This window comes from Nuphar pumila, chromosome 13 (assembly GCF_984573655.1).
Source record: "Nuphar pumila chromosome 13, dmNupPumi1.hap1.1, whole genome shotgun sequence".
NCBI lineage: Eukaryota > Viridiplantae > Streptophyta > Magnoliopsida > Nymphaeales > Nymphaeaceae > Nuphar > Nuphar pumila.
This window is the reverse complement of record NC_143261.1, coordinates 14,793,658-14,865,746: the sequence shown is the minus strand read 5'-3', so window position 1 is coordinate 14,865,746 and position 72,089 is coordinate 14,793,658. Positions and strand designations below refer to the sequence as shown.

At 39.1% G+C, this 72,089-nt stretch overlaps 4 protein-coding genes across 4 annotated transcripts; all 4 read left to right on the top strand.

Annotated features, from left to right (window-relative positions):
* The first annotated feature begins 2,633 nt into the window (after nt 1-2,633).
* Nucleotides 2,634-3,513, top strand: LOC149817867 (peptidyl-prolyl cis-trans isomerase 2-like). The gene has a single exon (XM_089984787.1). It carries the CDS (start codon nt 2,690-2,692, stop codon nt 3,206-3,208), a length of 519 nt encoding a protein of 172 aa, XP_089840913.1. The 5' UTR covers nt 2,634-2,689; the 3' UTR covers nt 3,209-3,513.
* Nucleotides 3,514-30,937: 27,424 nt separating this feature from the next.
* LOC149817866 (putative magnesium transporter NIPA6) lies at nt 30,938-41,944 on the top strand. Its single transcript, XM_089986104.1, has 9 exons — nt 30,938-31,061; nt 31,875-31,931; nt 32,098-32,188; nt 32,304-32,464; nt 32,604-32,731; nt 32,896-33,033; nt 40,969-41,061; nt 41,131-41,248; nt 41,453-41,944. The coding sequence occupies exons 1-9, from the start codon at nt 30,938-30,940 to the stop codon at nt 41,551-41,553; spliced, it is 1,011 nt and encodes a 336-aa protein (XP_089842230.1). The 3' UTR covers nt 41,554-41,944.
* A 10,739-nt stretch (nt 41,945-52,683) lies between these two features.
* On the top strand, nt 52,684-59,742 carry LOC149817865 (eukaryotic translation initiation factor 4B3-like). Its single transcript, XM_089984064.1, has 2 exons — nt 52,684-54,012; nt 59,334-59,742. Exons 1-2 carry the CDS (start codon nt 52,718-52,720, stop codon nt 59,401-59,403), a joined length of 1,365 nt encoding a protein of 454 aa, XP_089840190.1. The 5' UTR covers nt 52,684-52,717; the 3' UTR covers nt 59,404-59,742.
* Nucleotides 59,743-65,107: 5,365 nt separating this feature from the next.
* LOC149817864 (uncharacterized) lies at nt 65,108-68,605 on the top strand. Its single transcript, XM_089986103.1, has 3 exons — nt 65,108-65,204; nt 66,017-66,398; nt 68,254-68,605. The coding sequence occupies exons 1-3, from the start codon at nt 65,108-65,110 to the stop codon at nt 68,603-68,605; spliced, it is 831 nt and encodes a 276-aa protein (XP_089842229.1).
* The last annotated feature ends 3,484 nt before the right edge of the window (nt 68,606-72,089 follow it).

Sequence of the window (72,089 nt, the reverse complement as noted above, 5' to 3'; positions counted from 1 at the left end):
TTTCTCATACCACCCGCTATCTTATTCCACATTGATTCTGAATCCTCCTCGAGACACCAATCAACTTCCTTAACTACCTGCTCTACAAACATTCCTTGTTTAGCTCCTTTCAGTGCCCACCACTTAATTCTAGGATCTATCCTATGTCTATCCCTTTTGCGGCATTGTCTAATTCTAAGATCTAAAATTAAGACTCTATGTTGTGTAGCTACACTTTCTCCTGGTATAACCTTACAATCGATGCAACAACCCCTATCTCTCTTTCTAAGTAGGAAAAAATCTATCTGACTCGTATTAACCCCACTTTTAAATGTTACTAGGTGAGACTCCCTCTTCCTAAACCAAGTGTTTGCTAAGATCATATCATAGGACAAACAAAAATCTAAAATCCTTTCTCCACTTTCATTTCTTTCTCCTATACCATAGCCTCCATGGATATTCTCAAATCCATCCCTACTAATGCCTACATGTCCATTAAGGTCACCGCCGATGAAAAGCTTTTCTCCATAAGATGTCTCTTGTACTACTCCATCTAAATCTTCCCAAAATTGATGCTTAATGGAATCATCTAAACCTACTTGAGGTGCATAAACACTAATAATATTAATAATATCCGTACCTAATACTAATTTAATAAGTAAAATTCTATCACCCTTCCTACGGACTTCAACTACATTATCTATAAACTGACGACTCATAACAATCCCTACTCCATTCCTATTCCTATTTATTCCTGTATACCAAATCTTATATCCCCAAGGTTCTATCACTTTAGCTTTCTCACCTACCCATTTGGTCTCTTGAAGACATAAAATATCAATCTTTCTCCTACACATAACATCTACTAACTCTACCAACTTACCAGTTAAAGACCCTATGTTCCAAGTGGCTAACCTAATTTTATGGTCTTGGACTAACTTCTTTACCCCCACCCGTCCAACAAAGTGAGGGAACCCTTGCCTATTTGACACCACACCCGGGCGCCGGTGTGACGCGTCGCTTCTGGGCGACGACCTAGCAACCCTTGCACATTTATCACTGCCTCCGGGCCTAGAGAGTACAGCGCGTCGCTCAGTAGGGAACGCCCCAACGAAATTCTCATATTGGTTCATTTTCATAGGATATGACAAAGTTTTTATGCTGGCTGTCACAGGCCTACCGCAACCCTCCTCCTTTATCCGGGCTTGGGACCGGCAGTGTATAACTACACAGGCGGAGTTAGAACAAGCATACACAATGAAAATAAATATTACTCAGAAAGTGTACGCAAGGTTTCAGTTGAGAACAAGCATATAAACACAAGGTGAGTAAAGATTACTCGAAAAGTGTGTATGAAAGGTTCTAAGCATATAAACACAGGGTGAGTAAAGATTACTCATAAAGTGTGTATGCAAGGTTCCTGTTGAGAACAAGCATATAAACACAGAAAGTCCGTTATGGCCAATTGGGAGATATAAGGTCGTATGGCCATAAGTGACTGTTTGAGGTCATTCCAACAATCACAATATAAGAGACATGTCTCTTGGGGGATGAAGGGATTTCTTTGTCCCAAAACTTAGAACCATTTTTATGTCTATAAATGCAGTGAAAAAGGAGTATGGAATATACGAACTTACATTCACAGGAAGTAACAGTGGTTACTAAAGCATTGAAATAAGAAAAGGGTTGAGAGTTCAGACCCCCTAGCGATTTCGAGCGTAACTGCGAACCTTTCATCCCGCTGCAACTTCGGCCCCATGCAAGGTTGCTTCCCAACAACTCCTACCAATGTTTTGATAATATATCTCAAAAGTGATATACAAATGTAAATCTAACAAAAACTAAGAATAAAAATGTTGTAAAGATCATGCCGTGTTGAGCTCTGAGTTCCCATCCGGTGGTCGATCTTGCCAATGACACTCAAAATCAATGTTGTCCATATCAAAATCCCAGCGATTCAAGTGAATTGGCCCATACCGATTCTCAAGTAAATCATTCTGAATCGGCCAAAAAAACAAGTCAAAAATATTATGTGTCAATTAGAATACACGTTAAAGCTATTAAAATAATATTAAAAATTTAATTTTAAGCTATTTTTATATTTATTAAAAAATAGCCGATCCAAGTCAGTATCGTGTAGCCAATTCTGGCAGATACACACCGATGCTGACAACACTGCTCAAGATAACTGTGAGCTAGCTGCACCAATACTTTTGTAATATGAAGCCTCTTAGAACTTAGAAGCACCTGATTATCTTGAGGAAATTCACTATGCAGACTTTCCATTCTCGAAGAAAAAGAAAATGAACTCATCCAGAAGAAAGAGTAACTCCAATGTTATAAATAACCTTCTTTTTCTTTTCTTTTTTATTTATTTAAAATGACGAAAAAACCACTAATTAATGGTCAACAAGTCCAACACCAACCCTCCACACGAACCTAACCGATGTTAAACCGAGTCGGACTCCGGTCAACTCCAAACCCTAGTTAACCCAACCCTGACCACGGTTATCCCCCCAAACCCTAGGATCATGAACCATAGGACGTACAAGATCACGCCACGTGGACGAAAGTAAACGGCCAGGATTGACAGAGGAGAGATATTAACCCCGACCCCACCCTTACATTACCCCCCGCCCGTGGGTTTACGTCCGAGCCGTATCTGCGAGATCGCAGCGTCGCCGGAAAACCGAAACCCGTCTCTGCAAAGATGGCCGGAAACCCCCGCGTGTTCTTCGACATGAGCATCGGCGGAGCCCCCGCCGGCAGGATAGTGATGGAGCTCTTCGCCGACGTGACGACGCGGACGGCCGAGAACTTTCGCGCGCTCTGCACCGGCGAGAAGGGCGTCGGCCGCTCCGGAAAGCCCCTCCACTACAAGGGATCCACCTTCCACCGCGTGATCCCCAACTTCATGTGCCAGGGCGGCGACTTCACCGCCGGAAACGGCACCGGCGGCGAGTCGATCTACGGCGAGAAGTTCGCTGACGAGAACTTCATCAAGAAGCACACCGGCCCGGGCGTCCTCTCCATGGCCAACGCCGGCCCCGGCACCAACGGATCGCAGTTCTTCGTCTGCACCACGAAGACCGAGTGGCTCGACGGCAAGCACGTCGTCTTCGGCCAGGTTGTTCAGGGGATGGAGGTCGTCCGCACCATCGAGAAGGTCGGGTCCTCCTCCGGCCGAACCTCCAAGCCCGTCGTCGTCGTCGATTGCGGCCAGCTCTGAGGTAGATCGTTCGCTCGATCGGAACCCTCGCTTTCTGCCTTTCCTTTTCCTTTCCCTTTTCGCTCTCTTTTCTGGGGAACATTTAGGGTTTCATCTACCGTTTTAGGGTTGATGGTGTCTCTCTGTGCGTGCGGTTTGCTACGTTGGGTCGGTTGCCATGACGATGGTGGTGGTCCTTATGTAGATTTTTCTTCCGAAATAATGTGGCTTTTATAGTAATTTGCTCTTGATGATGATGCTTTTCATGTGTAAAAGATCGGTTTATGGGGAGGATGAAGACGTAATGATCGAGCGACTTAACTATTCTATAAAGTGGGTTTTCGTTTTGCTCATCGAAGTTATTCGTAAAAAGCTGGATGGGCTAAGAAATCGTTTTCTGGACCAAAAGTTTCATTTTCTTAGATTATCCCAGTTTTCTGACATATCCAAGTTAATGGGAAAAGTTTGATGAAATAAGAGATTTTGCTGTTTGTGAACCCGTTTCCCAGATTTCTGTATTAGTGGAGATGCAGTAAAAAATCCCACGGAATGAAAGGGCACAAAAACCTCGATTTAATCCTGTTTTTCATGATGAGTGGTGGTTGAATATCAATCAACATCCCAACTTCATTGCCGTTTGGTGAATGGCTTGAATGTTACGTGATATCTGATTCTTAGGTCTTTTCAGTTTCCTGTGATTGCAAATCACAATCACTGCAGTTTTCTTGGCTTCAGGTGGTGTTTGAATAGATCCATGGAAAAAAAAATCCCGAATAAAATGTAAAGAATGGACGTGTTTGATTGGGGGTATGGGGCCTCACATCAAAAGCCAAATAAATCTTTTGGCCATTTAAATACACGTTTAGGTCAATAATTCTTGGATCTTTGTTATTGTAAATAACAATCACCATACTTTCTCGGTGTTAGTGGTACGTGAAAAAGTAAAAGTTGCTATTGGAAAAGGTTGATATTGTGATTCACAATCTCAGCTACTTTCTCAATTGTAGGGATGGTAGTGAAACGGGGATTGAGGCGGGGATGATGGTTAAAATCAAAACCGGTGCGGGGATAGAGGTGGGGATGAACTTACGCTTTTCCCCCACCCTGCCTCATACCCATCCCTATCTTTGCCTTGCCCCGTTCCGTCCCCAATCCTTTTAAGGGATGGCAATGAACCAAGGGAAAATGGCCCCGGCCTTGCCCTAGTGGAGGACATAAAACAAGGATAGAGGTTAAAAAAACAGTGCAGGAATTGAGGTCCAGATTTTGAGATGCGGCTGGAGTGGAGACCTTGTCCTTAGGAATGGCAGTGGACCGGGGGAAAGTGGGGCCCTGCCCCGCGAAGGGTATGAAACGGGGATGGAGGCGGGGAGGAAGGTTAAAATCCATCCCCGTCCGGGGGTGGAGGCGAGGATGGACGTGCACTTTTCCCCGTCCTGCCCGGTCCCCACCTCATCCCCGCCCCAACCACTTTTCCCCGCAATATCCCCGCCTCATCCCCGTTTGAACCGGGGATGGAGGACATGAAACGGGGATGAAGGCAGGGATGGAGGATAAAATTCATTCTCCGCCGGGGATGGAGGCGGAGGTGCAGGATAAAATCTTGAGGTGGGGCGGGGGTGGAGACCTTGTCCCCCACCCCGCCCCACTGCCATCCCTACTTGTCCTCTGCCCTTGCCTTGCTCCATTACCATCTCTACTCAATTGTTACCAAAACAAACATGTCACAAGTCGTGATTGTGATTGCTATTCTCACTTGGGAATGCTTTGAGCTTTTGGATTCTCTCATTTTTCATCCCATTAAGCAAAACAAAAATTTTGCCTCGAGTTTTTGTAGATTTCTTTGTTAAGAACAATATAAGATATAATTTTTTGTTCTCTTTTCTTATATTTTCATTTCTGGACTTTGAAGCACATAATATATAAAATTTGGACACACACATATACATATTTGGTTAGTAGAAGGGGGTGTCAAAGGGCTCCTACCCAAACCAAACCCTATAGGGTTGGGGACGATGATAAATAAGAAGACCCGATTAAGATTCGGGTCTAGATTCAAAGGTCTTATTAATATATGGATCTGGATATAGTTTGTAAAATTTTGTATTAGACCTGGAATCGGGTATAGTTTGTAAAATTTTATACAGACTCGGACTCAACCTGAATTTCGATTAAGACTCTCAATTTTTCAATATAAAAATAATAAAAACTGTGATTTTATCGGGTATGATCCGGGTTTGGTTCATGTAGTTCTTATTGGGTCTGGATATGGTTTTTCTTATAGTGAACCCTATTAAACCTGAGTTCGGACTTGATACCATACCCTAAAATCTGATCCAAGTCTGATTTCACCTGGGTCCGAGCCAAACCGTACACGTGACACCCCTAGGTGCAAAACACATTGCACATTCCAAATTTGCTGGTGCACTTGAGCGCCCACCACCACCTCCTGCTGTTGGGCCCACAGCTGTCATGCTGTATGAGGAAGATGAAGAAGGCTCAGAAACAACCGTACATAAAAAAACTGGTGCAATGTGGTTGCATATGATCCCACCTTTTGAAATTAGACAAACTCCAGTTAAGACCAACTATTTTCCTATAATTCCAAAATGAACTTCATTTTTTAGAAATTTAAAATATATAATAGATTTTTTTAAAATCCCTTAAATATGGCCCTCAGGTGAACATCCATCATCTTGAAAAATATGACTTTTTTATTGGTTTATTGCGTTGTCCTGTGAATAATAAAATACTCAGTCATACACTCGTAAGAAAGAAAAAGGCAAATATTTTATAATTTGACCTATGGTTTAACTTAAACACGCAATAATTTGTATAGTTTTTAGGAAAATGGAGGCCCATATCAAAAAATTCAGGCACGGAGGTCTCATTTTGAAACTAAGGGTTAAAACTAAAAAGGTTAGCCCCTAAATGATTTTTTTCACAAAATAAAAGTGCTTTGATTTTTATGGTGTTTTAGCCCAACAAGTCAAAGCCACATTGGACGGTGTGGACTAGCGGGTGTTTCGGTAGTGGGTAGGAAAATGATTTGTAAAAACGGGCTCTGCCCGAGAACCCATCAAGGAAAAAGGGCGAAGGTCGTGCGTTGTCGCTTTTATTACTGATGTTGAGAGGTCGAGGATGTCATCGGATGCCTTAATTTCATTATTCTTATCTTATCACACCTCAAGATTTTTTTTTAAACCAACAAAAGGGTTATAAAAGTTATTTCCAAACTAGAAAAAAAAACTTGAGTGGGTAAAAATCAAACCACAATATAAATTATTCATTGATTTAAAACATTTAATCATAATAAAACACTAGCCAAGTATTCGAGAAAAGAGTTTTGACATTCATTTTGACACCACCATAAGTGTACTGCATCAACAACTTATTGCTTGAAAAATGGTAAAAATATGAGGTCAAATCGTAACCCAGTAGGTAACACTCTATCATATAAACAAAAAAATAAATTTTAAATACACAAAGTATAGAATGAACATATCAATCAAGCATATTTCACCGATCCAAATTACATGCATACACATTTAAGCATACATATAACTAAACAACAATAACTTACTCTTTGATTCGGCACCTACATTCAAACTTATTAGCAAGTAAGATCACGCAACATTGCATACACTCATTTCATATATCTCAATATAAAATATGTGAATCAGGTTAACCTCATCTCTGATGCATTGTTTCTTTTTTCTTGCCCTGTAAGGGTACATTTTCAGAGATTCAACTTCGATCTAACCAATTCGATGAGGGGTTTGTTGTGCAATGTATTTTATTAGCACCATGGGCTTAAAAAGATCTTAAAACACCAATTGAATCGACTAACTACCAAAAGACACTCCAGTAGTGAAGGAAATCAATTCTTACTCTACATAGTCATTGAGCTACATACCTACGCCTTATCAAGTAGTCTTGATTTCCTACGCTGAGGATGAAAAATCGAAAAAACATCTCGCTCTTCAAAATAACCATTTCTTTCCTCGGTTTTGTGTACCACCTATCCTTTTTAAGGTAGCCAATTAGTTTTAAAAAGTTAGTTAACATTATTCAATTAGACTCAATAATCAACTCAAGTGTCTCAACACCAAGGACTTTCCAGCCCGAGCCTTCACTCGGGATACTCTCACAACCAACTTAAGATTAATCTTAACCCATTCAAAACTAGGCTCTCGAGAACTTATCCTCGCTTTGAGATACCCATGAACCCTGACTCTCGGTAATATATTTCCCTCAAGAGTACCCTTGAGGTCTAAGTGTGTAAAACCTATAAATTTGTAAGAGAAAATAAAAAAAAGAGTTGCTTTATTTCGAGTTAAAAAAATATATCTTTTTCATCTTTTATTGTAAATTTTGTGTGTTTATACGCTTAATTATATCTTTCTAACAATGAAGGGCAAAATGGTTATTTTAATAAATTTATGCAAATAAAATATTATTAAAATATTCAGTTTAATCATCTTATTGAATCACAAACCCATTTAACCATTTTTGAGGTGTTTTGAATATAACATGACATATTTTGATGGTTCTCGAAATAATTTCATAAAAAGGGCATTTTAGTTTTAACATTTATTTCAGAAATGTTTTAATGGAATAAAGTATTATCTTTAAAACCAAATTTTTTGTCTAAAATAGGGTTATTAGCCACCAAATAATTCAATCCTAGTGATTAGTTAGTTTTATTTTAACCATTTCATTAAAAAAAATTAAGTTTTAATTTACAAACACTTCTTTTTTTCTTTCCTCCCATTTTTGCTTTTGTTTTTGTTTTCTTTTTGTTCCTCGGGTCGGGCAAACCTGGACCCGAATCGGGTCCGATCCGGACTTGACATTTCACCCCTGTAAAACCTAACGTGAATTCCTTTTTCCCTCGCTTTGCATAGCCGTTGAACCCTTTTCTTCCTCTTTCTTTCCTAGTTCAGAAATCGGCTAGAGTCGAGTACCATCGCTGACCCCAACCTCGCCGACGTTCCCTCTTCCTCCCTCCTCTCTTCTTTCCTTTCTCTTATTCTCTCCCCTATTCGTGCAGGACCAGCGGTGAGCAATCGTATTACCATCTGAGCTCCATCCATCACACCGAGCCTCTGACCTCCGTTGGTCGATGCACCTTTCCTCTTCTTCTCTTCTTCCCCTTCCTTCTTCTTCTCTCCTCTATTTTCTGTTGTCGTTCCCGGGTTTTCCCTTCGTTCGAGTGTTAACTGAAGGCTGCCACCACCCATTATTGCCGGTCACTACGTTGGCCATAATGAATACTCTTATGGTTGTTTCTAGATGTCTATACGATTGTACCAGATGTGTTTGAATAAGCAAGAGAAACAATTAATTAGATTTTTTTTAGAATCACTACTTATGTATGCATAATCATATATTATGAACATGTAGATACTTTTAAGATTTTGTATGATTATTGCATATGAATTTGTTACATGTGAATGAAAAAGATGTGTTTATGTTTGGTCATGTGATTTGACCTGTTGATATATGCCAAAGGCTTGGATGATGCACATAAGGTACTTGTATGTGGGGCACACAGGAAGGGTCAAGATAAGATATGTTCCATTATTATATTTGAATACAAAGTGTATAAATATTCTGATAAATGATATATGAATTTATAATTGAATTAATGCATGCCTTAATCATAAATTGAATATGAGCATATTTCTTTTGAGCATAAAGAAAGTGAATGATGACATTGTATGATAGATTGTATTTCTACTTCACTTTGAAGTATGCTATGAATTGTTAGTTTTATATATTTACGCAAATGATTATCATGTATATGAATGATTATGAAATTGAATGCCATGAATTAAAATGCGAATGATTTTGAGTTTTCATGCATACAAGTGATAATTATGAATGCCATGAAATGAATGATGGTTTATGTGATTGAATATCATGTTCTTATTATGATGTGGATTTTCTTGACTCTCATTTCTAAAATAATGAGAATTACACTTGATCGCATCATTTAACTTGAATTGTATGATTTAAGTTTAGTTTTGATTTCCTACGGGCATGTGGTTGATGCCCTACAATATTACAGATAACCTTGTAGATGATTGAAGCAAAGCGCAGGTTATTGCGCGTCTGAAGGCTCCACTCTTACTTACTGCGATTCTTGGAAGGATCAAGCAAAAGTTTGAGATGGTTAAATTTTTTTGTAAATTTTACTTTTTGTCTGAATCCTTACATTTAAAGAAGTGTAATATTTTGGAATGAGAACATTTTTAAATTCTGTCATTTCATTCATGTTATATTCTTGCATATGGTTTAGAACTTTAAATCTTGACGCAACTTCTTAATTATCTTAAATGTTGATACATTTTGTCTTACATATTTTATGGATGATTCTATAATAGATCTAATACTGGGAGACTAATATACACTTGCGCTCAGATGCGCCGTCCAATATTTAGAATGGTTAGAATGTGGCCATAGATGAGTTGTTGGCATATTACTTTTAGGAATCATATGAATTGTTTATATAAATAAAAAGTTTTAAATTTTTCTCAAATTTTGGGATTTGAAAAAGTTTTAAAAATGCTGGATTTTTGAGCGACATTACAAAGTGTATGATAATTTATAACAATTATTCTGAGATGAAGCACAATCACAAAACTGAGGCTCACTCACGAGCCATATGCATATAGGGCCTCTCATATCCCACAACGCATCTCTCATGATATGCACACACCACTTAACATAATGCATGATGCCCGTGCTATAACATAAACCATTTATGCATATCAACATTACATATGATTCATCTTATCATGCATATCACATCATGTAAGCACAACATTCATCATGACCATTATGTATAAACACATATCATGCTATCACACATCATTTTCATAAAATTTTTATATTGTATATTGATCCACAAACTGATCATGTACATCAAAGCATGATATACATTGAATCACATAGGTTCAAAATTCATTATTTAGAAACAATAAATAGCAGAAATCACCCTACTATCATAGGCTCTATCACAGTTTACATAGAGCTCAAACTAACAAGTGAAAATTCTGAGTAATACGTACATGTGTTCACTAAAATCTCTAATTTACAAATCTGGAAATTTTAAATTTTTATAGTAAAATATCTTGGACTAAAATTGTTTTTTTTTTGTCAACAAACATAAGTATAAAATTCTGCTTCCTGAAGAAACAATGATTCAACACCATATTTGAAGGCTTGTAGTTTTTTCATTTTTTTTTATAATATCCTTATTTATTATCTTTCAATAGAGACCATTCTTATAGCAAAACTTTGCACCATTATTTTTAAAATTATTTTGGGTCGGACCCCTGTCAGAGAATTGCATAGGTTCTGACTTTCTACAAGTAATAAATTTTTATCAATTTGGATGAAGTTTTGGTACTAACTTGTAAGAGTTAAAATTTTTTTCTTATTTTTCACATGATATACAAGATGTCTAATATCACATACACAAAAACTGGCTGAAAATCCATAAATTGTATGTATTGAACGTTTCGTGGTAACATCTACTAGATTCAGTTATGTACATAGGCCAGATTTTTTGGTTCGTGTTACAAAAACTATAACCCTCAAACGATGAGCCTTTTGACCAAACCCTATTTATTGGGACTTTGTGTACATGTCTACGTAACCCACGTAAAAGAATTTTGTCAGAATCTAATTTGTTTGAGTGTTATGATTTTTCTACCGTCATTGTTTAGTTAAGAAAATATAAACAACATATAGTTATTTTCTGAATTTAATCATCGAAAACACATATGCAACTACATCTAATCATGAATTTTTAAGCATGGTACATAAATAATCAAACAATCTAAATGTTGTAACATAGAATATAAATCAATATATGTTTAAACATAATAGAATTCATGCTTGTGTCAAGATCTAACCCACCTTTTTGAAAAAAAAATACTTTTTTCATAAACCATTTTGGAATTTAATAAAACCAACATTATTCCATATCTATTAAATCTTTATACACATCAACTTTTAACATCATAATTCATTTAATCATGGATACAAATGAGTAAACATGCATAATCAAAACTGATTTGCATCAAATCTACAACACTACATGTTTTTCCCAAAAATTAATTTTGGTAAAACCCTGAATCAGATCTTGTTTTCAAAGAAATCAATATTTTTAAAACATATTAGCATGAGGTATGTCAAGTACAAACATTTAAAGCCTCTCTAATGCAATATCTATAATTGATTCACCATGGATCACCTTGGATATTGATTTTGCATTATTTACGTATCCAAAATTCATTTTCAAGCCTATATGATAGAGGTGCATACCTCAGATACAAATTTCAATGGTTGAGAAGCCTCCTCTTATTGAAGAAATCTCTGTTAGCAGCTCTTTAAAGCTGCTTCAATGGCTGTTGGAACCTCCTCCCCAGTCTTGAAAGAGAAAAAAAAACTAGAAAAGAGAAAAAACAATAGATAGAGAGAAGGGTAGGATGCTCCCCCCCCCTTTGTTCTCCTCTTTTATCAACTATGGGTTGAGCTAAGACAAGTTTTTGTGGCTTGCTTTATCTGCCCAAGTGGAAAGGTCCAGTCGACGCCTCCCAACCCCCCCCCCCTCCCTTTGCCTCTTTTCATTTTTCAAAAAAAATCTAACACAAGTTAGCATTTTAAAGTTTCCAAAACTCTATTTTTTTCTTTTTTATTCTTTCTTTGATTTTTATGTATTTTTTTAACATCTCTAGCAAGTAAGGACATCTCATGTGGGACCCTCGTTGACTTGGTTGCTATTTGACATTCATATTGGTCTCAAGGCTTCTCAAACAAAGCCTTGATTCCAATATGACAAGTTTCAACTTGTTCAGGTATGCTTATTTATTTGATTTATTTTTTTTCAAATGAGATTTAATTTTATGAAATCCAAAATCCAGCAAAGAGGAGTTGGCCCACCTAGGGGGACGTCCCACCCTCTTAGGCTAACTTGCTTAATTAAATAATTATTTATATTTATTTAATTATGTTAAAACCAAATATTTTCAAATTAGATCTTGGATCTATATTAAGTCTTGGATTTTATACCAAATCCAAATCCAATAAATTTCAAAACCTAATTTGGATCCAAACCCATATATTAAATCCAAATTTAAGTGAAATTAATTTAAAAAAGAATTTCAATCTAAATTCTATTTAAATTTTAATTTACACAATTTTAACCCCAAGTTAAATTCAAATTTCATTTTAACTTTAGATAAAATTATAATTCTCTTAAAATTATATTTTGAATAAATGTACCACATAATTCTAATTCACATGCATATTTAAATAAATAAAATTTATATTTAAAATAATAAATCATCTTTATTTACTTAAATAATTACCAAAAAAATTAGATATTACACCATCAATGCTGGGATTGCTTGTGTGAGATTTTTAAAAGTGATATAATATTTTAAAAAAATCAATACTTTTAAACATCACTAATTTTAAAAATGTTATATTTTTAGCATGGAATTGTTTCATTATTAACATAATATTTATATTTTTATATATTTTGTATTATATATGTTTATAAGTTTTTCTATATTTAGATATACTATTTTTGTGAAGAAATGATCTTTTGAAATTTATCAGTAGATTTTCTGTCCCCAAGGAACATGCTGATAACAAGATTTATGACTACGCAATATACCCTATATTTTTTTTAGAGGTGTTCATGATAAGTGATATCTAGAGCTAGGGCTAGTATGCGACCCGAACCAACTGAACAAAGGGTTTTTGGTGGTGAACCGAGCTGAGCTCCAGCTTATAGCGAGCTCGAGTGGTCTCATTCACAAATAAAATAAATTTTTTAATAAAAATAAGAAAATTTAGTCCCTTAGCCTATTAAACTAAGCTGAAAGTGGCCCATTTACCAAATTACTGCAGTATCTTCAAAGTTGTAAGCAACAAGATTTGAACTTTCATCTAATAGATTGTAAGGTATTGGTGGTTGGATGCCGTTCATCATATGTATCTCATTCAGTCTCAACACAACTCATTGTTTTTAAATTTCTTTTTTATTTATTTATTGTGTCACTTGTTATGAACAATTTTTATGTAGCTCGCTAGATCCAATGCAAGAGAGATACCATGACATTCATTTGGATTTTGTAGCTTGCGTTGGGAAAATAAAAAAAAGTTGGAATGTGCTACCACTTGTCTAATACCTTCAATATTTGCTGTGTTTGGGTTTTGGAGATATCATGGAAGTCATGCTTTCAAAAAAGGATGGTTCACAAAGAATCCAAGCCGAATATTGCTGCCCACCCAGTCCTTTGTCATTTTCTTTATGTTGGTTTGCTCACGCTGCTTGTTACTTGTCTTTGCACCAAGCTTGATCAAATACCTGAAGATTTTTTTTTTAATATTTTTATATACAAAAATTCAACATGGGGTCAACGGGTCGGGTTTACCCGAACCAAACCCTATAGGGTCCGGGTATGATGACAAATAAGAAAATCCGATTAAGACCCGGGTCCGAATTTGAAGGTTCGATTAATACATGGATCCGAGTATAGTTTGTGAAATTATGTACCAAATACGAGCCCAGCCCGAGTTTAGATTAAGACCTGCAATTTTTCAATGTAAAAATGATAAAAAATATTATTTTACCGGGTTTGGTTCATGTAGTTCTTATCGGGTCTGAGTATGTTTTTTTTTTATTATAGTAGACCATATTAAACCCAGTTCATACCTGATACCATACTCGAAAATCTGGTTCAAATCTGGTTTCGCCTGGGACCTAACCAAACCCGACCCATTGACACCCATAGTCAGGAGACCTTCCCTGCTGGAAAGTGCTAGAGGAATATGGTCACCAGGGCTTTTCTTTTTCTTCTTTTGATGATGAAGCTGGTGGATTGAGATTGAGCTCCCCCTCTCCCCTTCCTTTTCAGTAGACAAGCCTTACTGATGGCTATACAACTAGACCGCTATTCAACCACCCACACCAACTACACCAACTGGGTTCCAACTTGCACCGTTTCATCGAATGGAGCTTTCTTTGTGATTTTTGGGTTTTTTCAAGATCTTGTGATTGTAAATCACGATTACCATACTGAAAAAAGTACAAGTTGTGATTGCTAGTTATTATTGTTTTTAATTACCTTGAATTTTATGAATGTTGGTACGTAAGATTGAACTTGTGACCAACAATCACAGCTTCTACTTACTTTCTCAGTTGAGATTGTTCATACCAAAGCAAACATGCCCATAATTTCATTTCACGTGGTTCAAAATCATGTGATTCTAAGTCACAAGGTGGGTAATGTGATTTAAATCACATGATAAGTGAATAAAATGGCCTCCTGATTTTGGATCTCACTGCACCCATTTGCTCATGTTTGCTTGCACATCAGAAATAGTGCAAATGAGAATCATTCTCTCACAAGACTGTGAGAGGACAATTCTTATCATTTCTTGCATTCACTGGTTCAATCGTAATCATAAAAATGGTGAGTTTCCCACGCAATCTACATATCCAGGTAGTATAATATTGAGAAGAAAAAACCTCCATGATTTTTTTTCTTCAGAAAATCTTGGTGAAAGGATAATCGTGGGGCTGCATATTTCTGACTTTCACACACCAATAATATACCACAGCCTTGCATGTCTTTAATTTTGAATTATTTACAAAAATATACCTGACTATTTTGGATAGTTCAAATTCATGCTTAAAGTTACTTGTAATTCAAAATCATACTTAGTTTTATATTAAGTTATTCAAATTCATGTTCATGGTAACTGTTTTCTTTGGCCCAATATGCGACTTGTTTTGTTCTATTTATGTGGTTATTGATGAAAAGTGTAGTTTTTTGTAAAGTAACTTTAGGGAACATGTGGGGTCTGCAGCATATTTTTTTAAATCACCTATCAATGCATCTAAAAAATGAATCACAGGCTAGCAAGTTTTTTTTTTTTTTTGGATTTATAACTCGAAGAAACCACACTGGCACGAAGACCTGGTAGTGCTGGCTCAGCCTGCCATACCTATGGCCGTCATGCCAGCAGCATAAAACTCTGAGGCTAGGACCCCTGCCGCTAGGGGTGGCAATTTCTGACACGACCTGCCAACCCGACCCGCCAACCCGCCTCTTAGGCGGGTTCGGGTTGGGCTTAAGCCAACCCGTTTAATAAACGGGTCGACCAGCGTAACCCGTTTATTAAACAGGTCGGGTTCGGGGTATGCCAACCCGCCAACCCGGCTGACCCGTTTAATAAACGGGTTAGGCGGGTGGGTCAACCCACCAACCCGTCTGCCAACCCGCCTCTTAGGCGGGTTCGGGTTGGGCTTAAGCCAACCCGTTTAATAAACGGGTCGACCAGCGTAAGCCGTTTATTAAACAGGTCGGGTTCGGGGTATGCCAACCCGCCAACCTGGCTGACCCGTTTAATAAACGGGTTAGGCGGGTGGGTCAACCCGCCAACCCGTCTGCCAACCCGACAACCCGACCCGCCAACCTGACCCGTCAACCCATCAACCCGACCCGTCAACCTGACCCGCGAACCTGAGAACCCGTTTACCCGACCCAACCCATTTATTAAATGGGTTGGCGGGTCGTGCCGGGTTACCCGTTTATTAAACGGGTCGGGTTCGTGTTTGCCACAGCCGACCCGTTTAATAAACGGGTCGGGTTCGGGTTGAGGTATGCTGACCCACCAACCCGTCGGGTCGACCCACCAACCCGACACGATTGCCACCCCTACCTGCCGCCGAGGCTTATGCTTAACAGCACATTATATTGTTGATACTTAGAAGTAGCCCATGGCGCACCCAGTCGCCGGTTTTGGGAGCTCTCTTTTCCTTCTTTTTTGGAATGGTAAAAAATGTCGTCTCGGTAAAACAATGTTCCTAATCCAAATCGGTTGGAGTTCCAAATTGGATGACCCAAAGTTTAAGGGACAAATATGATCAGATCCAAACCAGAATCTTGTCTAAACCAGTGTATTCTACCTTTTCCACATGAAAAATCGATAGATTTTTTTACCCATTTTAAGCAGATTTGACTAGAAAATAATTGTACTCAAGATTCTATTATAAAATATCGATTCAGAATCAGACATGTTCCTCAAAAATCAGTTACAGCATCGGGTCAAGCATGATTAGAATCATATCCAAGCTGGTTTGCTTTCCTACCTTCAAGTTGCTTAGCAAATCCGTCGGTGTTTCAGATGAATGACATCTGGATGATTTAAAATGAACGGCTCACAGCGAGCCTTTTTCACCCCTTGATGGGTATTGTTTATTTTTAAGATGAACGGCATCCAAGGCACCTCTGACCTGATCCTCTTTCTTTTTTTGTAGGCTCCGACCGTACCAGGAAACAAAATGGATACGAGAAGCAATGCGGGAAATAGAAGTGAGAAAGCGCGTGTTAAAAAGTACAATGAATTTAGAAGCCAAAAGCGGTTGCGAAGAGATTATGTAAGTGCATGAAAAATGAAAAGAAAACACATAGAAAGTAATATGAAGTGCAAATGAAGACAAATTTGAAATGACATGAACACAAGTATAAAACCATATAAAACCATCCTAAAGCTTGTTATAACAAATTATTTATTTTTTAATATGAAAAACACATGAAGTGATGAGAAAGAGTGAGAAGCCACAAGAAATGTGAGGGAAACATTAAGGAAGAGAAAAAGAATCTATTTGAGAAACAAAGAGGGAGTGAGCTTTCCATTAAAGGAAATAAAGTTTCCCATATTTCGCATGCCGGTTTTCCAAGGCTTCCCCTCTATTCGAGGAAGCGAGGAGCTTATCGCTTTAGAAGCAAGTTTCCGGAGAAAGGTGCTTCCCCATGTAGAAAGAAGCTTCTGGTAACTATGAGCTGAAACAGACAAGGTTCAGGTCGAGCATTTGGAAGGTCACAGTTTGTGTAGGGCTTGTTAAACCCTAACGAGCCTTGCGGATTAGTCGAGCCAGACCAGCCGAATGTTCGCCCGTACTTTCAGCCAAAGATTTCAAAGTTGGCTTGAGTAAGATGCGGATGGACTAGCACTGAGCATAAGCAAGACCTAGCTGAGTGAGCTAGCAAATCACTCCAAGTCTACATGGTCTTACAATAGCCAATTGAGTCAAGTGAGTCAGCCAAGTCAACGGAGTCATGACCCTAGCCTGTCTCATAAAGACTGGGCTCAGGCCAAACTCCATAATGAGGCTCAGCTTCTGAGCCAAAAAAGGCCGAGTTATGAGTCGAAGCATAATCGTTTTTTGGTATTTAAGATCAACGTTGTCATCATAGTATCGGATGAATCGTTTTAAAAATGATTCAGGTGAATCGATGATTCTGATTCAGAGCTGAATCGGCTATTTTTTATCCAGAAAATAGCAAGTGTCACAAAAGTAATATAAAAATAGTAAAAAATATAAAAAATCAATTTAAACATTTTTACACAATACTTAGAAATTAAGCCGAATCAGGTTGGTTTTGTATCGCTTTTTTTTTTAATACAAAACGAATCGGCCGACTCTTGCCGGTTGACAAATCGCAACCTTCGGTTAAGCTAGAACGATTGATTGGTGCACAAAAATATGAAGAAAAAGTTTCTAATCGACACCATCTTTTACACCCCTGCAACAAATATCGGCTTGATATAATATAAAAAAAACATACTTTCTTTTTCAAAATATCGCCTTCTTTGTGACTTTAACGCCATAAAAACACTTTTTTATATCTTTATACTACTTATATGTACACTTACATATTTTATTTGGAAAAATTCCATTAGGGGCCAACCTTTTGCCCCTAATCAACAAAATAAGCTTCACATTTCCGAATTTCTAGATATGGGCTTTTTGATTTTAAGAAAATTGCCAAATAGAGATCTATCCTTACTATTATCTTAAATCAAAATTAAGTTGGATCAAATAACAGTAATCATAGTGACAAAAGTAAAAACGGAAAAATCTTGGCAGCCAAAAACTCATGAAAAATAATATTGTTTGTTGTAATTCTCGCAATTTTTTGACAAAATTTTGGGAATAAAAAATAAATTTAAATTTAAATTTGTATAAATAAATAAAAATAAAACACACACATTTTTTTTATAAGTAACTAATAAAAACATAAACATTGCACTTAAAACATGCTATTTATATTTATGATGAAAAATTCATGAGAACTTGAAAAAATTGCAAGAAATTGCTGTTTTTAACTTTAAGGAAATTGCCCATGAGATTTTCATAAATGTTGCAAGATTTGTCAATAAGGGTGGGCAACGGGCAGAGCAGCCCGATGGGCCAAGCCGACACGGCCCGCATGGTCTGGGTTTAGGCCAAGGATTTAAAATGGGGCCCGTTAGCACTTTCTAAGAGCACCTCATACTTCATTGCTCCTTCCTTGTTCGCGTGACATCTTATTCCACTGCTGAATCGAATCCTCTGCGCCTGAGGGCTGACTCTCTATCCCCATAGACAACAACACCCTTCTCATGTTCTGACTTCGACTTCTACCTCGAGACCAATCCAGAATCCTCATCGACCGTGGGCATAAACTTTCACTCTAATGCATTCAACATACCCTCTCCAAAATCCCCTCACATTGTTAAATTGTTAGAAAATCGTGTGGGCCTACATACGTTGAACCATACATCGTAAATCTATCTTAAGTCCAAGCCCGGTTTATGTGGTCTAATCAGGATGGGCCTTGTGGTATCTTAGATGGTATGAAACACTATGTGGAGATAACTCCTCTGTCTAAAACTCTATAGTGGATTGAGTTGAGACAGAGTTTTAAATACATTAGGTTATGGTCCTCAAACCTTATATTAAGGCCCTCCCTCTTCAGAATCCTTATTGTCAGAAAAAGATTCAGTTTCTCTCATTAGGTTTAGAGAAAGAAAAATGGCTAATATACAGGTTCTAGAAAATCATACCCGTCAACGATCAACCAGAGCGCTATGGATTCAGGTATTGCTTCCGCTTTTGTTTTTCTTGTGTTTTTTATCGATGAATTTATGATCCAACAATTGGTATCAGAGCACATGTTTTCGTTGAATCGTTGAATATATATGATTTCATGTATTTTATATTTTTTATGGCGATGATCCATTATGTCTACTAGATCATCGTCGGGCGACAAAGAGAGGTTACCTTTATTTAGTTTTGTTAGACGAGAGAGTCGTCGTGCCCTTCTTTTTCTTGCTTATCAGACGAAAGGGCCCATTGGCTCTTCCCCGATTCCCTTGTCAATTAGACCCATAGAGAAGGCGATCGACCGCTCGAATCACAGAATGTCAATACTTCTCATTAGGGCCATCAGGCGAGGGCATCGCTTGGCCTGGTCATCGAACAAGCTCTTGCCTTCACATCTCGTCGGACGGCTGCAGCCAACAACCGTTTTGTCCTAGCATTGATGAGTTCGGCAGGTGGCTGAGGCCACGAGCGGCCATCAAGATGGTGTCGGGCTGTGATCACAGCGATGACGTCAGGTCATCTTCGGCCATCAAGATGGTGTTGAGCCATGATCTGCCTCACAACGACGACATCAGGCTGGTCTCGGTCATCAGGATGGTGTCGGGCTGTGATCCGCCTCACGACAATAGTGTTAGGCCAATTCTTTTGGTTGTAGGCCTTCTTTCTATAGTTACATCATCGACCAAAAGGAGATGAGTCACCCTCTTTGGATCGTAGAGCATACGACGACGCATCACCATTTGGACTGTCGATCAAAGCTTCATCTGTTTGGTTCACTGGACATCGATAGAGTCGATAGTTATTCATAGTCGAGCTTGACGGCATCGAGGGTTAGTTTTAACCATTGCCGGTGCCCATTGAAGATTGAGGAGTATTCATGTTTGATTTGCCCCTCCCCCCCGGACGGGAAACGACATTCTGTCCGACCGTCCGTCAATGGGATTCATCGTCCGGCTAGACTTTTAGGCATACTGCTCGCATGGGTGTTTTATCATTTTATGATATGTTGGTTTAGTGAGAGTTTGTATTTGGTCATTCTATGATATAATAAAGTTCTCTTTTGCCACTTTGGTATAAAGTTAAAGTTAAGTTGCATTTTGTACTCATTATATTGAGGTTTCACTTAAGTTTTTAGTAGAACCAATAGGAAATAGGCATGTTTGATCACATTGTATGTAATTTTCATGCTTCACATCCACACTTGATCCATGTCATTTGATTATATCAATATACGTGATTATTGATGAGTCCAATTACATTATTTGTAATGAAGACCACTTTGGTTCTATATTGACATGATCAATGGACCAGATTGATAGAGATATCAATTGATAAGACACTATTTTTGAGCTCATAAGGTTACAATGTGTGATTATAAGGTTGCGTATGTGGCCCAAGTGGGAGATTATTAGAAAATCGTGTGGGCCTACATGCACCAAATCACACATCGTAAGTTTATCTTAGGTTCAGGCCCGATTCATGTAGTGTAATCAGAATGAGCCCATGTGGTATCTCAAATGGTATGGAACACTACGTGGAAAGACCTTCCGTCTAAAACTCTATAACGGGTTGAGTTGAGACATAGTTCTAAATACATTAGGTTATGGTCTTCAAACCTTATATTAAGGCCCTTCCACTTCAGAATCACCATTGTCAGAAGAAGATTTAGTCTCTCTCGTCAGGTTTAGAGAAAGAAAAAATGGCTAATATATAGGTTCTGTAAGATCATACCCGTCAACGATCAACCAGAGCGCTATGGATTCAGGTATTGTTTTCGCTTTTGTTTTTTTTCTGTTTTTTATTTCAATGATTTAGCGAGATCATGTTATCGATTCTGTTTCAGTTTTTGATGGATTTATGATCCAACATAAAGGCCAAGTGACTGAGTTGGAGCTTTGGGCTTAGAGCGGAGTGAGTCCCGAGAGAGGAGTAGAGTCCAGCAACATTGAGCCCCAAAATCGAGTTTCTATTCAAATCTCTATTCAACTTCAACACGATGCCTAAATGGTCGAACCTGGGCCCATGTGGTATCTCAAATGGTATGGAACACTACGTGGAGAGACCTCTCGTCTAAAACTCTATAATGGGTTGAGTTGAGACATAGTTCTAAATACATTAGGTTATGGTCTTCAAACATTATATTAAAACCCTCCCTCTTCAGAATCTCCATTGTCAGAAGAAGATTTAGTCCCTCTCATCAGGTTTAGAGAAAGAAAAAAAGGCTAATATATAGGTTCTGTAAGATCATACCCGTCAACGATCAACCGAAGCGCTATGGATTCAGGTATTGCTTTCGCTTTTGTTTTTGTTTTTGTTTTTGTTTTTTATTTCAATGATTTAGCGAGAGCATGTTCTCGATCTTGTTTTAGTTTTTGATGGATTTATGATCCAACATAAAGGCCAAGTGACTGAGTTGGAGCTTTGGGCATAGAGCAGAGCGAGTCCCGAGAAAGGAGTAGAGTCCAGCAACATTGAGCCCCAAAATCGAGTTTCTATTCAAATCCCTACTCAACCTCAACATGATGCCTAAAAGGCCTTAAGGAGAATCCAAAGCTGGTTGCCAGCAGAAGTAGCACGCCAAAGAGTAAAGCAGAGCATTCAGAAAGAAATGGTGTAAGCGAAAGGAAGGGCGCTCTCGTCGGAATGGCTTTCTCGAAAACCTAAGAGACATAATAACAGGAAAGAACCCCGTTTTCCCATGCTAGGCGAAAGAAGATTGCCAATATTCGTAGAGTCAGAGCCGTACCTGTGTTTTATGGGGCCTGAGGCGGGGAAAAAAATGGGCCCCCTATTAATAGTAGGAGTTTGGGGGCAACGCCTCCCAATTTTTTGTAAAGAATCAAAATAACAATAAAATTTGCATTCACATTAAACAAATATAATATTCCAAATATTTATATTATATTAAATAAAATTATATAAAATATTTATATAAACTACCTAAACAATACTCGTCTAGCAGTTTTAGATGCAAAAATATTTATCAAATCAGTATAATCAAGTTGTTCAATTATTTCTTTCTCAATTGAAAACATAGCCAATCCATTCAATCTGTCCTGAGACATAGTTGATCTAAGATAATTCTTGATTAACTTCAATTTTGAGAAACTTCTTTCTGCTGCTGCAACGGTAACTGGTATTGTTAGCAAAATCTTATAAGCAATATAAGCATTTGGGAATAAACCATCCAGTTTCGCCAAATGACGTAGTACATCAATTGCCGTTCTTTCAGTGGTTAAATAACACTTTAGGGTCATCAATTCTATAGATAAATCATAACCATCAATATCTGAACGTCCATCATGACTTAAAAATTTCTCAAGCTTCTCACAATGCTTCTCTAAGCTAATTAAGGGATCGGCTTCAGTATTCAACTTCTCTAAGTTTAACAAAAATCCAAAAGTCTCTTCATATTGTTTAAATTGTTCAAACCGGAGTTGAAGGGAAGATCGAGCTTGATCAATTATAAACAGAAAATATTCTACTCTAAAAGATTCTTCACTTGATAGTGTTACATCGTCACTGCCACTTTCATCAAACTGTTTCTTTCTTCGGGTTATGCGTTTTTTTTGAAATTTAGGTTCAAACCCCATGTCATTTGCTAGTTTCTTAGCTTCATCCATGGCACTGGAAAATCCACATTCTCTATACTCATCAAGAAATACAATAAGTCCTTGTAAGAGGTTGACTGCAATGCCAATATCCATACTTTCAGATTGAAGAAACTTACTGACATTATTAATTGCATATAACAATTTGTACCAAATAACCATTCCAAGTAAGAACTCAAAATTCTCCAAATCAAAAATTGCTAAGGTCTCAGCCTCACTCTTTGTTTTAGAATCTTCACTTTTTTCAGCCAATTCAAGCAAAGCATCTCTTATTTGTGTAGTTTGATCTTTTATAGCTTTTACACTCTCAACATGACTTTCCCACCGTGTTTGTGATAATGGCTTCAGAGTCAGACCGGGTACCATATCTTTAAAAAATTTCCATCTCTTTGGAGAAGAAGAAAACAATGTGTAGATGCGTTGCACTACTCTAAAGAATGATTTAGCTTTAGGACAACATTCTACCATATCCACAATCGTCAAATTAAGACTATGACAACCACATGGAGTGTAGAAAGCTCTAGGATTCATTTCAAGTATTCTTTTTTGTACACCTTTGTGTCTTCCACTCATGTTAGCACCGTTGTCATACCCTTGCCCTCTTATATCATCAATATCAAGCCCAAGTATAGTTAGCACATTTTTCAATTCAGTTGACAATCCAAGTCCTGATGTATCATCCACCTTCAAAAATTCAATCCAATATTCTTCTATTTTCGGTGTGTCTATCGAATAATCAACACATCGTAGTACTAGAGACATTTGTTCTTCATGACTCGCGTCAGGAGTACAATCAAGAATTACTGAAAAATATTTTGCATGTTTAACTTTCGCAATGATTGCACTTCTCACTTCGTTGGCTAATGTCAAAATTAACTCATTTTGAATTTTGGGTCCAAGGTATGTATACTGAATTTCTTGTGCTTGAGCACGTCGAACGTGCTCCTCCATTACTGGATCAAATTCAACAACCATTTCTATCATTTGCAAAAATAGGCCATTGTTCTCATCATAGAGTTTCTCATTATCTCCTCGAAATGCTAAAGTGTTTTTGGCAAGTCTTTTCACAATGGAAATTATTCTTGTCAAAACTTGCCTCCAATGTTGCCTCTCTTTGTTGATTTGAACTTGCACACTCCGATCAATTATTTGGTTTGTTTTGAGTCTCTTTTCTAAATCAATCCAAGAAAACATGCATTCCATATGATCTCTAAGACTTCTATGCATATTATGCCAATCGTTGTATCCATGATTGCCCAATTGTCCCATTCTGCTCATCGTTTGTGGTGTTTTGAACAACTTGCAACAGAAGCAAAATATTTTATCTAAAGAGATAGAATATATTAGCCATCTTCTATCAGATGTCTGCCCATTTGTCAGTACACGTGTATAATGTGATGAATCAAAATGCTTATTGTTTCTATCTTTAGGAAACAAGATGTCATCCACTCTCTTTGGACCCATTTCTACTAAAAAATCTCGGAGTTTCATATCGATGTTATTCCAATTTGCACAATCCTCTAAATTCGTAGTTGAATCTTCAGTTTCTTTAATCTCTTCAGTTCGAGTTACATCTTCAGTTTCTTGAAACAAGATGTCATTCACTTCCTCATTTTCATTCAAGTCCATAATTTCATTCACTTCCTCATTTTCATTCAAATGCATAGTTTCATAGCTTTCCTCATTTTCATTCAGATCCATGAATTCATGGGCTTTTTCATTTTCATTCAGATCCACGGTTTCATGGGCTTCCTCATTTGGTTCCACAGTTCTATTAAAATATTTGTTGATAGCTCCGGTTTGACTTTGAATTAATATTGCTTCCCTTTCTCTCCCTTTTCTCTTTTGAGCACCAGATTTATGCTTAGGAGGCATTATTTGTTGCTTATAATTAACAAATCACAAATCACAAATACCTATAATTAACAAATCACAAATTAGAAATCAGAATTTAACAAAATACCTATAATTAACTAAAGTACCTGAGACACCCTTAAAATCTGATGATTTTGACTGTCGCTGAACATATACACAACCGAGGCATTTACTGCATATCATAAACAAGTGAAAATTTTTATTACCATTAAGATGCTGAAGCATTTCACAGATATGTAGCAATAATACAAGTACAAGCTGCTGATAAAGACTCTTCAAAGCATTTTCAAGAAAAATTCTTTTAAATACTTATGAAATGGTGCAGAAGAACAACACGTTTGACCTGAAAACATAGAAAAGTATGTAAAAGGTACATAAAATCATCCAAGCAGGAAACACTATGTGGAAAAAAAAATAGCAGGTTTTTGGCTTGAGTTGCACATATTTTATGACACTATATATAATATATTGCACATATTTCTTCACACTTTTGAGCTTTTCGATTTGAAAACTTTTGGATATTTTGCTATCTTGTGTGAGCTATTTGTATATAGTGATGGTTTGCACTGTTAATATTTCTCCTGAATTGTGCTGCAAAAGTAGTTTCTTTTTTCTTTTCTTTTTTTGTTCTGTTTACCAAGACTGGTTCTGGAAACAACAAGATTTCAAGTCATGATTGTTTATACTTTATACTCTTAACATAACTGCTATACTTACCCTGCACAAATTTCAATGATATATTTCTTACATATGCCAAACATAATAATGTATATTTGAAGATTATTATGAATGTAACTCATTTTCTGGAGCTCCAAAGCAGCTAAAATGAGGGAAAAGTATTTCCCTAATTTTGTAATTAAACTTTCTGCCTGTTACATGAAATTCAAAAGGAAACACTAAGAGAAAAAACTGGCAGCAAACTTTAGAAAATAAAAAAACAAAGATCAAGAAGTGGCTGCACAAGACACCACTAACATGTGAAATGTGCATATTCAGGACAAATTGTCATCATGCTGCAGTTGAACAGAAGACAACCCTGAGAAAAAACATCTAGGCCCCCTGGCATCTTCCTCTTCATTCACAAGAGGGCAGCTTTGCTGATACCAGCAAATAGGCCAAACAACCAACAACCTATGTCACACACACTTCATTTAGTATGTTGATCTTGTGTTGATACGATATGACACTCGGGCAAGCCAGGACACTTCATGGACCCGGTCATTGCGATCAAACCTCTTGAGGAAGTTATGCAGCATAAAAAATGTATTTGTATGCCAGAAATACCTTATCATGGTGAAGACAGGCCAGTAACTTGTATTAGTAAGTTCTACTATAATCAATAGATGACCATAAATTTTGACTGCACAAGATACATAGGAAAAGAGGGCATTCATAGTGCAAAAAATATGTTCAACAGTAGCAGACTACATTAGGAGCCCCACCCACCCATCTGTATGGAAGGTTGTTTTCTAAACAAACTCACATCTGAGTAGTAGGGGACCTAGGGGTGATCTACAATTCAATAGAATGAGTGTTGAATTAAATGGCATGTAACTTGTATTAGTAAGTTCTACTATAATCAGCGACTCAGCGATGACCATAAATTTTGACTGATAATGCTGCACAAGATACATAGGAAAAGAGGGCATTCATAGTGCAAAAAATCTATTCAGGTTGATGTTAAAGAAAAAAACGGATACAGATCATACAGTGGTGGTATGAATTGATTATTGAACTAACCTTATAAGTTATAAGACCAACCAGAGGAAGTCTGGCCAATGACGAGAGGGCACAACCGCACAGATTGAAGAAGACGAAGGAATGACGAGAGGGCACAGATGGAATGACGAGAGGGCACAGATCCACTGTATGAGACTCTCCACCAGCACCAGGCACCACACCAGATGGAATGGCGAGAGAGCACAGCCGCACAGATTGAAGAAGACGAAGGAATGACGAGAGGGCACAGATGGAATGACGAGAGGGCACAGATCCACTGTATGAGACTCTCCACCAGCACCAGGCACCACACCAGATGGAATGGCGAGAGGGCACAGCCGCACAGATTGAAGAAGACGAGGGGGCACTGGGCACAGATTGAAGAAGACGAGGGGGCACTGGGCACAGATTGAAGAAGACGAGGGGGAAGAAGACGAGGGGGCACAAATTGAAGAAGACGAGGCCTTAAAAATCGGATCTGGGTCGGGTAAAAGATCCGGGTTTGATTTTTTACCCGAACCGGTGAGGCCTTAAAAATGGGCCCCTAAAATTTTTTTGGGCCCAGGGGCCCTGAGGCCCAAGCCTCATTGGCTTCTTTACAGGTCCGGCTCTGCGTAGAGTTTCCAACCAACCCCAACCACGGTGCACGCAAGGGCTTTTTTTTGGCTAGTGGTTAGGCATCCATTGCGAAGTATTGCTAGGAATCCACCCAAGGTATGGAACCCTAAGAACAAGCTCGCCTAAGGAATATCTAAAGAGTCGCTTAGAAAGGGAGGAGGATCTCATGATTCATCAGTTTGTTTGCTATACGATGGAGGCTATCATTATTCTTGTACTAGGGTTGGTGTTTAACAGTGTTCAAGATTTTCCGTTAGTGAGGGTACCCACTTTGATAAAACAGATGGTGAACGAAGAGTTCGTTGGGCTTTTTTCTGATGCTGAATGCCAATATGAGGATGCTTAGATCTTTCGTCTTCAACAGAAACAAACACTGAAGCACTTGTCTCGGCCTTTGGTCATGGTGGTGGGTCAACTTAAGCCCATCCTGCTCCTGCTATCCCTTCTTTTGTCCTTGCAGAATATCGATAGGCTTGATTTATTTAATAATTTTTAATAATATAATTTTTTTTAAAAATTAACCATTATATAGTAAATTGATAACAATTAATATTTACTTAATAAGTTATATTAATTTTATGAAAACTAGAAAGAACTAATCGGGTGTATGAGAAGTTGAGAACTTATTAGTTATTACTATTTATAAATTGATTGGGGCCGGATTGAGCCGGACCCAACCCGCTTCACATTGGTCCGTTGGGCTGGGACCGAACCAAAACCTGACCTGTTAGGAAATGGGTTGGGCCATCTCCAGATCAGGCCACACTTATAGCCGGACCGTCCAAGCTCTAAACCAGCCGGATGCCCACCTCTATTTGTCACTATGCCAGTAATATACCCTTCTCTTTCTAATGAGACTAAATAAGTATTTTTCAATACTAAAGCACAATATGAAAACTTTAAAAAATATCAAGCTTTCCAAAATGAACATTTACCTCAGGTCACTCAGTCTCTCCACTCCACTGGAAACCTGTGAGCGATATATAAAAATTCAGAAATATGAGGCCCAATTTTAGTATTAGAGGCAAAAATGATGGTGCTCACATGAAAGTCTTCCTTTATATGTCGATATTTTTTTGAGTTTTTTATGAAGAAAAACGATAAATTTCATGGAGGTTTTTCTTCAAATAACAGTTTTGTGGAGGGATACACTATTGGCGTATTCACAAAATTAAAACTGAAATACAAAATATGCATGTACCGATAGATGCCATGATCGATGCGACATGCAGATGCTCGGAGTTCTCCTCAACCTATCGATGCCCACAATGAGCCTAAGCCTTAAAGTCGATGATGAGCAAGACCCTGAACCCAATGACAATTACAAACAATAAGTTAGAGGCTAACGAGTTCTGGTTGCACTCATCATACAGTCAAACCCTCCATTTACAATGGAAGATTGAAGATGATTATAGAATGTGAACTCTTCACTTTCACATTAATGTAACCTCCACCCCCACTGACTTATTAAGTGCTCACCAACCCTCTCTTTAGTGTTAAATCGGGTCACATTATGGGTTGAACCCAAACCTAAATGTTCAACATGCACAACAAGCCGAGCTAACTCAGCTCAAGCTCATTTGAAAAATAAAGAGCCAAGCTTGATCAAGTTGTTGAGCTCGATTAAACTTAAAAAGCTTGCATTAGTGTATGCAAATTAATTCACAAAATTCATTCTCTTAGTAGTGGTCTGGGTGTTGGTCTTTTTTCTAAGAGGTTTCAAGTTTGAACTTCACTACTTGGATTTTTTCTCTCTTCATATTATTCTCAAAATAAAGGCTGGTTTAACGGTGGGTCCACTTGCCGGGAGAGAGATTAGGAGATTAAAACCTGTTTATTCTGGCAATTTTTTTTGAATAACAGTCGAGCTCATATCAGCTTGCTGGGCTTGGCTTGAGCTTGAAACCAAGCTGATCCTGAACAATGCTGTTCAAGCTCGGCTCTAAGCTAGAGCCGAACATATGCATTTTGAAGCGAGCCAAGTTCAAATAGCTCAGGCTCGACTTGTGTGCATCCCCAGTTTTGTGACATTGTAAACATAGAACCATGTTTTTCTAAAACCGATATTTCAAGTAGGGGTGGCAGAATCTGACACGACCTGCCAACCCCCTTCTTAGGCGGGTTCGGGTTTGGCTTAAACGGGTTCATGTCGTAAACGGGTCGACCCGCCTAACCCATTTAAGCCAACGGGTTGGGTTCGTGTTAGGGGTATGCCAACCCGCCAACCCGACTGACCCGTTTAATAAACGGGTTAGGCAGGTGGGTCAACCTATTTACCCAAACCCGATCCGCCAATCTGTCAACCTGCCCGTCAACCCGCCCGCTAACACGAACCCGACCCACCAATCAGCCAACCCTTTTACCTGACCCAACCCGTTTATTAAATGGGTTAACCGTGTTCTGTCGGGTTACCCGTTTAATAAATGGGTCGGGTTCGTGTTTGCCACAGCCGACCCATTTAATAAACGGGTCAGGTTCGTGTTGAGGTATGCTGACCCGCCAACCCGACCCCATTGCCACCCCTAATTTCAAGGCCCTTTTTTTGTGTTTATGAAAATAGATAAAGAGAGTGACATTTTGGTCTAGAAAAGAAAAAAAAAACAGATCCATTAAGATGAGACTTTTAAGCCGTCGATTTTAGATTGGATCGGTTTTATATTAAAATCCGAGGAGGGTGGAGTTGGATGGTGGCGGTCCAGTCTCTTTTCGCTGGCATGCGGTCAAGTCCAAACTGTAAATTCAGTTTTTAAATTGTGTAAATTTAATGCCATTATCTTATTCTTTTATTACAGAAAAGTACCTCATCGTCAGCTGAAAGGCCCACCGAGGGCAACTTTACCTTGATCTCCGGTTCTCTATGTTCGTTTGTGGAGGACCAGATTGGGTTTTTCATCATTGAGAATGACAGTGCTACTGCTGAGGGATGCCTGTTATTATTCATCCTTATGTGGAATGATGAAATTAGGGCAAAGTTAAAGCCAAACAACAGTTGCCCTAATTTCTTGGTGAACTTTATGCCCAAATTTTGGATTTGTCTATTTGATGTTGGTGTCTTCAAATCCCATTTCCTACACATTACCAAATTCATGAACCCCAACATTTGTTTTCTCCCTCTAGAGAGAGAGAGAGTTTAAGCTTCAAACCAAAGCACTAAATGAACATTATGAACTCACGAATCAAACAGCTCCACCAAACCCACATCAAAGTGCCCGCTGATGGGGTAGGTTATATGGAAGATTCATCTTGACTGAGTTTTAGAACATCTCAATTCAGCTCAACAAGTTGGCCTTTGGATCTTGAACCATTTCCCAGCCGAACGCAGCCGCACACACGCTTTCTAAAGAAAAAGACCAGACCATGCCGACCTAGACTGAACAAACGCCGCGCACTGAGCCAATCTATAGCCATTGCAACAAGGCCCAGTCAAACCTTTTAACGCACCCAGTACCCCAAATGGGTCCATGACCCTTAAAACTAATCAAGCAAAAGGGACGACGCAGGAACATGTCCGTCATTTTAAAAAAAATTAATGGTAAAACCGTCCATGCTGGAATAGGTAAAAAATAGAAAAAGGAAAAAGGAAGCTTTAACGAAACGGTTGATCTCCGGGTTCGAGGGAAACGGACGTATCAAACAAGAGACTCTCTCTCTCTCTCTCTCTCTCGGCCGTATCAGACAAGAGACTCTCTCTCTCTCTCTCTCTCTCTAACGAGGAGGGTTTTACTGTTTTGTGATTCATCCATCGATCCTTCGAGATTATCCGAGCGTTGAATTTCTTTGCTGCTCTCTCTTGGCCAATCGTCCTTTTGGCGCGACGTCATACGAGCGCCGTTCGAAATCGTTCGGCGGGAGTCGGGGGAATTGTTTTCCCCGCCAAACGGTCTGAGAGGGGAGTGAAACAAACAAGGGAGGGAGGAGGAGAAGGTGGGGGGCGGCAGGAGCGGCGGAGCAGGGGAGAGGACGACGATGATGACGTCGGACAACACGAGGGGACTGCTGCTCGCCCTTCTCTCCAGCGCCTTCATCGGCGCCAGCTTCATCCTCAAGAAGAAGGGCCTCAAGCGAGCTGGATCATCCGGCACCCCCGCAGGCAAGAACAACCGTCTCCTTCTTCTGATGATCAACATCTTTCTTCTCTCTTTGCTATCTATTCTTGATGTTGGGTCCTTCTGTAATGAAGAGATCGAATTGTCCGCCTCTTCCTTCTTTCCTTATTCCTCGAAAGATAGTTGCTGCGATCACAGAGAGCGCTTTGTATGTGTTGTTTCTTTTCGAGAATATGTTGGATGGATTTTCTGATTGTTTTGAGTTCTTCGTATGGAAGAAGAAGAAGATCGTACTGTGTGGATCCGGTGGTGATTTGGAATTGGAATTTTTGTTGCGTTCTAGATGTCACGTGCATCGCACTCAATGTCTGTCTTGAATGCATTTGGATGTTTTGTTCATCGCACTCGATGTTTTTGTTTTGTATTTGTCTCTGTTAGTTGCTTGGTGGTCGCTGTGATGAGAGGGATTAGTGTTTGGAAGTTTCCACATTATTATAATGATTGCGGGAATTTCTATGGCAATTAAGGATTTTTTGTTTGGGAATTTTGGGTGAAGAGTTCATTAGATTGTTGGAAGTGAAAACCTGAAGACGGAGTATCAGGCTAATGTTCTTGTATTTCAAGATTTCTTTTTTTCATCTCTTGGTTTAATTGGGTCTTTCATTCGTGATTTATCTTTGTTGACAATTTGACACGGTGGCGATTATGGTAATTTGTAGCCTTGCTTTGGCGGGTTGAGCTTCCGATTCCACCTGGTTTTGATTGAAAACTTCAGTTATATGGCCTGAATTTATGTTGTAGTTTAATATTCAAACAATGGTTTTTCACTGCTAATTGTGGGCATGTCTCTTATGCAGGCATTGGTGGGTATACGTATTTATTGGAGCCTCTGTGGTGGGCAGGAATGGTGGCCAGTAAGTCCATTTCTCTGCCACCGCTTGCTCTTATTCCTCAAAAACTTGTAACACTCTGTTTTATTTCTTCCACCACTTTCTGTAATCACTAGTAATCATGTAGTTGACAATCTGGTGGATTTCTCTTACACGTCGATCTTAGGGTTTAAAGTTTCTTGATGAGCAGTGATTATTGGAGAGGTTACAAACTTTGTCGCCTATGTTTTTGCGCCAGCAGTTCTTGTTACTCCTCTTGGTGCACTGAGTATAATTGTCAGGTAAGTCTTGGAATATTTTCTTGGCCGGTATGGTTTTCTGTCATTCATGATAGTTAAGTTATGGAATTTGAATGGTGTGATATTTGGCATCTAAGATCTTGATGGCTGCCTGCAGTGCTGTGTTAGCGCACTTTATGCTGAAGGAAAGGCTGCAGAAGATGGGAGTCATCGGGTGTATATCATGCATAGTAGGCTCCACACTCATCGTAATTCATGCACCTCAGGAGCAAACTCCAACTTCAGTGGAAGAAATATGGAGATTGGCAACACAACCTGGTATGGTTTGTTTTGAATCTGGATCATTGATCTTCATCAGTAGAATCTTTCGCTGTTGTGATAGCTGAAAGAATTCCTCTTAATTTGTTCGACTTTCTTCATGATGAGCTCATTTTCCAATCCTACTTTTGTGGACCAGCATTTCTTTTTTATGCTGCAGCAGCTGTGTCTATTGCACTAGCATTGATGCTGCATTTTGAACCACGCTATGGACAGACAAATATATTGGTCTACTTAGGCATCTGTTCTTTAGTGGGTTCGCTTACGGTAAGTGATAAGCTGCCTTAAATCATCCTTCACGCTATCATCAACATCTTTGTTCTTTGGAATATAATCCATTTGCTATCATGGACTATATTTTTTTTCTTTTAATAATGTGTTTGCTTATTACAAAATTTCATCATAGAATGTCTTTTGCATCGTGTGTGCAGGTTATGAGCATAAAAGCTATTGGGATTGCAGTAAAACTTACATTAGAGGGAGTGAGTCAGGTGGCTTACCCTCAGACGTGGTTTTTTGTTACAGTTGCAGTCTTTTGTGTCATCACACAGTTGAATTACTTGAACAAGGTTTGTTACTTGCTAGAACTTTTGAGACTCACTATGTTAGTCATTGTTTCTCTCTGATTGGTATCCTAATAGAAATAATTGCATTTCCTAAAGGGTAGTGCACCAATGGCTCTATTATCAAGCATGTTGCAGGTTGGGCTTGGGAAATGCCTTTTATGTCCCCCATCAAATAAACATATTTATATGCACACACGTACACGTGCAAGCATATTTACAAACGTATCTTTGTGCATACAGTGTTGCATGTGCAGAGCCAAATACCTTTTGCCCTACTTCATAGGTTATATATCTGTAACTGCAGAGCATGGTAAGGCTGCATGCATTATATTCATGGTATATTCCTTTATAAGTAGTGTATGGACTATGGAGTGAAAATGGAGTATCCTGGAAACAACCCTAGGCTGCATTTGCTTCTTGATTTATTTAGGAGCTCTCTGTATGGTATCAAGCAAAAACAGAAAGAGGAAGACTGAAACATAGATGAGGCTTTAAAGGGTGATTTAAAATTTGGATAGTTAGATTTGTTGAGTGACATGGAAAATGGGTGGAGTTTAGTGTCAAAAGGGAGAAGGGATGGTTATGGTGAGGAATAATGACAATTTTTGCCAATGTCTTTTCATCTCATTATCCATTTCCAAGATGAATATGTATATTGTCTCCATCATTGTGACTTCATTTTCATGCTTGCTTGTTGACCTTAAACAACATTTGAGGCTTGAAGTGGTAAATATGATAGAACATTAAACAATTAACAAGCAAACACAAAAATGAAACACATGTATAAAGGCCTAAATAGAGTATAAGACTATAAGTTTATACACTTACATCAGCATTGGTGCCATCCTGTCTCGTACAATTCACAACCAGTTCTTCAGTTCATCTTTGTATGGTTTCTTCATCCATACTTAGATAGTCAGAGTACAGATACCGGAGTTGCTAGTTGAGGAAGTGAGAGCGGGAAGCGATGCAGTAAGCGGAAGTGGGAAGCGAGACATTTCTAAAATTTTAGGAAGCGGGAAACACAGGGCGACTTAGAAGCGAATCAGGATTCGAAGTAAGAAGCGAATACGAATCAAATCTGAATCGAAAATGTAATTATATTTTTTCTAATTTACCAAAATATAAGATTTATGTTATCATTGACAAAATAAAACATGATTATCTAAAAGTTGAATCATATAGGCAAAGCACAACCATTTTAACAAATACATCTGTTGCAAGCATTTAATAAATAATATATTTAGTAAAATTCAAAATTCATATTCATGTTGCAACCATTTAACAAATACATCATGTTGCAAGCATTTAATAAATAATACATCAAAAAGGTCCATCATTCATATTCCTATTGCAACTATTTAACAAATGCAGCTTGTTGCAATTTGCAAGCATTTAATAAATAATATATCAAGAAAAAAAATCATAATTCATATTCTTGTTGCAACTATTTAACAAATACATGTAAGCATTTAATAAATAATACATTAAGAAACCTAATAAAATTGATTAAAAGCATACCTTTTTCAAGAAAAGAATCAAATAACTTGTTATTTGATGTTGTGATCTGTGCAAGATAGAAAATGAGAAATCAATACACTAAAAGATTACATGGAGATATGGTTAAATTTTTAAGTGCACAAAACAAATTACATTTTTAAGCACTAAAAAGCAAAAAAATAATTTAATTTCAAGCATTTCAAAGTTTAAAGTATAAAGTTATAAACTTTAAAATTAACATAATCCATTACTTCACTTCATCATGCAAACTTCAAAACATCACCGCCAAATGACTAAAGCAACATAAGAGTTTCCAAGTTGGACTACTCCAACTACATAATCAAAAGAATACTCAAGAATTCAAGAGTTTATTTCATTGTCAATAATTAATAATCTGTCATACTAGATCAATAATCTGTCAATACCAAATAATCATAAAACTACAACCCCACAAATTCAAGATGAAACCAACAAATGGCATAGTAGTTTATCCTTTGTTTTGCACGAAACACACAAAAAAACAGAGGAGAAACAAATACCCAAATTGCGAACTAATTTCAAAACCCCAATGGGGAAACTAGTAACAAAAACCACCAATTAGACACAGAAGCAATGAGATCATATTCCACGCATTCATAATTCCTCAAATATCTTCAAAAGAGCAAATGAGTATTCAATATTCACAACAAGTACAAAAATTCCAAGCGAAGAAGAAGAAGAGGAGGCCCTACCGCGACAAGGGCTAAAGAAAACTAGATCTTCTGTACCCTGAGGGATCTTAAGGGGCTCAACCCTTTATATATGCAATACACGTCTGAGATCTACCCCATTCTTAATTTTCTTCTTTTATTTTTAGTGTCTTTTCAAGTTTTTAACCAACAAACGACCTACTGAATCATGACTTTACAAACAAAGAAAATAAAAAAGCAGCACATAGAATGTGACCAATTTATTGAAAGCCATATAATAAGAGCAAATATAAAGAGAGCAAGAGTTTGAGAGAAGAGAGAGCGAGTGAAAGTTTGAGAGGAGAGAGCGAGACAAAGTTCGAGAGACTGAAAGAGTGAGAGAAGAGAGATGGAGAGAGTAAGAATGAGAGTGAGTGAGAGATGGAGAGAATGAGAGAGAGAGAGAAGAGAGATGGAGAGATAGATAGAGTGAGGGAGCGGATGATGGAGAGAGAGGGAGAGTTTGAGAGTCAGGGAGAGTGAGAGTTTGAGAGTCAGAGAGAGCGAGTGAGAGTTCGAGAGATAGAGTGAGAGACATAGACAAAGAGAGCGAGAGTCAAAGAGACAGAGCGTGCAAGAGAGAGAAATAGGTTGAGTCAGAGAGAGACACAGAGGGATAGAGCGAGAGAGAGGGTGTACGTACCTAAGACACTCATCAACGGAGGTTGGAGCTCGCCGAAGGTCGGTGGAGGCTGCCAGAGGTCAGTGAAGCATTGGAGATCGCTGAGAACGAGAGAGAGAAGAGAGAGAGAGGGAGAGTTAAGATGAAAGTGAAAATAAACCCTATCGATTTGTTTTTTTTTCATGAAATTTTAAAAAATAATTGTTTTGCCATCATTAAAAATAGGATTTCGTTTATTTTTTTTGCTAAAAAAAGTTTAAGGGGTAAAACTGCCCAAACCCTTAAAAAAAGGTAACTTGCTTCCGATAATGGGAAGCGGGCTTCCCTATTATTGGGAAGTTGTGCTTCCAATTAACAAGGCAATGTGCGCTTCCCATTAAAATGGGAGTTTCCCAACACTTTTCGGAAGTGTTGCGTTTCACACTTTTGAAGTGTTTTTAGAGGAAGCATGTTTCCAATAACCTTGACAAATACCCTCTTAGTTGTCAAAAACTGCACTTAGGCTTATGGGTCTAGGCAGTAGGGCCTTATTTTTCAACTTAAGTAGTCTAGGTTGTTCCCGTTTAGGCCGTAGGGCTATGATTGCCATTTTTTTAATATTGTCTCATTTTTTTTCTTTTTCTTTTAACTTTTGCCTTACAAACTTTCTTTTTTTCTCTCCTTTTGTTCTTCTTTTGCTTTTCTTTTTTTTAACCTATTTTTTTTCTTATCTTTTTCTTCTTCCCCCTTTCACCCCTCCTGCTTCTCTTTTTCTTCTTCTTTCTTTCTTTCTTTCCTTCTTTTTTCTCATTACTTTTTTCTTCTTCCTCATCTTGCCCTTCCACTTCTTTTTTTTTTTATTTTTTCTCCCTTTTTATCTTTTTATCTTTTTTATTTTTTTTGTTTACATGTATGCATGTGTTTTTGTTACACACACGGACACACACACACACACACTTATATAAATTTTGTTTTTTAGTTATCTCTCTCTCTCTATATATATATATGGTTAATTTAATATTAAACTACGTATGTTTAACATTGGATAGGTTCAACCTTATTAAAATGATTAAAATACCCTTAAAAAAAGCATTTAAAAAAATACATGATTACTTTTTGAGGTAAAAAAGGTAAGTTTGATAGATTCATAAAGTTACTTTTTTGGAAAAGGTATTTGACCTTTCAATTCTCTCCAAGTTCAAAAGACCTATAATGGCCATTAAAGTAAGCATGCATTTTCAAAAATACCATTCTTTTAATGATTTTTTAGTCATTTTAATAAGGTTGAATCCATCTACTGTAAAACATAACTAGTTTAATGTTAGATTCACACACACACACACACACACACATATATATATATATATATATATATATATATATATATATATATAATGAGAATGGGGTTCATCCTATCCCCTTTTTCTTTACGTTACCGTTAAGATACTCCAAATATCAAAGTCTTAGGTGTTTAATGCTCAATTTGAACCATTAAATGTGTTTATCAATACTTATTTATTGAAAAACAAACTTTGTTTCAAATTGATTTGATGTAAAAAATGTGAACATTTTATCATAAAATTTTAGTACTATATCAACCAATGATTTTTTTACCTCTTTAAAATACACATCTGAGCATAAAGATGCTTAATCAATTACATGTTCTTCATTCATCAACAATTCTAAGCACATCTAACGGTTAAGATCAAGTATAAAACATCTAAGAACTATGACTTTTGAAGGGTCCTAAGAGTGACCTAACAAAACAGGGGCAGGATAATCCTCTCTCTCTCTCTCTCTCTCTCTCTATATATATATATATATATATATATATATATATATATATATATATATATATATATATATATATATATATATATATATATATATATATATATATGGAGTAATCGGATGGTGTGCCCAAAGTTTTGGTGTATTTTCAATATTATGCAATTTCATGAATTTTGTGACATGTTATACTGAATTAAACACTTCATCCATAGTTACAATCATATGTTTATTACTAAAATTAACTATTTATTATAAAATTTTTGCTTTTCTTGATGTTTTATTTTTTGGTCCCGCCTAGGCCTTGACTAGCCCTTTTAAGGGTCTTTTGCATAGGCTCCGACTAGTGCTTTTGACAACTAAGGATACCCTACTACTTTGTTGTTAAGGCGTTTGATGTGCTAATAAGGGAAAGATGATGTAGGTCTTGAGGGGAACTTTTATCAAGCTAGGAGTGCCAATGGTTCCCAGTAAACATGATCATTTCTTGCCACTGAACAGGGAAGGGGATGAACTTGTGGGCATTGGTTATGGGCTTTAGTCGACCAAAGAATGGTTGTGGCATTAGGAGAGGACTGATGGCGAGTCCTTGAGTTTGCAGAAGTCATTGCTATTATTCTTTAGTGAAATTTCATGTTTCTTGAACCTTGTACTTGATATTTCCGTGAATGGCATTCCTTCGGCCATAGATGCTACTGCTAATCCATGTATAGACTGGTGTTTCTTGTGAGTGTTTGATACATGATTACATCCACCAACTTTCACATACTTAAACATCATTGGATCTGAAATGATAACTTATTTCAGGTTGGGCCTTAAGCCACAGCATCAGCAAGCCTGTATCTACATATGATTGAATAACTTTATTGTCTATTTCCCTTCTTCCCCTGACCACATCCACCCAACCTATCCCTGCTATCAGGGAACACCCAATGAAAGCATAGGAGATAAAATGCGTTTGAAAGGTTCAGAAACTGTGAAACCTCCAATGAAAATATCAGTACTAATAAGAGGGTCAATAAGATGCTTAAACACTAAATCAAACAACATTGCACTTGCACAGGAAATATTGGCACCATTCATGAATATTTCAAGAAGCACAATTCCACAGGCAGATACAAGATGGATATAATATTGCACTTGATAATGCAGCACATCAAAGAACAAGAGAAAAGCTCAAGAGTGTTGAGAACATTAACAAGGAACAATGCTATTGACAAATGTCCAAACTGGGGTCTCTTGTGGAGAAGACTATGTACATGCATTTTGATCTCCCTTGAAAGAGATTAACAAATATAAGGTACGGGAATTACATGTCAATTAGCGATGTGGATCTAACCCACCATGACATTAAAAAAACCTAGCTGAGGATTCTTCTAATGTTATCAGTAAGTCTGTTTTAGTTGGATGAATGTGATAGCTGTATCTATGGAATCACACTATCTTAACCAAGGATTGTCGGGCTTAGATTCCGTTGGGGCCTATCCTCTTGCTTTGGCTGATAAAAAGGAAAAAGGCCAGTTTCAGTGATATCTTGAATTCTATGTCTATTGGGACCTTTTTGGGATTGATCATGCCTAGGCTGCTACTGTGTGTAGTTTGTGTAATTCTAGCGACTCCTATGACTACCATGTTTCATGAGATCAGAAATCTGGAAAGTGGAAGTGGTTATTGATCACTGTTGCTTAATTCTTCCAAAGTCCACTTCTCTTCCTCTAGCTTTCTGCTCATGATTGGAACTCAACCTTTTTCATGGCTCTAAAGCATTCTCTGCTCAAGGTTGGGTCTCAACCTTCTTTATGGCTCTACCCCCTGTTGCTATGGCTTCTGCAGTATCATGAGTACTTACATATTCATCTATTCTAGCAAGTTAGATCTAAACATTCATCATTTTTGTGCATTTATTCTCCTTATTCTGGCTCTCTCTGCGTCTCTATTTCTTCCTAGCATGCATTAGTTTGGTAGATGATTTGACAACACGATTAGGTCTTTTGTTTTTTAAATCAGCAAAGGGAATTTTATCACTAAAGACATGTTAGAATGCTTCATGAGCCATCCCCATTTATTGTTATTTTCTGTATGAGATATTTGCAGGTAAAGTCATAGTGCAGTTACTCCATTTATTCTTTGGGTTTTAACATTTTAGCTGTCAAGCATACAGCTGAAGCCTTTCTCATATTTTATTTATTTTAGGCATCATATATTGAATTGTTATACAAATACTGAACTCCAGGCACAGGAAAAAATAACATCCTATGTTCATCACTTCTTTAAAAAAATTTCTAGAAAATCAGGTGCTATCATATGTGTTCGTCTTTCTGATACTTTTACATGCATCAACACATGTAGCTGCAGGGGCAGGAACCTGCACCAAGTGCATTTACATGTAAAAATATCCTGGCAAGATAAATGCTTGTTTTTAGTATGTGCATGGGTCTTCCAGTATTCATGTTTTCAGCATCCCCAGATTCTGTTGTGGAAAGAATGCTGAGAGTTAACAATTGTTTGATGTTGGGAAACCTGTTGAAAGAAGAGAACTTTTAAGCAATCTCTTTGCTGAAGTGTCCTGTTCTTTTCAGTTTCTGTTGCATAAAGTGATTGGCATATTGCATTCATGGGTTGTTCGATCCAGTGGCCTAATAATCCCTAAATTGTTATCATATAAAAAGTTTCTCTAAAGAAAAACTACTTCAATTGCTATTTGTTTAGGAGAACCTTCAAGCAACTTTTTTGTCCCTAGGCTTATTAATTCTTGTTCGACATTCAAGGATGATGAGATAATTGCTGATGGAGAGTCAATAAACAGTCATATCAGGAATGAGAAAGACATGTTTCAACGGGTTTTTTCTATGTCAGGAAATGATTTTTCGTTGAGCTAAACTAGCAGGGAAAAAGATTAAATAAAAAAGGCAGATTCATCTTCCAAAGTTTGATCTGCATACCGTGCAAAAGGAGTATAGTTGGGTGGGAGACTGATTCAGATTGATTAACTGGTATTGGAATGTCATATACAGTATACACATTGTTTAACCACCAATAAAATAAAGACTGAGGTGTTCCTGTGAAGCATGGGAAAGACAATTGCTCTTGATGCATGACAAATACAATTACTGATACTTTCTTCCCTAGTATTTTTGAAGATTGAACTGTAATTAGACTACCTAATTTCTGAATATTTGGAAACTATTGCGTGCTCCTGGAAGAGTAACTGTCATGTTCTTAGTTTCTCTTGATAATTGTAAATCCTCTTTTTTTTTTCCTTTTGGAGCAAAAAGTGCCTTTTCCCTTTGAACTTGTTGCTGACTTGCTGTTTCCTTTCAGGCACTAGATACGTTCAATACTGCAATTGTTTCTCCCATTTATTATGTCATGTTTACAACCCTGACAATTCTTGCTAGTGCGATAATGTTTAAGGTAAGTTACTACGTGCTTATATCTTCCAAAACTCTATCGCATTCCATGGTCTCATTTATTATGATGTAGGACTGGTCTGGGCAAAATGCAAGCAGTATTGCCTCGGAAGTGTGTGGGTTCATCACTGTGATTTCTGGGACAATCATATTGCATTCAACCAGAGAGCATGAACCTTCCCCTGTGGCAGGTATTTTCAATGGCGACATGATCTGTAAAGTTCATTTTAACTTTTATTATAACTTCTACCAGCAATTTGATAAAGTGCCTGTGCTCTTATATGTTTTAAGGTGGTTGGATCGTAAGATGCCAAAATTATTCCATATGTTGAGGATAAGTGAATGATAAACACGGATGCACCCTTTTCTTATGCTTGTGTTTTCAACAAATGCAGGATCAATATCATGGTACATATGTCGGGGCGATGGAGACTTGACTAAACACCTGGAACATGACTATTTTGTTAATTTACAGGATCAAGAGTATTTCTCATAGTCTTTTCTATTCAGAATGGAGGGCAGTGAAAAGACAGCCGGTTTTATAGCTCATGTCAGAGGATGCGATATTGCTTTTTTAAGGTTATGGGCTCACAAATCATGGATTGAAGTGGGTTTGAAGGGTTTTGCACCCCAAATGTTCTCTTAACACTGGCAGGACTGGATCACGTGAGAAAGAGATAATTGAGCTGGAGATGATCTTGAGCATGTTTTCTTGCTGCCAGGAAAGTGGGCTTCAGTGTATTGACATTCATGTCTCAAAGCACAGACTGGGTGCTGTTCCAGTGAGCACATTGTAGATCTTTCTGTAAATGTATCACAGCATATGTAAAGCCTGACCTGTGTAATTCTGTGTAGAGAATCTACATATTGGGTTTCATACGTAAAAAGGAGAAACAACAACAACAACAACAACTATGCCTTCATCCCAAAACAATTGGGGTCGGCGATATGAACCAAAAAAGAAAATCATTCTGGGTCTTCCACATGAATACTTCTCCTCCAATCATTTCTATCCAATGCCATGTCCTTGGTGAGGTACATGTGCTGAGAAAAAAATGACTCGTATCATGTGCTGGATCTGAGCAAAATTTTCCTCTTCTGTGTTCTTTAAGTGCACGTTTGAAAGTAAGAAAAGTTCTCATAGGATTTTTTTTACCTATGGCAAGTTTTGATATGATAATTTTTTCAAATGAAAATTTTCTGCCTTCTTTGTGTAGCATGAAAAAACGGAGTGAAAAATGCAAGAAAAATCAGAGTGAGAGCTGAAAATGATGGTGGGTGGGAGGAAGATGAAGATTGAGGAAGCTCTTGTTGCGGCATGGCAGCCTATGGAATGAGATGTGCTGTGGGTGAATGGTTGCCTTAATGCAAAAGGAAATTTCCATAGAAAAATTCTGGGTAGATGAATTTTTTCTATAAAAAAAACATACTTTTTAGAAACGACTCCGTACAGTTTGAACTCTGATTTTCCCCTAATTTTGCTCGTGGTTATTTCCACATGACGAACTGCCCCTTCCTGGCATCATGATCCTTCTTCCCCTTTTTCATAAAAAGATTTATTTTAAGCACAGTTGCATTTGTATTAAATATACCCTTGTGTACTACATATTAAGTAGGTATTAGAAACTATATATTTACAAGGACAGAGTGCTAAAGAAATCGTCTCAATAGTAAACTTTGAAGCTCATTTCAAGATACTTGGGGGACTCATACCGTGTACAATTTTAAGTTGTTTCATATGCATTTGAGTTTTTAAACAATAACAGGCAATTATGATCTATATTAGGCTTTTTTTAATGATGAATTATATAGTGCGATGGTAGCCCTAGATTATAGGAAAAGCCTTGCTTTTAAAAAATGTAATTATGAAACTTTAAAAAGTTCATTGCTTAATTAAAAAAGATTAATCATGAGCTTCGGGTGTATGAATATCTTTAAATGTTCAGTATTTATGAAGTGTTTATTACTTAATCCAAACTTGTAGATGTGATTTCTATGCTTTATTTTAAGCAATTTTCCTGTTTAGATGTGTTTTTAAGTTAAAAAAAAATAAGGTTCATATTACACCAAAAATTTAATTAACTAAAAATTAAGAATTATTGTTAAATTGATTTGATCCAAAGCATCCTTCTTAGTGAATAAGCCATGATGAACACATTTATAGGTTTTAATTAAGCAAAAAAGGACAAGCAAGTGCATTTTTTAAAAAGGTCTAAGACGGTATGTGAGATAAATGGTCTGAAACCTACACATTGCTCTTGAGCTTCTTATGAAGAAAGAAAAATAGTTCATGTTTTAATGACAGCGTGTGGGCCTTGCTGCAAGCGTTTTCTCAGGACATAAGGGGTGCCTGTATTCAGACTGCCGACCTCCAGCAACGCTTCTGACTTAACATGTAATTGAAAAAGTTGGGTGGGATTTAATTCTTGTCTCAAACGTGGGACAAGAATTCCGAGTTCCACAAAAAATCCATTGGAATTCCTAAATGCTCATTTCTTTGTTCCCAATCCTAACGGCCCTAACCTAAATAATCTGAATAATTGTTCTATTTCTTAGATATTTTAAGATACTGCCATATGTGGCTAACTTTAGTTTGAGATTCTGTTTGACTGAGGTGGGCAAAGAATTTGTACCAAGATTATTTAAGCTACCTCTATGCTTGCCTGAATCTGAGTAGCTTAGAATGAACCAGAAAATAGGGTCTGAAGTCTAAAGTCTAAACCAATGTTGTGGGGCCTGAATCGTTTGGCCAACGATTCAGCTGTATAGACCGATACCGATACTCAAGTGAATTGTTCCTTATCGGTCAAAAAATAATAAAAAATATTACATGTCAATCAGGACATGACATGCATTAAAATTATTAAAATAATATTAAAAATAAAAAAATTAACTTTTAATATTTTTTACATTTATTAAAAATACCCGATTCAACGGTGATGCATATCAATTTTCTGCCAACCAATGTGTACCGATACGGACAACATTGGTCTAAATCATAATCAGCAGAGTAAAGCCCATAATTGCTTTGCCATCCTAGTTAGGTGCAACACTAGTTTAGCATTCAACCTACCTCCACGGTTTGAAACTCACAAGGGAATCTCTTGCTACAAGGTCAAAGTTGGATGTACTTGTTGGTGATTTCTGTAAAACAAACACAAAAAGCGTACTTATATTCACCATAGAGCGTGTGGAGGGTATTCAACGTTCTCCTCAGCCGGTTGACGCCCACGATGAGCCCAGGCCTTAGGTCGACGGTTAGCAGGACCCTATACCACGTAAACTGGATGTGAAATTTGGGTAGGCCAACTATAAATATCTCATCATCTTCGTAGCAGCCAACCCCTTTATATAATGGAGAAAGTACGTGAATGTGGTCTCTCCACATTCACGTAACTCCCACCCACTAACCCCATTATGTGACCCACTAATGGCTATCAAACCGGGTCATCTTGTGGGTTGGACCCAAACTTATTATGTCCAACATTTTTCCACTTGATTCATTGACACCAAAAGTGTACTAAATTGATGTGTATACCGTTATCTCGATTTAATCATTCATGTGGGTTCACATGCCACCATTTATCACAAGGATGAATCATATGAGTCATGAAGATGAACACTCTTTTATGAAATATTATATTCTCATGTACTACACTATAATTCACCTTCAGTGCTTGAGCATGTTAAAATTACCTTTATGAATAGGTTGATCTCTTACCTTTTCTTTGTTTTGGTCCTTTAATATTGCTATTATGCTATTCTCTCTAACCCATATGAGAGATTCTTTATGCAAAATCAATAATTTACAAAGCCATAGAGAATCAAATGTGATCACATAATGTATTGTTATACATAAGAAGGAATTAAAAGGACTCATCCCCTTTATATGTTGGGAATACAATCCCGGTGCTAGCCCTTTAGTAAGGGGATCCAGAGTCATTTCTTTCATCCCAATTACATCAATACATACTAGATGATTCTCAGTTCTTTCTTTAATAACAAATTATTTTAACTCTATGTGTTGACACGAGATTGAGCTCTTGTTGTTAATTAAAAAGAACACAACTACTTCATTATCACAAAAGATCTTTAGTGGTCTCTCAGTAGAGTTCATTATACCAAGACCTATAATGAAGTTTCTTATCTAAATGACCTGCGATAAAATCTCGTATAAAATCAATAATTTCTATTTTAATGGATTTCAAAAATTCCTTCACTGTCCTGCAGTGAAAGATAACACCTCGAATATTCTTAGCCACTCAAGATTGCAAAAGCAACATGCTAAGATTATTTGAATACTCCCACTTCTCATAGACATCATTTTGAGCACTTCCACTTCTCATAGACAATTTTCAAAATGACTATTTTATTCTTCGTATGAGTGGGAGCTAAATCGCTCTATATTATATTTATATTAAAAAAGTAATTGTGAGATCCCTTATTATTCACCTTTTCTGAGACAAGCATAGTTGAGTCATTATCGTTCTACTTTGGTGGAAACAACAATACTGATAGTTGCTCTGTTTATTTAATTATCAAGAAATTGACTTCAATTAGTAAAACTAGCAGATCATGCATTCAAAGGCAATTCATCACTGCACCTTTGGGTACGAACATGCTTCATGGGCTAAAAAACACATCTACTATCACACCCTGTATAAATTTGGAATACAACGACTTACCTTTGGATAGAATCGATGTTTCACAAATTCACACACAATCATAATAATGAATCTCAATATAGTCCAAAGAATCCTTAATCAACATGACTCATATCACTTTGATGATTATATGAATCGGTCAATCATGATCTTTTATCGAAAATCTATTCGTATTATGGAGCACACTCATACATATAATTTAATGCATGTATATTCATGACATAGTACAAGTTTATGCTTCAACTAATATACATAAACTAACTCTCATGAGTTTAGTTATAATTCGTGCTTGAAACCATCATGCACAACTTAACCAACACAAAACACATGAATTAACATGCATAAGTCATGCATTATTTAGAATAAATACTTTATAAGTATGAAAAATAACAAAAGCATGCTCATATGTGTAAAACTCGGGGTCTTTATGCAGGAACTGGTCAGAAAATACCTTGAACTGGTCATCCAAGGGTTCAAACCGGTTCTGAACCTTATAAACCAGTACCAAATATGAACAAAAGTTCATAAAATCTTATAACCGTATGCCAAAATCCCTGTATCTCCTTATATATGAAAACAGGGTCTTAGCATCTCGAAACCGGTGAAAACCTGAAAGAAACTGGTCAAAAATGGCTCCGAACCGGTCCCAGAAAGGGCCGAATCAGTACCTGACCCGGTTCAGGCCAAATAGTGCCTGAATCTTGCAGTAGTATGAATCCAATCTGGTTCAAATAAGATCCGAGTCTAATCTGGTCCGAACTAGACCCAGGTCTGACCCTCTCCGAACTGAATCGGGTTTGACTAGATCTGAACTGGACCCGGGTCTGACTCAGTACGAGAAAGGACCCGGGTCTGACCTCGGTTGGACCCAAGTTTGGTCTGGATCAGACCCAGACCCAGAACCATTATGGGTTTGGGTCTGATCTAAAAAAACAACAAACCTGATCCGCTCTGAAAATGGTTTGGATCGGGTTTGTTACCGGGTCCAAAAGCAGGACCCAACCCGGCTAACATTATTAAAACGAAATAGAAACCCTCAGTTTCTGTTTGCGTTTTACTAAGAAACCGAAGGGTTTTTCCCCTTCGTCGCCCCACGGCGACCCACATTGCTGTACGATGACCGACGTCGGTGACCAGCCAACGACGGTCACCTCCCCCGGCGATGAACCTCCGACGATGCAACCTTGACGACACCCCGGTGACAGGTAAGGGGCTGACATTTAGATTTTTTTTTTTAAATGTCTATCGCCGGAGCTGCTGGCAGCTCGCGTCGCCCCACCGGTGACCCTCATCGCTTGCCGACAATATACGTCGCCCGCTAGAGACCGACGGAAAACGACATCAACCCTGATGGTTGAAGGAGCAGAGGAAGGGGTTTTACAAACCCCTTTCGGCATCCGTCGATGACATCTTTATTCGAAAGCACACCGGTGAGGGTAAACCCCTCTGCAGCCCAACGACCACAGGAGACAAGGGGGTTTACCTTTGTCGGCGATGATCGATTGGTAACTGATGAACCACATCTCCTCACAGCAATGATCACCCTGTTACATGCAACCCAACGTCCACACCCCTCCACCAGTGACGTTTCCTACGGCGATCCTAGCGTTGGCAGAACATCCCTGCAGCCCGACGGCCATAGGTGATCCTCCTCTCGATCCTCTGTTTTCTTTCTTTTTCTTTTTTAACACAGGGTTGTTGGGGCTGCAATCGCCACCGACGTACGACTGTTGGGAATGGCAGTCGCCCCACGATGATAGTTGCCATCGACCGGCTACCCACGTCGCCCCACGACGATGGGCGATCATGTCAAAGAAGGGTCTATTTGCTGGTGAAGGTTGTCGCACCATGACAACAGTCTTCGAGGGATATACTGCATCACCATCATCTATCCTGTTTGCGATAGACTGCCAGAAAGACTGGTGACCCATGTCACCCCACGGTGACATGCGGTCAGCGGTACTGATGCGTAGCTAGAATTCAGAAAAAACGTTGAAAGGCCCTATAGGACCGCACGCGCAGCAGAATGCGTGGGACTCCGTGGGCCCATAATCCAATGTTGGCGATTTCTATAAAACAAACACAAAAGGCATACCTGTATTGGCCATAAAGTGCGTGCAGGGTATTCAGCGTTCTCCTCAGCTGGTCGACGCCCACGATGAACTCAGATCTTAGGTCGACGGTGAGCAGGACCCTCTACCATGTAAACTGGATGTAGAATTTGAGTAGGCCAGCTACAAATCTCTCATCATCTTCGTAGCAACCAACCCCCTTATATAATGGGGAAAGAGGCAGGTACGACACGTAACTCCCACCCACTAACCCCATTATGTGGCCCACTAATGACTGTCAAACTGGGTCACTCTGTGGGTTGAACCCAAACTTATTATGTCGAACAGTACTTCCTCGTACAACTCAATAAACCAAGCTTGAAGTGTTCAAGCTTGACTTATTCTTGTGGCGAGTTAAGCCAAGTTTCAAGCTTACAATGCGCTTGAGTTAAGCGAGTGGAGTTCAAGCAAGTTTGTTTTATAGAAAAATACATTGTTTTTGAGATGAGAGAAATAGGATTATAAAAAAATACATGTAAAATATGTGCAATATATGTTTAAAATATATTTCTTACTATCTATGGAGCTTCTTCGAGTTGAGCTGATAAAGAGTACCTATTGTTCATATTCAGCTTGTCGAGCCTATCTATTGAGTTTGAAATGACTCTTTATGAGCCGAGCATGAACCATGCCACGAGCACTTGGCTTGTTTCCCAACCATAGTAGACAGGAAGGACCTCAATGGCTTTATCAATAGAAAGTAGGGATGACAGTGGATAGGCTAGGTATATGTCAAACCCACAAGGTCAAGATCATGCCTGGTGGGATGTCCAACCACCAGCATTGACTGATTCTTAGCTCTTTGGTGATCCCACAATCAATGTCATCAGGATTGATATCTGCCCTTAAGGGCGTGTTGGAATCTCGGCACTGGGATGGGCGTTTATGCATTTGGTGGTTCTGAGGTAAAATCTTGGTCAAATTACCTTAGTCGTCATCTTTGGAATCTCGGCGCTGGGATGGGCATTTATGCATTTGGGATGAGAAGTGAGGCCCTTTCTCCTTTGTAGTTACACTAAGGGGGCGTTTGCATGTCACGGAATGGGGTGCAGCGGACCCCAGAAACGGAATCGGACCCGCAATTTCCACAGAAAACCCACCTCCAGCATGTAAAATGGCACACCCATCAAGGGTTTTCCACGAAGACGCATTTCCAGTGTTTGTGTTGTCACTGTGAACCCCGCGGAAAATCCCTAAATCATGGATTTGACAGCTGCCACTTGTTCAAATGCATAAACTCCATAAACGCCCATCCCAGCTACAGATTCCAAACAGACTATTCGGTTTTCAGAAACATTTCGTGGAGTTGGACAATTCGGATTCTGACCTGAATCCATCTGAATTGGTCAATTTTTAACCAGCTCATGACACGTCAAAAAAATATTTTAAACCATTTAAAAAATATTTAAAAATAAGCCCAACTGGCTGATTGAGGTCCATTCACAACAATACTGACAACATTGCCTACAAGTATTTGGCTGGACGTTGCCTAAGCCCCAGTGAATCAGTCGGGACTCGTGTTTGGGCGATATTTTGAAAATATGAGTATTTTGTCACGATATATTCACAAGCCGATTTAATCCAAAATGTTAAAAGTTGAAAATTTCTTACAATATGAATGCGATATAAACAAAATTTGCATATGTCAATATTTCTTTGAGTTTTTTCCCAAAAAAAAATCTTTTTAATTTATGGTAAGAATTTTTTTCTCGTTGGGAAAATTCAAAGGCTGCAAAAGGATCAGATATGGTCGGCTATCCTATCATGTTTCTCTAGATATGGATCCTTTAAGTAAGATCCGAATGTACATTCAGATTGGATTCAGATCAACATTTTAAGTTGTATATCAAATTGATCCGTTTCAAGATCTGACCCGATTGCATTTTTTTACATGCAAATAGATTAAATTTGTTCTATTCTCCCGGATCCAGTATCACCACATGTATTCAGATTGAGATTCAAGCTCACCTCATGGGATCTGATTTGGATATTCTGTTTAATTTTTGGATTTGAATTCAGATCCAGCAAGAGTCCAACCTGCTTGCACCCATAATTCTAAGGCCGAGATTTGTGGTATTGTTTCTAACATAGATCCGGATCTTACTCCATTTGTGTTAATTAGGCGGTTATTTATTTACTTATTTCTGTATGGCCAAGCGTGAAAAAGGACAAAAATTGGGTCCCACAGGATCACAGTCTCCTGGTTTTGTGATCAGTTTGGTCGGTGGGAGCAGATCAGATTCGGATATGGATACAGATTAGAAGTCCATGGACAATATTTTCCCTAGGCATAAAATATTCATATAACATGATAAACAAAAGGCAAAAAAGTTAACAAAATCTGATAAGTAAATCTAAAAAAACTTGCGGTTTGGCATAGTGGGATGGGACCGAGGCTCTTAGGCAGGTGGTCTAGGTTCAAATCCTGTGTGCTTGACGACTCTTTGAGGGCAAGGGATAAGCTCACAGAATTTTACTCTGTCAGAACTAGGGATGGAAGTGGACAGGGGGAAAGTGGGGCCCCGCCCCGCCTCGCCCCGTTTGGACCAGGGATGAAGAGTATGAAACAGGGATGGAGGCGGGGAGGAAGGTTAAAATCCATTCCCGTCCGGGGATGGAGGCAGGGATGGACGTGCACTTTTCCCCGCAATATCCCCACCCCGCCCTGCCTCATCCCCGTCTGAACCGGGGATGGAGGACATGAAACGGGGATGAAGGCGGGGGTGGAGGATAAAATCTATCACGGCTGGGGATGGAGGATAAAATCTTGAGGCGGTGCAGGGGTGGAGACCTTGTCCCCCGCCCGGCCCGGCCCCAGTGCCATCCCTAGTCAGAACAATGCCTGTAGATGTAGGTATGGGAGATAGAGCCAGCACACAGTTAGGTCTATGATCCTGGGGGAGGTTTCTCTGTGTAAATATATATATAAAAAAATAATATAGTATTTGGATTGGACCTGATTAGATCTATGGGCTCCAAATCCCCATATTGTTCATATATTTATTTATATGTTTGTATACATGTACAGATATTTTTAAGAGACTTTTCTATAGAACATGTTTTTTCATAATATCATGAGATTTAGTTTTCTCAGCCGTTGAAGTTTTGTTTTCTCAAACCTAAAAGGCTACAGCTGGGCTGGGAATAGATCGGATTTGGTTGAATATCGGATCTGAATTTGTTATGTTATATATGGATTTGGATTATTTGGTTAAGATCCCAATGTACATTTTGATGGGATTCAGATCTGTTGGATCAGATTACTTTTGGATTCAGGTGGGACATTAATAAGTATTTTAAGTTGGATCTGAAATTGATCCAAATCAAAATCCGATCTTTCCTTATTTTTATTTTACATGTAAATAGTATGTTTTTCTTCTCTTTTTTCCTGAACCAATATTATCACTTATATTTCAGATTCGGATTCAACTTTACATCATTGGATCAGATTTGGATTTGGAATCAGATTCATATCTACTGTTTACATTTGGATTCTGTTTTGAATCAGTCACCGGTGCAGCTGGGTCAAGACGCCAGTTACCCACACTCAATCTTGAAAATCGTAGTTGCATAGGTGTAACGTGTAAGCCAGATGATGATAATGGATCTAGATCCAGGTCCACCGACCTTCGTTCAGCCTTTCTAGGGTCTCTCTTGGCAGCTGGTTTTACTTCTTACGCAACATTACACACCAAGGATTGAGGGGCATCAGTTGCGTGGTCTGGTCGGCCTCTTCCCAAAGTCTCCTACTCCTCCCACTGCCATATAGGGGTGTCAACAGGTCAGATTATATTTTCGGGTATTGTATCGGGTCCGAATCTGGGTATAATCAAGTTTATTATAAGAAAAATCATACCCGGACCCGATCAAACATAGTGACAAATCTTGCCATAATATCGCGAGAAATTGCCTGAAAGTTTAAAACGACAATTTATTGCGAGATTTTCAAAATATTGTGAGATTTATGAAAAAACATAAATACCGTGATATTTATGTTTTAAATGTCTATTTATCATGAAAAAACCATGTATTTTTATTTTTAAATAATTTGTATTGATATTTTCTTATAAAAATTATTTTTTAGATTTTTTTAATTTATTTTTTTATTGTTGAGATTTTGTCAAAAAAAAATGCACGATTTATGAAAATTTTCAAATTCTGGCAAGTTTTTTGAAAAACAAGATTTTGCTGTTTTTAACGTTTGTCACTGTGACATGAACAAACCAGACTTGGTAAAATAATATTTTTTATTATTTTTACATTGAAAATTATGAGTTTTAATTGGAACTCGGGTCAGGTCCAGGTCTGGTATAAAATTTTACAAACTATACTCGGGACCATGTATTAATGGGAACTTCGGGTTCAAACTCGGGTCTTAATCAGGTCCTCTTATTTGTAATCATACTCAGATTCTATAGAGTTTGGTCTGGGTCAGGTCTAGGAAAACCCGATCCATTGGCACCCCTATTTACAGTATCCTAGAAAGAGTGTGATGGACAAATTTACCGGAGTCCTATAAAGATTATACGATCCAAACTTGATAAAAAAAATATATATATTTTTCTTTATGTTAAAAGATTTTAAGACCTTAATACGAATTTGGGTTGGACCCAGCTTTAAGTCCGACATAGATTGCAATCGAACTTTTTTTCGATTCAAATCAAACCCGACCCATTGACATTTGACACCCCTACTCAAGACTCCTACCAAACCACAAATCGTAACATTCTACCCGAGTCCAATACCAAATCAACAATCCACCTTCAATCTCTCTCTCTCTCTCTCTCTCTCTCTCTCTCTCTCTCTCTGTTTTGTAGATATATAAAAGCTAAAAGGGATATTGTAGAAAGCGAACAAGCGAGAGATAGAGAGAGAGAAAGAGAAGATGGCGACGACGGCAGCATCGGTGTGGGGGAAACCAGGGGCGTGGGCAATGGAGGCGGAAGAGAGCGAGGCGCTCGAGCGGATGAAGATGGAGGAGCGGAGATGTGAGGGAGGCCTGGGGGTCGTCGGCGACGACGACTCCGGTGCGGAGCTCTCCGACTTCCCGTCGCTCTCCGCGGCGGCCGCGGCGCCGAAGGCCTCCCGCAAGAAGAAGGGACGGACCCTCTCCCTCTCCGAGTTCACCACCGGCAAGGTCGTCACCCACGGGGCCAAGTCAGCGGGCCTCACCCCCGGCGAGCTCCTCCTCCTCCCCACCGGGCCCCGTCAGCGCTCCCCGGAGGAGCTTGAGCGCGGCCGCCTCGGCGGAGGCTTCCGATCCTACGGCCGGGACGGCTTCAGCAACGGTAGCGCCGGAGGAGGAGACCGCAGCTACGGCAACGGGAACGGAGGTAGCAGGGATTTGCCTCCGTCTCGTGCCGACGAGATCGATAACTGGGGTGCCGGGAAGAAGGCGTTTCCGGAGCGGCGGGAGAGGGGTTTCTTCGAATCGCACTCGAGGGCGGACGATTCGGCTCCGTCTCGTGCCGATGAGATCGATGACTGGGGGGCTGGGAAGAAGGCGTTGCCGGAGCGGCGGGAGAGGGGTTTCTTCGAATCGCACTCCAGGGCGGACGATTCGGCTCCGTCTCGTGCCGATGAGATCGATGACTGGGGCGCTGGGAAGAAGGCGTTGCCGGAGCGGCGGGAGAGGGGTTTCTTCGAATCGCACTCGAGGGCGGACGATTATGGTAATTGGAGTTCTAACAAGAGCAGATCTGCGTCCTCTGATGGTGGATTTGGTGGTTACAGGGAGAGGGACGGTCGTTCGAGGCCAGGGTTCGACAACTTCGGCGGGGCGGCTGGGTTTGATTCGTGGGGGAAGAAGACAGAGGATGGGAACGGATCAGGCTCTACCGGTAGGCCGCGAATCGTACTGCAACCGAGGACGCTGCCGATCAACGGGAAGGGGGAGCAGCAGGCTCAGAGCTCAGCGGTACAGAGGACAAAAGCATCGAACCCGTTCGGTGACGCGAGGCCGAGGGAGGAGGTCTTGGCGGAGAAGGGGCAGGATTGGAAGAAGATTGATAAGCAGCTCGAGTCCGTGAAGATCAAGGACGTAGATTCCGCGGCCCAGCGGTTGGATCGAAGAGAGGGCTCGTTCGGGAAAAAGGACATCGGAAACGGAAGGGCGAGTTCCCACGATGATCGAATAGATGGAAGCTGGAGGAAGCCTGACTCAGCCGATGGCCCTGAGAGGTGAACTTACACACTTACGGTTACAATGATTCAATTTCTTTTTCTTTTCTTTGTTTTGATAGATCTTAGTTGTATGCTCCCAACTTTTCTGTTTCTAGATATCCCCAATTTCAGAAACCATTTATATCTAGATGCTAAGCGCGTATTGTTTTGTTCTGACTGCATATAAAAGTATAAGAAGGTTTGATCGTGTCAGTGATGGTCTATCTTGTACATGATTTTATCTAATTGTTGGCGCGTCCTCTTTTGAGTGAATCACAAAATCTGTATCATTGTGATAAGTGAAGCGACTAACATCCTCTTTTGATTCCTCATGAGCAACATGAGGACATATTGGTTTCCTTGTTCTCTTGTGTGGAATACTTAACATCTTGCTGGTGGAAAGTGGATGAGATGGTGCAGCAAAGTTTGCATTAGCGAATCCAGGTACTTAGTGGCATGAAAGTGAGCAGTGTGCAACAATGGAAACTGTATTATCCAAATAATGCTTATCTAAATGAAAATAGCACATACACACACTGATGTTCCTTGTCTATGGTCAGATAAATATCTGATCTTCTTGTATGGGAGATACCTCATTTAGTTCCGAAACTGTAATTATTTTAAAATAAAGTGGCTATTGACCTAGTGACAAAATTTTTGCTCTGGGCGTTGGATGTTCTTCAATCCAAAAGTTTTATGTGAAGAATTTCACTTCTCTCTCTAAAAAAAAAGATCTTAAAAAAAAACACTTTTCGCTCTCAAAAAAAAAAAGAAAAAGAAAAAGAAAAAGAAAAAGGAATTTTATAGGTTGAAGCTTGATGCTTTACAAGAGAAAGTAGATAGTTTACCTGAGGTTGCTTTCTTTGACATATTTTAAAATACTGGATAGATTTAATGATTTTTATTGGCCATTAGTTGCCCAGGTGTTGTCTATTTTGATGCATATCTTGGGTGATCTTTCTTACTAAAAGATGAACAGATTAAGAAAGTGCTACACTTGTGAATGTACGTGTTGCTTAGCATCTTTGTTTGTGATCATCTGATTTAAAATTTAAGGAGCTTTGTGTTCTGTTTGACAAAGGCATTGGTTGGGGAAAATGGTAAAATATAGTTTTCAGAAACTGCAAAGTGAAGTATTGCATGTTCAGTTATCTGCTGTTGTGTAGATCTAGTCATCTGAGAACTATGCTAGTGTCTTCACACTGGTTGAAATAACCTCGTTTTCTTGTAAATTCTTTAGAAGCATGGAAAATTCAGTGTTTTTAATTGTGGATGTTCTGCATACATTTTTTTATTCTGAATATGAGCGACTAGAACAGCAGAACTAATATTGATGGGTGCAATATTCAATAGTTATAATAACAGATTTAAATAATGGAATATAAACCTGCATTAATATATCTATGATAGAAGGTTATTCATATGATTGCCCATGCCTTGAAAATAGGGATAGCATCTATGTCACATGGGTGCGGGTGCGGCACTTTCAAAAACCTTGGGTGAGGGGGTGCGGCTATATATATATAATTTTGAAGTTTTAACACTTAACATTGTCATAATTTAACACTTAACATTGTCATAATATCATTCATCATACATGCAATATATCAACCTAAATATCAATCAAATAAGTAAAGCAATTACATAAATCAACCTAAATATCAATCAAATAAGTAAAGCAGAAAAGAATTAAATTACATACCAAAAGTATATCCTACAATGTATATGACAATGAAGTAATGAATCTTAATAATTTTCTTCATCATCATCAAATGCATCATTAGAGATAATACTGGGCTCAGCTAAATTCATGTTTGTTATGTTGAAATCATGCTCTCCCTCGAAGTCACACTCTTCTGGGTTTATGTCCCAAAATTTGGATGTTCCTTGTCTGCGTTACAAACCCAATTTGAAAATGTTAAATACAATACAAGTATATTTAAATGAAAAACTAAGAAATAATCAAATAACTAAGAGAGCAAATTAGTACCTGTATTCATCATTGGTTCGCGAAAGTAATCGAAGATTTGAATGAACATATACTAAATCCTCTGCACGCTTGCTGGTGAGTTTGTTTCTCTTCATGTTGTGGATTTGAGAATATCTGCTCCAATTTCTTTTACAACAAGATGAACTAGCAGACTGCGATAACAATCTTAATGCAAGACGTTGGAGAAGAGGTGTTTCTGATCCAAATGTTGATCACCATGTGATAGGATCTATATTATCCTCCTCTCTCGCTAATAATGCTGGTCCATATAATTTCGAAGATAAAAAATTTTCAAACTCTTGTGTGACTTGATGTAAAAGATATGCTTCTGAAAAAAGTTTTGTCATGCACATATTTCTATATCTTGATAGATCTGGGTCTAAATTTGAAGGGACACGACCAATACCACCTGCCCGTCACTTATTTGCATAATATTTTGGATTAAGAGAATGTGCCATGTAATGCAAATGAGTGTTGCTCTTATCCCATCTTCTGACTAAAATTGAATGAATATGGTTAAAAAATTCTGAATCATCCAATGCAGAATTTTTTCTTCATGCTTGAAAACTATAGCTTGCATTTTTTCAATCATATTATCCCACATTAATAAACTCTGTGAAGCATGAGCTCATCCTTAACAACTTCTCTTAACATTTTCCAAACAGGTTGTGTAAATTGAAGGAAGTATACCACTCTGTCCCAAAACTCATCATCAAGAATGAATTTCTTAATTTTTTTAGCCTTGATATCATTGTCAGCACGATAAAATGTTTAATTTTCATCAGTCAGCATGTTGACTAAAGCATTCTTCACTCTTTTAATCCTCTTCACCATCACAATGATGGATGCAAAACGCGTTTCAGCGACCTTCAACATATTCAGGTCAGAATGCCTATTAAATATAACATTAGCACGGTGATGGTTAACAATAAAAATTTTAATGCTTTTGACATTTCTTTCTAAATCTTCAATCCATGAACATAAATCTTTGGGGTTGCAGATACTCTTTAGAGCCAGATTTAAGCTGTGTGCTACACAGGGAGCCAAAAAAATATGAGGGTACTCACTCTCCAAACTCAACGCTACACTTTTACAAACTGGAGCGTTGTCTGTAATGATTTGTATCACTTTCTGATCACCCACTTCTTTTATGACTTCTATAAACAACCCCTTCAAATACTCTGCATTTTTATATTTCCCTTGCTCCCATGAATATTTTTTAATCTCTAGCAACTTCTTCACATTTATCCTCTCTTCTGCAAGAAGTATGGTTCGTATTTTTTCTGAGCTTGGAGGCACATAGCCACTCAAATTACAATTTGCCAAAGATGTTACTAAATCATTCTAATAAGGATTTCTAGCCGCATTAAATGGGAGTGAACTAGAATAAAAATACCTCCCTGCTTTTCTATCCTTATCTTCCCTTTCATATGTATTGAATGCTGCTTGTATCGTTCATCTACCTTTTATATTGACTTTTTTTTTCAGCATCTTCTTGGTGGCTTCCAAATGACACACTAATTGCACAAGAATCACTCATTGTCTTTCTCTTCTCATATTTTTGTTATATTTTCTTGTATTATCTTCACATTGCCTCATCAACTTTTCTGCATCCTGAAATGCCATGTCCTGGCATCTTCAACAAATGAGCCTTCACTCTTGTATAAGACCCAACAAAATCTCTTTCACAGAGCTTGCATCAAAATCTCTTGTTTCCACCACCTCCTTCAGTTTTTGCAAGCTTATCTACATGTACTCATAGTGGCCCTACATCATCACTCCTACTACAACTATCAACAAAACTAGCAGCAAAACTCACATATGGGGATGAAGATGACGCAAGTCCTTTCTCTTTATCCGTCATTTTTATCCTGAAAACACAAAAAAAAATTATATTAAAATCAATTATGCAGACAATCAAGATTTATAATATCGAGTCCAATGTTGAATTGTGGAGCTTGATTTAGAGTTTTTGCCCTTGCTGGGGGGTTCGGGGGCTCCCCCCTCCGGGGGGCGGGTCCCGCTGCGCGTTCAGCGGCTGGGGGTCCAGGGGGAACCGCCCCTGGTGGGGGGTCGTAGGGGGGCAGCTATCCCCGGAAGAAATTTTTTCTTGGGAGGGGCTCGACCCCTCCCCTGAAATCAGAGGGAGCAGGATGGGGGGCTCGACCCCTCCCTTGCCGAAAAGAGGGAGGGACTCGGCCCCTCCCTTGAAATCAGAGGGAGCAGGGTGGGGGGCTTGGCCTCTCCCATGGCAAAAATAGGGAGGGGCTCAGCTCCTCCTCTGAAATCAGAGGGCGCAGGGTGGGGACCTCGACCGCTCCTCTGCCGAATACAGGGAGGGGCTCAGCCCTTCCCCTGAAATCAGAGGGAGCAGGGTGGGGGGCTCGGCCCCTCCCTTGCCGAAAACAGGGAGGGGCTCAGCCCCTCCCCTGAAATCAGAGGGAGTAGGGAGGGGGCATGGCCCCTCTCCTGCCGACCCAACAAGAGAGTGAGAGGGAGCTGGAAGGGGGGCTCGGCCCCTCCCCTGCCGACCCAACAAGAGAGTGAGAGGGTACCTGCGGCGAGGGAGAGGAGGTGGCGTCGGGCTCCCCTGCGAGATGTCGGGAGAAGAGGAGGTGAGCGAGAGAGGGAGCTGCGCGGGAGAGGAGAGGATTAGGGCAAAAAAATTTTGCCCTAATCCTCTTTCGTAGCCTCTTTTGATCGGGCAACTGAATTTTTTTACATTAAAAAATTGGACAAAAATGACCCTGGGTGCATTGACTGCACCCATGGTCGTGTTGACCGCACCCGCACATGCACCCACGTCGCATTGCGTCGATGCGAGTGTGGCACCTGCCATCCATAGGTGACCCTAATCTTGGAAAATAGTGGCAGTATACCATATAGAATTGAAACTCTAGGTGACTCCCACAAACCAAAGGTGCTATAAGTGAAGGTTTTTAAATATTTTTGTTGGAAGCTTTCTGATGGTCAGTTGTTGATTGGGGTTTAATTTTAAGCACAAAATTTTCTTTGCTAATTCGAATATCTGTGGCTTCATACATATCATATATGCATATGCTAAACATTGCCAAATTAAAGCTTGACCTTCTATATTGCTCATCATCAGCTGTATGGTCCAAATATACTTCAATGTTTTTTTATCCACACCTACTAGAGCGGACTTTTTTTTAAATCTAGACATATCTAGCACCTATTTAGAACAGCTTGGTTAGATTCACCTGATTATTCAGTTGGGTCATCAGATTTTCAGGTTGCTGTCAGATCTTTTTTAGTGCATCTTGCATTTGTCATTTTTTTTCCAGATTTTATCGTTTGCCCATTCTAATAGTTTCTGATACATCTGCAGGGTTGGAAAAGCTGATGGCGTAGAGGGAGGAGAAGGCAGTGATGGAGTCGAAGGAGCTGCAAGCAACTGAAGGGAGCAAAACCTCTTGAATATGGTGTTGAGCATAACATATAAGATATAATTGATTATTAGTAGGGATAAATTTTTGTCCTTTGGCTTTCCCCTCATTCTTTAGATCTTTGAGTTTTGCTTTATCCTCAGAGTTGCTGCAGGGTGCAGGACTAGGTCAGTTTTGGTAGTTAGTGATTCCCTACTTTTTTTCCGGTAGTGATTTCCTACTTTGTATGAACGTAATTTTTCCACTCATTTTTTGGTTCTATCACCTGTCTGTTTTGCCTTACATTGTTTCTCCTCCATGAAAAATGCTTGTACTGTACTGGTGTTTGTTTGGGAAGTGTAATGGTCTTATTTGAAAGGATTCTGTTATTACTTATGGATTGGAAATTTTATTGTGGTGAAGGGTGTATACTAGTGCAATCTTATTCTTGTCTCCTATTTGACACTAATATGGTTATGATGATAACTCTCTGTTCTCCAGGATTTTGTTCTAACAAGTTAGTAGGCACTTGTTCTGGGATTTTGCGAGTCGATTGTACTTGAATAGATTTGAGGTGTTCTACCATCTAACGGATATTGGTCCATGGCATGAAATGGGTGCACAGTGTTGAATTTATTCCACACTGAAATAGGAGAAGCACCTGTCTTACTATGAAGGATAAAAAGAAAAAGAAAACTTGGCTGAACCAAAAACTGCTTATGTTTAAACTCATCAAAACACTATGGCCAATGACTTGAAGCAGCGCCAAATTATGAGTCCAATATGCACCATAATTCCATTTGGCTTAATTGGTTCTAACGCAGACGCAAAAACATATGGAATTGGATCATAGTTGTATCCATTTAGGTTTATTGAGGTCAAATGGTCTATCGACAGCTGATGATTCCAATACACGTTCGTCCAATTGAAATTAGGACTGGTAAACTAACTGAACAGCTCGTGACTTGGCTTGGTTCGGCTTGTCAGGAACTTCTTGGTGATCGGTCGGTATAGCTGGTGGGCCGAGCCATGAACCGTACGTTTAGCTCAAATAAGACCTGGTCATGCTGGCTTAGCCTGCCATACCTACGTCCGGAAGACGGCGTAAAACTCTATGGCTAAGAGCCTCGCCTTCAGGGCCTATGCTGAACATCAGCTTAAACAGATAGGAGACTACGCCCATGAGAATGGAACCTTAACCACCTGTCTAGTGGCCGGGACCCACCCCACTACTCCAACCCCCTTGGGGCTACTAATACTCCAGTTGAAAGAATATTTTTCTGTTGAAAAAAATTTCCACCATACCTACTCTCAGCGCTGCCAGTATGGCATGCCATGTAAGAGGCACATGGGTTATACAGATTGTATAAATTATGACAGGTTGACATGGTTTCCGCACCAACCAACATTATTTTAATACTTTTTAATAATGCTTTAATAAAAATATATTTTATGTGCATATATATTAGACTATTGTTTTTTTTATTAATTAGTAAACTAAGAAATCCGTGTGGGCATTTCCTGCTACCAAAAAAATTTCAGAACTTGCATTTTGAACTCGGGTCGTGTGTGGGGTCACGTTATGCCATTCTCAATCGGTTTAGCAGATGGAGGCAATCTAGTAATTTGACCTCTTGAAGGGAAAGAGTGAGAAAGAGATAGCGGTCAGGTAGTGCTCAGCATTAGGACTTATGACTGGATCCCAGTTCAAACCCTAAGCCCCTAATTTGTTCTCATTTGATACTTGATTATGTGGAATATTTTTTTTTCTTTTGGTCAACTTTGCGGTTTGCACCAACTTTGAGTAAGCCGCCCACAAGAGCTCCGCTCATCTGGTAGAGTCGACTTATATATATATATATATATATATATATATATATATATATATATATATATATATATATATATATATATATATATATATATATATATATATATATATATATATATATATATATATATAGTTATGGGTCAGTGATAATTGAAAAATGTTAAATGAAACGTGATAAATGACTTTTTCAGATTTTTTTTTTCATTTTATTTTAAAATTCTGACTGTGCAGATGTGATCTATCCACTTGATTTTATAGGGATCAGCTGTTGAAGTCTTCCATTCCCACACATGGTCTAAAATCTTTGTAAAATTTTGAAGCTCCAAATATCAATTTTTTTCATAAAAAACACATGATCCAGGCAGTGGAGGAGCCATAAGTTTTTCGTTGGGTGGGCAGACTTCGGGTCTCGGGGACAATGCTATGGTCTTGAAGGACGATCCATTTATCCAGACCAGTGGCAGAGCCAGGAAGTTTTTGCCCACCCATCGTCAGAAGAAATTTTGGTTGTGCGTGATAGATCTGACATGCTCTTCTAGAAGCAGCCTCCCTGGTCGGAGAAGGCGAGTTGATGGTACCATTTGGTTTCATCATTCTGAGGGCCTTCATGGCATCGGCCTGCCCGTGGTCAGGCTACAACACACTTTCAAACCCTCTTTTCCTCCATTTAGTGAAGCAAGCATAGTGTTTTGCATGGCACCCATAACCAGATTTAGGTTCCAGTCATCCATATCGCCATTTCTGTGATTAGGACCTCACCGATGCAAGTTGTTTTCATCAAATTGGACCCTGTGTATGTGATCTACATCATCCATTTAGTGAAGATCGGCATTTGAATAGACAGAATCCAACTTATGTGCAAGACTTTTTGCTGATTCAAAAATCAATAACCATTAATAAAAACATGGTTTTTTTTGTTAAAGAACACTGTCAAAATAAATTGAAAATCATGTTTTTTTTTGTTAAATAACACTATCAAAAGATTGATTTCTATTAAATCAACCATGCTGAACCCATCGATATGGCCAGATTGATCAAAACAACTTAGTACCAATGAGATCCCAGAGGGAGTTATGACCACAGGGGATGATACAGGGATGAGTGGAGCTGGGTTCCCCATAAACGTAGGTTACACGGTTTCACAAAGAACAAATGACAAAAGAAGAAGCTGGGGAAAACACATAGATCTTAGTTGAATATTCACAAGAGAGAACTCCAACTCCGACGAACTAATAACCCATCTCTTCTGCAGTTTTTACACAGTTCAATAAGGTAAAAAAAATTGAAGGAGAAGATTAGCACTACCATCGTCAGAAGAAAACACACATGGACGCATATTCTTTCTTTAACATCGTCAGAAGATTTTTTTTTCCGGTTTCTAATTCTGGGGTGGGCGACCGCCCACCCATGCCCACCCCTGGCTCTGCCAGTGGATCCAGGTGTGGATTCCTCGTAAATCGACCATGCCCAACACATTTATGGGGTCAAAACTGCAAAACAAATAATGGAAGAGCAGGAAAACCCATTTCTCTCTTTACACATTCTAGAAAAGATGATCCAACAATTAATTCCAAGCAATGGACCATGTTTAAGGTTGGAGTTGAAATAGAAGTATAAGAAATACCTAGTTCACACTCCAGTTCTCGTATTTGCAATTTTCTGATATATATATTAGGGGTGTCAAAGGGTCCGGTTTGGTTCAGATTCAAGTGGGTCTAAACCCATATTTGATTTAAAAAGCTGATTAAGGGGCCAGATCAGGGTCCAATCGAAGATCATAAAAGAAACCATGCTTGGATCCTACAAGGATTACATGAACCAAACCCAGACCATACCTAGTAAAATAATATATATTTTGTCTTTTTTATATTGAAAAATTGTGAAAATTAGTTGGAACTTGGGTTGGGCCCAGTTTTGATATAGAATTTCACAAACCAACTCCATATATTAGTTGGACCCTTTAAGTCCGACGCAGATTCTAATCAAACCTCTTTATTTATCACCAAAACCTAACACTATAGGGTTTGGTACGGGTCTGGTCCACATTAAGCCCGACCCATTGACACCCTTATACATATATAATTTTGTAAATCTAATTTTGTAGATGTATTCGGTGTGATCCATTTGCTTGAAATCAACTACTCAATCATCGTAATCGGATCAAGAAATATAATTTTTTATGCTTAAATATTTATAAAAATTTTGGGCCGTTGATTTTTAAGCCTTAAAAGATCCTTCTTATACAGCGTAATCGGATGATCCAAGAGTCTTTTTATAGAATAAAGCATCTAGATCGCATTCGGTGAAATTTAAAAATAAATTAATTTTTTTTTATAAAATATCGATGCATACCAATTTACATATTTTGTTGGTTTTTTTATATATATATATATATATATATATATAGTCACTGGAATATGAGAACTGAAATATGAGAACTTGAAATATGGGCTTTTCCAATACTTTTTGCAATTCCAACCATGTGGATGTGATTAGAATAGTGAATTTGCTAGGAATTAACCATTGGATAATGTATTTTCCATAAAAAATATGATTTTTGAATGCTTGAATATTTATAAAGATGATGAGCCATTGATTTTAAAGCTTTAAAAAAATCTTATTTATGCATCAAAATCGGATGATTTAAGAGCGAGTTCTTATAAAACCTAGTATGTAGATCACATCCCTATGATTAGATTCAAGAGAAAAGAACAAAAAATTCATGAAAATAGCTGTTCACACATTAGGTCACATATTCTAATGACTGTCTCTCTCTATGTGTGTGAAGGCCTCGAGTGATCGTGAGCGGGTGTTTTTATGTGTTTTTTTTTTGCAAATCTGACCTTACAAATAAGCATGGTTGATTTGCTAGAAAAAACACTCGCACAATGTTTTTTAGATAAAAATATGCTTTTTTAAGCTTTGAATATTTATGAAAATCTTAAGCCATCATTTTTTAAATAAAAACTTACCAGCGTATGGAAATAGAACAATCCAACAGTCGATTCTTATAAAATCAAGCATGTAGAATACAACTGTACATTTAGATTTAAAAAAACATGAACAAACCCTTAAAAAAAGCCTGATAAGCTTTCAGTAAGTCATAAAAGTGGTACGTAGCTAACTCCTATATATATATTTATAAATATATATGAAGAGAGAGAGAGAGAGAGAGAGTCTGTCACATACCCACTGCTAAAGTTCTTGGGGGCATTGAATTCCCACCTGTAAAATCATGCTTCCTACGGATGATATGAATGCATCCCACTGTCTATAGCTTCTACTTTTGTGTGAAAAGTTTCAATTTTAGTGTGAAAAGTGAAAGTAAAGCTTTACAAGCCCAACCAATTGACTCGTCTGGTACCGGATGTGCCTTACAGCCCAAAGCACAACAACTGTAAAGCATATCGTAGATGATTTACCAACCAAGCCCAGAATCATCTCGGCATGATCATTCATTCTTTACACCTAAATAACCATCCATAGTAAATGCAAAATTGGGGAAGCTTTTGCATCAACTGAGAGTAAGTATACCGTGAGAATGGCTGGCGTTGGGGTTATCGAAACTAAGCAAGCCAACTTTGAGTTCAGTCAAAGTTGTAACAGAAATAACTCTGTTTTTTTTCCACCGCATTAAATAAAGCTGCAGGCGCGTGTAGGGTAGTTTCTTCTGATCTTTTTGTTGCAATACTAATTCATCTGTAAAAAGTACACTTGAAATTCAACTTTCCACAACCAAAATTAATGTGTTTGCCCACCTCTAAACCAACCCTCTGCTTTCACTATTTATTTACATGCGATTTCTCGCTTACTTAACAAAGCCCACACACACAGCCTTCACCCCTCTCTCTAATGGGTTCTCTCTGCAAGTTTCTTTTGCTCTCTCTGCTGCTCATATGTTTAGTCATGGAGAGCACGCGGGCAGATGTTATGGTCTCTGGCAGCGTTTTCTGTGACCAATGCAAGGATGGGCAGCTGAGTCTCTTCGACTACCCTCTTTATGGTAAGCAATTACTTGGCTCATGTATGTCCGTGGCTCAGCTTCTCTCTTAAGAAGTTCGTTCGAACTCATGAAATACTTTTGGCTAGCCGCCTTGAACAATGGTTTCTCGAACAAGGGGTGCTCGGTTCAGCTGCTCTCATATAGTCTCCTTAACTAGTAACAAATATAGTTTACATGGTTGAAGTGTTTGGTTTGCAAGCAAAAAGTTAGAGTTCAAATCCTACTGCTTACAGCTTTGGAATAATGCATTTCTTTTGTAAATGAATCAGTTTGAGTTGCGGTCATTAGGTAAAGTGTTCAAAGTCTTATCATTTTTAATTTTGAAAAGTTTTAAGTTTAATTTTTGTAAACAGGCAACAACTTGTTTAACTTAGGCTTGCCGTGACTTTGATATGACAGATTTGGTGATTTGACAAAAATACAAATTTTTTTTTATTTTAAAATCACTACCGTCAATGCCTTCCATTATCACCGGTTATTGTGCAAGCAGTGAAGGCCATCAAAAGGGCTGAAGTCATTATTTCACAAATGGAAGGTGGTGATTTAAGTCATGGATGCTGGTGATTTCAAAACACAAAAATTTGTGTTTGTCAAATCACTTGATCCCCCGAGAACGAATTAACCTTGAAGACTGTGTTTGGTTCTTTTGACCATCAACCTCTTTACCTTTATCATTATTTTCACCACCACCACCGTCACCATCACCATTATTATCAACTTGTTTTATATGCATATAGTCAGGCACTGCACCATTCCATCTTGGCGTCCAGAACTCGGACACTCTCAAATGCTTTGTGCTCATGCACTTGCAGGGGTGCAGGTAGGATTGGCCTGTGCTGATGACGAAGGGCAGGTGGGTGTGTGGAAGGAGGAGAGCACCAACTGGTTCGGGAGCTACTCAATGAGGTTCCCAGGAAACCCTGACATGAGCCGCTGCTTTGCTCAGGTGGTGGGGAGCCCCCAAGGGTTGTGGTGCGGCGCAGAGGCTGGGCCAGCGCGGGGCTTGAGCCTCTTCTTCAGGCTGTTCGATATGGCCTACTACACAGTCGATAGCTTGCTCACTCAGCCTGCCCAGCCCATGGCCTTCTGCCCAAAGACCATTGAGAATAACACCCTACCGCCCACTGCCCCCACTCCTCCCGTGGTTGGCCTCCCACCACTGCCCTTCTTGCAACCCTCTGCGTGCTCTTACCGGTATGACCACTTGATTTCTGAAGCAGATCCAGTGCTCAGGCCCGAGTACTCTACAAGGTACTCGGGCCACACGAAACACAGAAAAATTAAGGCTTCGCGCGCAGCAATTTTCTGTGCAACAATCGCGCATACCTCTTCTGTGTTTACACAGAATTACTGCACGAGAAATCGATGCAGGCACAAGTGATTTTCCGTGTTTTGTGTGGCCCATGTATGTACCTTTCAAAGTACTCGAGCCCGATCACTGCGCCATGCCATGATTTCATAATAGAGATCCAGTCATACGCCTTATGACCGTTATGATCATAAGGCTTTCTTGATTTCAGCCTGCTTTTGGTATTCTTTTCCTCGAGATTCCCAACACAACCAAAATGCAATGCATGTCTCCGTTTAGTGGGCTGGATCAGGTGCGGTGCAATGTGATTGTACACATTTAGTGGGAACCGTCCGTATCAATGCTATCAGTGTTGGTATCGACCCTGAATCATTGGGTATCGACCCTGAATCGTTTGGCCAACCATTCAGCTGTATCGGGCTGATAACGATACTCAAGTGAATCATTCTGTATCGGCCAAAAAATAAAACCATTAAAAATATATATATATATATATTTTTAAAATTATGTTTTAGTATTTTTATATTTATTAAAAAATTAATAGCCCCATTCAAAGGTGATGTTTATCGATTTTCTGTTAATACTATACGTATCGGCCGATACGCACCGATGCTGACAACATTGCTCCATGGTGGTATTTAGTGCCACCGTGATTTGTGGTTGATATTGGAAAAAAACCATCCACTGATGGTGATTTTCCATATCACCTGATCCTAACCCGAATTAATGTGCTGCTGCACCTGATGACTGACCATCTTTGAAATACAGCTTGTCAGTTGCGGGGGCCCAATAGCTGATGGATTGGTGGGGGATGAATTACTTAAAAGTGTGCAATCACACTTCACAGCCTTATTTCAGTTACATGTTCACCTGCGTCTTGCATTTTACATCATTGGCATCTTTGATAATAATCGCTTAGCAATTAGCATGTCTAATTTCACATTTTCGCTTACAATTTTTCTAAAAATTGCTGATATGTTCACTGATTTTTGCAAAAGATTCCGTTTATGTAAATCCAGGGCATAAGTAGATGTGAAAAGATCAAGCGCCATCACATTGGCACAATTTTTTGTGCCTTACAAACCTGATCACCCTCCATCTTGGAGGTGTGGGGCCCATGACCTGATGAAGGGCCATCAGGTGCCTAAGGCACAAAAAATGCTGAAAATGAAAATGACACTTTATTTAGGGCTCGCTTGTGTGACGCTGAAAATGACACTTTACCACCGTGGTAAAGTGTACTTTTCCTGCGGGGCCCACACCGTGGATTTGTGGTGGTTCATGCCAACAGGTCAATTTTTCTCCCATAAGGATGTCAGTGGACAAGGTGAAACAGGGCTCCGCCTTGTCCCGTTTGGACTGGGGATGAAGGACATGAAATGGAGATGAAGGTTAAAATCAAAACCCGTGCGGGGATGAACTTATGCTTTCTCCCGCCCTGCCCTGTCCCGGATCCCACCCCGCCTTATCCTGCCCTGCCCCATTCCCAATCCTTCTTTAGAGATGGTAAATGAACCCCACCCAGCTTCGTCTCGTTTGGACCGGGGATGAAAGACATGCATGGCAGATGATCCCCTTTGTCCTATCCTGGACGGGGGCAGGCTGCACATATCAAATGCCGGACAGTGCTCGTGGTAGCAGTAGCATTTAGGACTTATTTTTCAAACACATCATTGGATGAAGATGCCATTTTTCTTACATCTGCTGGTATAAAAATTAATTGCATTCTTTCCTTCACAGGTACTGGACAATGCCAGAGAATAGGTGCAACTGGAGGGTGGTGGGACCAGACACTAAAGTGGCTGTTGCCTTTGGGCTGCCTGCAGCTAGGAAATACGGGACAGACATGACCCTGTGGGAAGGTCTGCAGGGGAAGGGTGACCTGTACAGGACCCTACTTAGGGAAGGGACAGCTGCCCTACTTAATTCCTACTACAGTCTCTTATTTGAGTACCCTACGCTTAGCGTTATGGGGCACATGAACTGGGCTTTGGAGGCCACAACCAGGGAAGCACTCTTGCAGGCTGTGAGGTTCAAGAGGGCCAACTCTGGCTCGGGGAATGTCACATGCCACTTGGCTACCTGCAAATGATGGGATTCATGTTGGAGGGGTTCAATAAGTCACCTTCTAGGCTTAAAATTTATTATTGTTTTAATTGAGTTAGAACTTATAGACGATGATAATAAAGGTAATGCTTTATTAACCAGTTACAGATTTAGGTCATGTATGGATCAAAGGCCAACACCCAAGTTGTTATGGTTATAACAAGTCTTAGTAAATGAAATATGTTCATTAATAGACAAAACGGAGTGTTTGAAGGGCCAAAGGTTTTGCACACCTGGTTAAGTGGAAGCAGATCAGGTCATGCTGAAAATGCGCGTTTTTGCTCATGCGGACATCGTGGCCGTCTGTTTGCATTTTGGATGAATGCCACGTGGTTTTGTTGACTTTTGAGCTTTTTAAAATGCATATCGGATGGCCAGGATATGTCAGCATGAGCAAAAACGCGCATTTTCAGCATGACCTGATCTGCTTCCTAGTTAAGTGGGTCGGCTTAAAAGCGACTAAGTTGATTACGTCACCATATATATATATATATATATATATATATATATATATGAGAACTATCATGTGAATCACCCTTTTTATCGATTTTGTGTTCTTTTTCCTTAAATCAAACCATACTAATGTGACTAAGGGTGTCAAACCCTATAGGGTCAGGGTATGGTGATAAATAAGAAGATCCAGACCCTAAGGTTAGGGATGGCAATGGGCCGGGGCCGGGCGGGGGACAAGGTCTCTCTCTCTCTCCCCCCCCCCCCCCTCAAGATTAGAACCTCCATCCCCAGCGGGAATGGATTTTAACCTCCACCCCCGCCTTCATCCCCGTTTCATGTCCTCCATCCCCGGTTCAAACGGGGATGAAGCGGGGCGGGGATATTGCGGGGAAAAGTGATAGGGCGGGGATCGTGGCGGGGTGGGGAAAAGTGTACGTCCATCCCTGAATGGTGATGGATTTTAACCTTCGTGCCCGCCTCCATCCCCGTTTCATACCCTTCATCCCCGATCCAAACGGGGCGAGGCAGGGCGGGGCGGGGCCCTGCTTTTCCCGTGTCCACTGCCATCCCTACCTAAGGTCCGATTAATACATGGACCCAGGTATAGTTTGTAAATTTTTTTACCAGACCCACACTCGACCCGAGTTCCAATTAAGATCCACAAATTTTCAATGTAAAAATGATAAAAAGTATGGTTTTACTAGGTATGGTCCAGGTTTGGTTCATGTAGTTCTTATTGGGTTGGGGTATGATTTTTCTTATAGTGGACCCGATTAGACCCGGGGTTGGACCCGATACCATACCCAAAAATTCGGTCCAAGTCTGGTTTCACCTGGGTCCGAACCAAACCCGACCCATTGACACACCTAGTTGTGACCTACATGCTTGGTTTTATAACGATCAGCTCTTGAATCATCTGATTATGATGCATAAACAAGAATTTTTTAGGCTTTATTAAAATCAACGGCTGGTATTCTTCAAAAATATTCAAGCATCCGCAAACCTTATTTTTTGTTATAAAAAATACAGGGTCCAACATTCAATTCCTAGTAAATTCACTATACCGAGTACATCTACATAGCTGGATTTGCAAAAAGAATGTTGGTAATGCCCAATGCACACGGTGGTTCATATTTGCTCAATCAGGTTAATCTTTGACAATTTTTCTATAACGTCCGTCATCAAGTCCGTTGTTCAATTACCAACGGGGGGGCTCCGCTTGTCTGGCAGGAGCAGTTAGTGCAGGTCATCTTGTGTTGGGACGTTGCAAGTTCAAACCCCAAATGGTATGATTGTATAACTGGTAGGGTCTGCCCTAACCCCAGCCTTCTCTGTCGTATAAAAAGTCCGTTGTTCAATCAGCAGAACCCACACTGATGTTGCTATTGACATCATCAGAAGCTGCCCCGCTGGTTGCTGCTGATCGCCCAAATGGACGGTGAGGATGGTCACTGATCTGGAATATCACCTCGTCTGCTTTCACAAAGTGGCGCTAGTCCTTGTGAAGTCAAAGATGTGGCTGGTTCATCTCCATCCTTATTTTGGAGTTGGTAGGCCTGAACCATTACCTAACCAACCCCACATCTCTATTTTGGAGTTGGTAGGCCTTAATGCCTAATGCAATCACAAACATCAGCATCACCATCAGCGTTCATTGCCACCATCTCCACTTCATTCTTCATGCAATGCACCAAATCTCAATTGCCAAAATATGACCAATTACTACTTATATATAGTACTACTCTCAATATCTCTTACCAACTTTTCTTTGCCCTGCCTTCATAGCCATGCTTAAGAGCAAAGCAGCAACCTCTATGTTCATATCTATTATTATCTGCCTCCATGCCGTTCTAATTTCTCCAACACTAGCGAGTACCATTTCAAGCACAATTGAGAGAAGTGGCAAGCGACAGCTCCTCTCAAACCTACCACCCACAAATCCTGATATCACTGCTCCATTGAGGACAGTTGGAACCTCGCAGCAGTTCATCACGTCGGGAATGTACACTGGCTTTTTCGTCCGGCAAACATCGGAGAATCAGACCGGAATTTACGTCGACGACGATTTCTGTTACATCCAGATAGTCGGCTCAGGCCACAGTGTAGTGTGGGAGTCAGAGTGCACCCCTGTTAGCACCACCAACACATGCAGTCTGGTTTTCTCTGAGTTTGGTCTTGAAATCTATGATGGAAGCAGGTCAGCATGGTATACTAATGGAAATGGAGTGGGCTTAGTGACTCTTATGATGATTGATAATGGAGATCTGCAGATCAGGGACCAAGGTGGCCAAGTGATCTGGAAGGCAAGTGACACCCAATTGAGTAATCAAAGCTGCGGTTCAGTCGGGTCTACTGGTTTAGCTTCCTCTTACCCTCTATATACTTCTCCTCCTTTACCTGGTTCTAGCTTGCCTAATGAACTGCAACCAGTACTTAATCAACCATACAACCAGCAGCAACAACAACCCTTCTCTTATGAACCACTAAATCGGCAAGACTCGGTATTTCAGCCTTATTCCTCACTAGATAATCAGCCCTACTCTTCATTGGATCCGCCTTATTCTTCAACAAATCAGCAGCCTTTAAACAACAACCTCTTCGGCAGTGGTTCTCCGATTACAGTTTCACGCAGTCTTCTCGTTGAATTAGGATTGTTCACTATTACTTTTGGGTGTTTATGGTTTTCTTCCTGAAGGCCGTGGAGATATTTATTGTTGCCTTTTGTTAATACTTTATCGAGTTGTTCTGTATGAAGAACTTTGTGCTTTGCTGTAATCAGGTAGTCAAATAATGGTTTGGGGGCTCTAGTTCTTGCTTAAAGGCTTGAACTAAATCCCGCTACATGGTTTACTAAATTTGCTTTGTAGTGCTTTTGCATGTAAGAAGAATTGAAATTCGGTGATGGAAAACACGAATCCTCAAGCACACTCACTTACAAAACACAATCATAAGGAAACGACAGTAAATTTTACGTGGCTCGGTTCTTGTTGAAACTATGTTCTCGGTGAAGGACTTCT

Bases quoted from the DNA above. Each gene is read 5' to 3' on its own strand.
- LOC149817866 (XM_089986104.1), top strand. From the start codon at position 30,938: ATGATGACGTCGGACAACACGAGGGGACTGCTGCTCGCCCTTCTCTCC. The intron at 31,932-32,097 runs GTAAGTCCATTT...CTTGATGAGCAG, and splicing joins GTGGGCAGGAATGGTGGCCA to TGATTATTGGAGAGGTTACA. The intron at 33,034-40,968 runs GTTTGTTACTTG...GTTTCCTTTCAG, and splicing joins AGTTGAATTACTTGAACAAG to GCACTAGATACGTTCAATAC.
- LOC149817864 (XM_089986103.1), top strand. From the start codon at position 65,108: ATGGAGAGCACGCGGGCAGATGTTATGGTCTCTGGCAGCGTTTTCTGT. The intron at 65,205-66,016 runs GTAAGCAATTAC...ATGCACTTGCAG, and splicing joins CTTCGACTACCCTCTTTATG to GGGTGCAGGTAGGATTGGCC. The intron at 66,399-68,253 runs GTATGACCACTT...TTTCCTTCACAG, and splicing joins CCCTCTGCGTGCTCTTACCG to GTACTGGACAATGCCAGAGA.
- LOC149817865 (XM_089984064.1), top strand. From the start codon at position 52,718: ATGGCGACGACGGCAGCATCGGTGTGGGGGAAACCAGGGGCGTGGGCA. The intron at 54,013-59,333 runs GTGAACTTACAC...ATACATCTGCAG, and splicing joins TCAGCCGATGGCCCTGAGAG to GGTTGGAAAAGCTGATGGCG.
- LOC149817867 (XM_089984787.1), top strand. From the start codon at position 2,690: ATGGCCGGAAACCCCCGCGTGTTCTTCGACATGAGCATCGGCGGAGCC.